Genomic DNA, 72089 nt, shown 5'->3' with positions numbered 1-72089 from the left:
AATTTGTATTAAATTATAAATATACCTGTTGCAAAATTGGTCTTCTATTTAATTAAAAATCTCCATTTCAGGCCAAAGAGTAACTGGTCCTAAATAATGCTATTAATTGAACACACTTGAGGAATTCCTTTAACATACTTCACCTTAGTCATTACATTCTAAAATTGGCCAGACCTAGAAGTTCTTAGTCACCCTCTCAACAAATGATTTCTGAAGGTCTGCTTTGGGATAGGCACAGTGAGGTGGCTAGCTTACTGAAAACTTAAAAGATAAATAAGAACCTATATTTGTCATAATGAGAATTATTATGTGAACTACATTAACCTGGATAGTAAAATTAAAGAAAGAAGACTTTATTCAAGAATATTACAAGAGGGAGAGAGGCTAGAACATAATCTGAGCTCAACTCTACTGAAAAAAAGACTGCAGAATTTTTAAGAGCTATGGTAGGGGAAGGTAGGCCTCCTGTGTTTGCTAACTGCACTTACTCAACACTGGCAAGAAGCTTTAAAAAAGATTTTTGAGATTACATTTCAAAGGGGCAGGGAAAGAATTTACAAGTTACTAAGGTAAATCGTCTAAGAAAAGGAAGGTCAGGGCCTAGGGTCAGGAAGAAACCTATATAAAGTTTAGTTCAAGCTAAAGGGAACATTAATGTCATCTTGGTTGGTGGAGAGAAAATAAAAATGGATTCTTTCTAAACTGAACATAAATGATTAATGCAAGTCACATAGATAATTTTAGTTAAAGAATTTGTGGTCAAACTGATGCAGTTTGGGAATGGTGGTGGGCGTGTGGGACCGAAGGCCAAGAAAGAATTCTTAAGATATCTTTTGTGCAAAAAAGGTGATTTTATTAAACCATGGGACCCATGGTTCCCCTCAGAGCTGCCCTGAGATTATGAGGAGAGACTAATTATATACTTGGTATTTGGGGGAGGTAAAGGCAAAGGGAAGTTTCCGAAAAGATTTTCATTTGCTAAAGAAGGCTCACAGGATCCTGCAGGCCTAGCTATTTTCAAGCTAAGGTCGTTTCTTCCTCCAGTAGAGCATTAAGATTAAGACAGTAGAGAGTTCCATGGGGCGCCTGAGTGGATCAGTTGGTTGAGTGTCCATCTTTGGCTCAGGTCATGATCTCACAATTTGTGGGTTCGAGCCCCATGTTGGGCTTTGTGCTGACAGCTCAGAGCCTGGAACCTGCTTTGGATTCTGTGTCTCCCTCTCTCTCCCTCTGCCCCTCCCCATCTCTTGCTCTGTCTCTCTCTCTCTCTACAAAATAAATAAACATTAAAAAATTAAAATGAATGAACATTTATAGCGCATATATCACACCACAAATGTATATTCACTGCACAAAACTCATTCAGCATATTATGGTGCTTCAGTTCAGTATAGTGCTGCAGACTGGTCACCTAATCCATTGAAAACACTTGCAATTTATCTACTTTTTTTTTTTTCAATATATGAAATTTACTGTCAAATTGGTTTCCATACAACACCCAGTGCTCATCCCAAAATGTGCCCTCCTCAATACCCATCACCCACCCTCCCCTCCCTCCCACCACCCATCAACCCTCAGTTTGTTCTCAGTTTTTAAGAGTCTCTTATGCTTTGGATCTCTCCCAATCTAACCTCTTTATTTTTTTTTCCTTCCCCTCCCCCATGGGTTTCTGTTAAGTTTCTCAGGATCCACATAAGAGTGAAAACGTATGGTATCTGTCCTTCTCTGTATGGCTTATTTCACTTAGTATCACTCTCCAGTTCCATCCACGTTGCTACAAAGGGCCATATTTCGTTCTTTCTCATTGCCATGTAGTATATCCATTCATCAGTTGATGGACATTTAGGCTCTTTCCATAATTTGGCTATTGTTGAGAGTGCTGCTATAAACATTGGGGTACCCGTGCCCCTATGCATCAGTACTCCTGTATCCCTTGGGTAAATTCCCAGCAGTGCTATTTCTGGGCCATAGGGTAGGTCTATTTTTAATTTTCTGAGGAACCTCCACACTGTTTTCCAGAGTGGCTGCACGAGTTCGCATTCCCACCAACAGTGCAAGAGGGTTCCCGTTTCTCCACATCCTCGCCAGCATCTGTAGTCTCCTGATTTGTTCATTTTGGCCACTCTGACTGGCGTGAGGTGATATCTGAGTGTGGTTTTGATTTGTATTTCCCTGATGAGGAGCGACGTTGAGCATCTTTTCATGTGCCTGTTGGCCATCCGGATGTCCTCTTTAGAGAAGTGTCTATTCATGCTTTCTGCCCATTTCTTCACTGGGTTATTGGTTTTTTGGGTGTGGAGTTTGGTGAGCTCTTTATAGATTCTGGATACTAGCCCTTTGTCCGATATGTCATTTGCAAATATCTTTTCCCATTCCGTTGGTTGCCTTTTAGTTTTGTTGGTTGTTTCCTTTGCTGTGCAGAAGCTTTTTATCTTCATAAGGTCCCAGTAATTCATTTTTGCTTTTAATTCCCTTGCCTTTGGGGATGTGCCGAGTAAGAGATTGCTACGGCTGAGGTCAGAGAGGTCTTTTCCTGCTTTCTCCTCTAGGGTTTTGATGGTTTCCTGTCTCACATTCAGGTCCTTTATCCATTTTGAGTTTATTTTTGTGAATGGCGTGAGAAAGTGTTCTAGTTTCAACCTTCTGCATGTTGCTGTCCAGTTCTCCCAGCACCATTTGTTAGAGACTGTCCTTTTTCCATTGGATGTTCTTTCCTGCTTTGTCAAAGATAAGTTGGCCATACGTTTGTGGGTCCATTTCTGGGGTTTCTATTCTATTCCATTGGTCTATGTGTCTGTTTTTATGCCAATACCATGCTGTCTTGATGTTGACAGCTTTGTAGTAGAGGCTAAAGTCTGGGATTGTGATGCCTCCTGCTTTGGTCTTCTTCTTCAAAATTACTTTGGCTATTCAGGGCCTTTTGTGGTTCCATATGAATTTTAGGATTGCTTGTTCTAGTTTTGAGAAGAATGCTGGTGCAATTTTGATTGGGATTACATTGAATGTGTAGATAGCTTTGGGTAGTATTGACATCTTGACAATATTTATTCTTCCAATCCATGAGCACGGAATGTCTTTCCATTTCTTTATATCTTCTTCAATTACCTTCCTAAGCTTTCTATAGTTTTCAGCATACAGATCTTTTACATCTTTGGTTAGATTTATTCCTAGGTATTTTATGCTTCTTGGTGCAATTGTGAATGGGATCAGTTTCTTTATTTGTCTTTCTGTTGCTTCATTGTTAGTGTCTAAGAATGCAACTGATTTGTGTACATTGATTTTGTATCCTGCAACTTTGCTGAATTCCTGTATCAGTTCTAGCAGACTTTTGGTGGAGTCTATCGGATTTTCCATGTATAGTATCATGTCATCTGCAAAAAGTGAAAGCTTGACTTCATCTTTGCCAATTTTGATGCCTTTGATTTCCTTTTGTTGTCTGATTGCTGATGCTAGAACTTCCAGCACTATGTTAAACAACAGCGGTGAGAGTGGGCATCCCTGTCGTGTTCCTGATCTCAGGGAAAAAGCTCTCAGTTTTTCCCCATTGAGGATGATGTTAGCTGTGGGCTTTTCATAAATGGCTTTTATGATGTTTAAGTATGTTCCTTCTATCCCGACTTTCTCGAGGGTTTTTATTAAGAAAGGGTGCTGAATTTTGTCAAAGGCCTTTTCTGCATCGATTGACAGGATCATATGGTTCTTATCCTTTCTTTTATTAATGTGATGTATTACGTTGATTGATTTGTGAATGTTGAACCAGCCCTGCATCCCAGGAATGAATCCCACTTGATCATGGTGAATAATTCTTTTTATATGCTGTTGAATTCGATTTGCTAGTATCTTATTGAGAATTTTTGCATCCATATTCATCAGGGACATTGGCCTGTAGTTCTCTTTTTTTACTGGGTCTCTGTCTGGTTTAGGAATCAAAGTAATACTGGCTTCATAGAATGAGTCTGGAAGTTTTCCTTCCCTTTCTATTTCTTGGAATAGCTTGAGAAGGATAGGTATTATTTCTTCTTTAAACATCTGGTAGAACTCCCCTGGGAAGCCATCTGGTCCTGGACTCTTATTTGTTGGGAGATTTTTGATAACCGATTCAATTTCTTCGCTGGTTGTGGGTCTGTTCAAGCTTTCTATTTCCTCCTGATTGGGTTTTGGATGAGTGTGGGTGTTTAGGAATTTGTCCATTTCTTCCAGGTTGTCCAATTTGTTGGTATATAATTTTTCATAGTATTCCCTGATAATTGTTTGTATCTCTGAGGGATTGGTTGTAATAATTCCATTTTCATTCATGATTTTATCTATTTGGGTCATCTCCCTTTTCTTTTTGAGAAGCCTGGCTAGAAGTTTGTCAATTTTGTTTATTTTTTCAAAAAAACAACTCTTGGTTTCATTGATCTGCTCTACAGTTTTTTTAGATTCTATATTGTTTATTTCTGCTCTGATCTTTATTATTTCTATTCTTCTGTTGGGTTTAGGCTGCCTTTGCTGTTCTGCTTCTATTTCCTTTAGGTGTACTGTTAGATTTTGTATTTGGGATTTTTCTTGTTTCTTGAGATAGGCCTGGTTTGCAATGTATTTTCCTCTCAGGACTGCCTTCGCTGCATCCCAAAGTGTTTGGATTGTTGTATTTTCATTTTCGTTTGTTTCCATATATTTTTTAATTTCTTCTCTTGTTGCCTGATTGACCCACTCATTCGTTAGTAGGGTGTTCTTTAACCTCCATGCTTTTGGAGGTTTTCCAGACTTTTTCCTGTGGTTGATTTCAAGCTTCATAGCATTGTGGTCTGAAAGTATGCATGGTATAATTTCAATTCTTGTATACTTATGAAGGGCTATTTTGTGACCCAGTATATGATCTATCTTGGAGAATGTTCCATGTGCACTCGAGAAGAAAGTATATTCTGTTGCTTTGGGATGCAGAGTTGTAAATATATCTGTCAAGTCCATCTGATCCAATGTATCATTCAGGGCTCTTGTTTCTGTATTGACTGTGTGTCTAGATGATCTATCCATTTCTGTAAGTGGAGTGTTAAAGTCCCCTGCAATTACCACATTCTTATCAATAAGGTTGCTTATGTTTGTGAGTAATTGTTTTATATATTTGGGGGCTCCTATATTCGGTGCATAGACATTTATAATTGTTAGCTCTTCCTGGTGGATAGACCCTGTGATTATTATATAATGCCCTTCTTCATCCCTTGTTACAGCCTTTGATTTAAAGTCTAGTTTGTCTGATATAAGTATGGCTACTCCAGCTTTCTTTTGACTTCCAGTGGCATGATAAATAGTTCTTCATCCCCTCACTCTCAATCTAAAGGTGTCCTCAGGTCTAAAATGAGTCTCTTGTAGACAGCAAATAGATGGGTCTTGTTTTTTTATCCATTCTGATACCCTATGTGTTTTGGTTGGCACATTTAATCCATTTACATTCAGTGTTATTTTAGAAAGATAGGGGTTTAGAGTCATTGGGATGTCTGTAGGTTTCATGCTTGTAGCGATGTCTCTGGTACTTTGTCTCACAGGATTCCCCTTAGGATCTCTTGTAGGGCTGGTTTAGTGGTGACAAATTCCTTCAGTTTTTGTTTGTTTGGGAAGACCTTTATCTCTCCTTCTATTCTAAATGACAGACTTGCTGGATAAAGGATTCTCGGCTGCATATTTTTTCTGTTCATCACATTGAAGATCTCGTGCCAATCCTTTCCTCTTCTGTGGGCCTCTTGTCTGCACTTGGCTCCGGAGACTCCATTCTGCTAATCCTCTGGCGGTTTTCTCTTGTCTGCTTTTTAAAACCTACACTTCTGGTTTTGATGAAACAAAGACAGAAGAATGTATATGTATATGTATATGTATATGTATATGTATATGTATATGTATATGTATATGTATTTGGTGGCCTATGTTGATGTTTAGCATTTTTGCAGGAAACATTTAAGATAAGAATTTCCACAGAATGTTTTTTGGGTATAGAACAAGTTAAAGAACACTAACCCATTCTAAATATTAGTATAAAAAATTGCTCTATACACATGCAGTTTCTTTTGGGAGAAAGGCTAAGATATACATCTCATTGTAGGACATGTATCTCTTAAATGATGTACAAACAAAAGTGACCAGATAGTCTACAAAGAGAAAAACATTAAGTCCTTAGGACTACATTTGTAAAATTGCATTGTGAGAAGTCCTCTATGATTGGTGAAATAATCTGAAGAGTGAAAATGATGTTGTTTTTTGTAACTGCCTAATATCATCAGAGTGACTCTTATTGTTTCTGAGAATAACATAATTGAAGCAATTTATCCTCAAGACAAGGGCTATATAACTGTGTCTACTATTGCTGTTGTGAATATAGTCAAAAATATTTGTAGTACAGTTTGCATAGAAGAGATCAGACATGTTAAGTATTGTTTCTCTTAGTAGTTGTGGAAACCTTGCCTGTCAAATGACAGTGACAAATACCTATTAGGGAACAGAGCTTCTTGTAGGTTAGTGATGTTAGAGTTCATCTTGTGCTCATATGAAGTCCTATTACACATTTAAACACTATTGAACACATATGTAAGGAAATGTCCTTCGTGTTTGGATCTTGGCAACGTTTCAATATAGAAAAGGGAAATTAACCAGTATGTATTTATTTAATTCCCCTGGAAAGGAGAAATTTGAAAACTAAAGCCATTTGCAAGGTATTTTTTTTCTCATAATCATAGAGTTACCATATAATTTATTATCCAAATTCAGATACTTTTGTTCAGAAAAATTACTAAAGACAATAGGACCTTCAGTCATGAATTGGAGTGTCTATTACTCTACCCATTTTATAGATAAGGAAACTAAAGTTTATTTATTGGTAAAGCTTGACTTTGTATGAGGTATCCTATAAGAAAATAAATAGAAGTCATTAGAAAATAAGTTTCCCAGTAATATTTTGATAGCTTTGTGGAATGCTTCTTTCCCAAAACCTTTCCTTGACCTCAAGTCCCTGTAGGCATCATTCTGGATATTGGAGTGCTGATGGGAACCTTATTTGTGATCAGTGAAACTTGTCTAGCTTAAGGCTTTGTACAGCTACAAGAGGATTAATTGAAAGTAACCAAACCCATTTTAAATAATGAGAATTACACATGGTTTATAAGCCATAAACTTCAACATAAAAATGTGTGCTGGGGAACTACAAGTATAGTGCAATAGGGTTCCACTGTTAACCTTCGATTGTTCCACTAAGTAACTTTCCTATTCCCGGGGAATAGAGAAATATGTAGCTAGTTGATTGTTTTTATTTTAAGAAAATTGTTTTTGTTCTTGTTTCGTCTAAATTCCTCTTCTGATATAGGTTTCGTTTATTATTTTCTGTGTTGCCTGCTGTTTTGGGCATGCTTTGTTTTATCTGGAAGTGGCTTTTTGCTTTGCAGAAAAGTAGGTTCACGGTTGCAAAAGGTTCACACTTCAAGTAAAAAAAAAGAAAAGAAATCTATTGTTATATTTTTCTGTTTCTATTCTTAATTTCCCAGAAGTTGTACAGATCCTCTGTGTCCAATACAGTCAACAGTATGTGCTACAGAATTTTGCTATCTCTGGGTATTGTATAGCAGTGTTTTATTTTTTTTTTTTTCCTCTTGCTCAGTCTCTCTGCTGTAATTATCAGGAAAATTGTGGGGAAAGTACATTTCAGAAGAAGTCTGAGCCAAAAATGTACCATCCATTGGGCAAAACCATAGCTGTCTTCTTAATGTTGTGCCAGTAAGCGTATTCCTTGGCTACAGCACATCAGGTTGAAACATTTCATGCCAGAAATAATATGGTTACAAATTCAAAATTAGTTTTAAAAGGTAGTTAGTCATTAATATATAACAGTCTCTTGTCTCTGCTCTATGATTTACTGACATGTGACAGAAATCTCTTTGATATAAAAACACATTGGCAGATCTATCTATTCTGCCTGGAATTCTGACTTCTAGGAGGTACTTTCCTGTAAGCTTCTATGCCTCTATCCTTAGTAAAAAAAAAAATAGATAATAATTGTTCTTTTATCTTTTTTATTTAATGTATAGTCATTGTGTAATTTTTAAAAAAAATATTTCTTGATTTAACTGATGTTAGTTTTTTTTTAATTTTTTTAAAATTTTTTAATTATTGGAGCAACTACACAAGTTCCCATCACATCAGATTAGATGACTTCTGTTAAAGTATAAATTAAAAGGATTATTTAGCTTAAGTCTGTGATTACTATATGAAATTTTTTCTCTGAAAATGGATATTGTGCTTAGTTCAAATTTTTAACTCCTGTTACTTGCAATAATACAAAACAATATGTATATTTAAGATGTAGAGGGGCGAAAAAAAAAGAAAAAGAAATAGTACTTCCACAATTATAGTACTGTAAGAAATTGGTTTACTTCTCCTACAGTGTGAATCAAAAATCTGAATGCCTAGCTTTCATACACAATATATTCAGAGGTAAATGGAAGTGATTTTGTCATTAATGTCTTTTCAATTATATCTTAACCTTTACTAAAGTGTTGTTTCCTTCAGCAATTATGGACAAATCAATAGTATGCCATTGTATACACATGAGCTATAAAATTACAACACTAGGGACATTATAATGAAACCTTCACTGTAGGATTGACCAGACATGAAAAGAATATCTGAATAAGGCTAGGAGTGTCAGCGTAAAAGAATTGCTGTGAATAATATAAAAATCTAGGTCAAGTGTTACCCTTTGGATAAATTCTCATTCTCTCCTCTTTAAATTTCATTTTACATTTTTATAAGCAAGTGTTACATAGCATTTATTGTGTACTAATACTGGCATTGATACGTTATATATCATAAATAATTTGAGTATGGGCCCTAAATTTTAAGTAGCCCACAATCTGAGACAAGAAGAAGAGAGACAAGTATACACAATTTCATTCACAGCATACCTAGTGCCAAGAAAAATAAAACACACACAGTGCTATAAGAATACAGAATAGCACTCAACTTGGAGAGGTGTGAGGGTAGAGAGAAGCACTAAGGTAGAACTAAATTGTCACTATGCAAAGAAAGCCCAAAACACAATGGGAACGTAAAAGCAGTGAGTTTATGGGGATCTGGCTCCATAATGCCTTCAGGAAGAGTGTATCCTTCCCAAAATTTCCAAGGAGAAACTATAATTTTTCAAGATTATGTTGTCACAGTCAATTTTTGATGTCAGAATTTGAGAAAGTTTAGTCAATCCTGCTATGTCTCTGTAACGTTTAGAGATTAAGTTTTCATTCCCCAATAGTTTTTAAGCATTCAATTGAAAAAAGTATCAATAAATCTACAAGTCTAAATTGTTTCATTACCTATTAGAATCAATTTGACCTCAGGTGAAGAATATCAGACTTTGACTAGGAACAGACCAATGCCTATTAGGGAAGTAGCTGTAATGAAAGAAAGTATATGGACTCTGGAGCCAGTCAGGTCTCCCCACTTGAACGTGGGCTCACATCTCAATCTCTGTGACTAGCGTCTTGACTTCCTATTTCGCTCTGCTCCTTGCTCTCCTACATCCTTAGACCCAGGCCCCTTTTACTCTGCTCTTTCTTTGTTCACATTGTACTTATCTCCTTCCAATATACTTTACGACTTATTTATTATGTTTATTGCTTATTACACTGTCCCTCTGCAAGAATGTATGCTCCGTGAGGACAGAGATCTTGTCTGTTTCATTCATTGGTGCATTCCAAATGTAAAGTAGAGTGACACATAATAAATGATCAATAAATATTGAATAATGAATAAATAAATGAACATGTGTTAGCACTATCACTTATTAACTGTGTTTGTTGGACATGTTCTCAATCCCTTTGAGCCTTACATATGTATAAATCAGCTCAAGAATTCCTACTCCATAGGGTTTAAGAAATCTGTAATGTATATATTTATATTATACAGTTGACTCTTGACCAACATGAAAGTTAGTGGTGCCAACCTCCCCCACCATGGTCAAAAGTCTGTATAACTTTTGACTCCCCAAGAACTTAACTACTAACATCCTACTGTTGACTGAAGCCTTACTGATAACATGAGCGCTCAATTATCATATGCAAATTATGTATTAATTTCTAGGGAAAAGAAAATCATAAGCAAGAGAAAATATGTTTATACTACTGTAATGTTGTACTGTATTGGCAAAAAGTCCATGTATAAGGAACTTATGCAGTTCCAATACATGTTATTCAAACGTCAACTGCATCTATCTATATCTGTATCTATATCTATATATGTATCTATATCTATATACGTATACACACATATACATATATAAGTAGAAGGATGGAGGGAAGAGTGAATACATACTGAACCTTGGACATAAATAGCAGTTAGGTATATGTAGTTATTTTTGCCTTCTTTCTCACTTACCAATGGATACATCTGTGGCCTAAAGTTATCCCTCCCAAGTGTAGGCCAAGTTGTGCTTTGTACCTGAGTGAGATCTGTGAACCCAGTCACACTGACAAGAGTCCTAACTGTGCTGCTTGCTGCTGAAACATAACTTCTAGGAAAACAAAACCCAGATGTTAGCTTATTGGGGCAAGTTATATGGCAGCAAGTAGTTGCAAGTGGCAACTGAATAAAGGGATTTGCTCAAATGGAAACTGTTGTCAACACGTCTTATTATTAGTTCATCATATTTTCAGAGTTTCTTTATACATTCAGAAAAATACATCTTTTTTGAAATTAATGCAGAACACACTGAAGAACATTGGATTCCACAGGTGACCTCTCATTAAAACAAAACAAAATCTAGCAATGTTTTAGAATTAAAAGTATAGAATATAAAATAAACAAAAACATTTTGTGAAATTTTATGTAAAAGAACACTCAGTAGAAGGCATATCCATTTGATTCTCCAATAATTTACAACATGAGACAAAGGGCAAAGCCAGGGAGTCTGTTCAGTGCCCCCTGTCTCTATAGAAACAGCACCACTGACACCCACTTCTTTTTTATTTCTATGGTGACAGGACAAGAAGGAAAAGGGTAAAGATAAGAGATCTCTCTCTTTTTTTTTTAATTTTTTAAACATTTCATTTTATTTTTTGAGAGACAGGGAGAGACAGAGTGCGAGCAGGGGAGGAGCACAGAGGGAGGGACACAGAATCTAAAGCAGCCTCCAGGCTCTGAGCTGTCAGCACAGAGCCCAATGCGGGGCTTGAACCCAGGAACACGAGATCATTACCTGAGCCGAAGTCAGAAGCTCAACTGAATGAACCACCCAGGCATCCCAAAGGTGAGATCTCTTAAGTGCTTATGGAGATGCACAGAGGCTGGTTATAACAGGAAGTATGGATGCTCACTAATCTCCAATAATTTCTTACACTCATGGAAGGATGTTTAGATCAGGGCTTAGGCCAGGGCACCATTAGGCTAAACTGAGTTCACAAAATAAATGTGTCCAAATCACTTGAGTTATTTTACATGCAAACCTTATTAAATTTTGACAATTACAAACAGAATAAAAGTTTTGTTGGTTCATTTTTTTTTTAAAGTTTGTTTATTGAAGTAATCTCTACACCCAATGTGGGCTCAAACTCATGACCCCGAGATCAAGAGTCACATGCTCCTCTGACTGAGCCAGCCTGGCACCCCCGGAATGAAAGTTTTAAAAAGTATTAATAAAAATATAAATAATTATTCTCCCATATATTTAAACACTGTTATCTCATTTTGTCATTGAATTGCTACACAAAAAAGGAATAGCAGTAATAGTGTTTAGTTTTTGGAAGAAATAATAAGATGGCATCAAGTGCATAAAGACCATTTTATAGCTTAAGTTGTTTCCAGCTTCTAGCTTATTCAGGTAGATTCATTCTTAAAGAAAATTTTCCAAAAATACCAAAGGTTTAGAGAATGAAAAGAAAAGGGAAGAAAAGGAGTCAGATAATTTCAATTCCTCAGTAGTGGAATTATTCGTAGCTAAATAGGCTCTGAGCTCTTTTTTCTCATTGACATATGTCAAGTATAATGTTAACAATGAAATGAAGGACAGAGATATTCTGTTCCATTCCCTAAATCATTTCCTACAACTCCCTTAAAGTTAAAATTACTTAAAGTTACAGGGAAAATGAATCAGGAAAGCACATGGTAGATTAAGTACTGGAGAGAAACTAATGGAGTGCTCTCCTACTGCATACACCAGCTCAGTTGGATGGGGACAGCCACTTAAAGGTCTGTGTGCTCTATTCTATTAGTGGGCAGAAATTTTGTGAAAATACTAAGATTGGTATATCTTTCATCTTTAAATACAAATGCTTTATTCCTTGTGTGCGTATTTGATGTTTCATGCTTGTTCCTTTTGTTGTGAAGGATTATTGATTTGTGACCATATGTATAACCTCTTTGTTTTGTTTGTTAACATTTCCTCCATGGAGTCTCTCTTTCTAGTTTTGAAGAAATAAAGCTAACCCCCTTGGAAAATTGCCGCCATGCCTTCTTTTATACCGATGCACCTTTCAGTGGAAAAATTTCCCAGGAAGAGACAGTCAGATTTCATACTCCCAGATTTGAAGTAATAAGGTAGCTGTGACAACGATGAAGGACTGAATTTATTGGTTTAACAGTAAATGCCCAGGTATTCTTGCAATGCTAAAGTGTCAAATTGGTGTCTGCAGAAAGTCTCATTGAGTAAAACCTTTTAAGGACTAGGATATGATCATCTTTATCAGTCATTGGTGAAACCAAGTTGTAGTTTTAAAAATAATTTCAGTTTGAAAGGAGAACAAATATTATATCAGATTTACCCTCCTCATATATGAGACTTATATAAGTAAACTGATATCAGTAAATTAACCAAATCACATTAGTATCTCCTAGCCTATAACAAATCTTTTATTATCCGTATTCTGTGCAATTTTAGAGTTGAGTGAGATAAGATTGTACCTGCACCACAACACTTATTCCCTTATTTGAGGATAATAAAATAGTCAATTTTATAGAAAAGTAGTTATCAGTAAAACTGGCCATTTGCTATTATTATTTAAAGATTTTGTCAGTAGTTTCTCCAGAAATAGTCTCATATATGTCTATCTCTAAATTTATTTGATGGCATTATCCTTTAAATATTTTGAATTCTAATTAAAATTGTATATTCATTGTATGAATGATAATGATAAATGCAGAAATCTAAGTTGATGAATTTAGATTATCAGTGTTGCTAAAATAAACAACCACATATTTGGTATTATAACAAAATTACTAGTTTTTTTTTATTTTTTATTTTTTTATTTTTTATTTTTTTTTACTAGTTTTTTTTTAATCATTAAACTTGTAAAAAGGGCAAAAAAATTACTAGCAACTTTTACATATAAATTCCAGGACTTCCTCAAATAAGTGGTCCAATAAAAACACTTGCTTTTTTCTTCCTATTTTTATATATGTAGCTAGATTTTATTTAGAAATGCACAATAGTCAGTATGACTATTAGTATGAAATTTGTAGTACTTAGGTATTGTGTATTTAATGTGTAACTTAGTTGCTTGATTCTATATAATAAGTTATTGAAATAGTTAATTAGCCATTATTTCATCTTTCCATTGGGTTTCTATGAGGCTAATCCACACTGTAAGACATCCCACATCATGGGAAGTAATATGTCCATGTAATTGAAAATCCATGGGTTATGGTTTTGCCTTTTATTAAAGTCTTCCTTCTCTCTGAGTCAAATGTTGGTTTCTTTTTTTTTTTTAATTTTTTTTAACCTTTATATATTTTTTGAGACAGAGAGAGACAGAGCATGAATGGGGGAGGGGCAGAGAGAGAGGGAGACAGAATCAGAAGCAGGCTCCAGGCTCTGAGCCATCAGCCCAGAGCCCGACGAGGGGCTCCAACTCACGGACCGCGAGATCGTGACCTGAGCTAAAGTCGGATGCTTAACCGACTGAGCCACCCAGGCGCCCCAAATGTTGGTTTCTTAAAGCAAAATTTGAAAACTGAAAACATTTTGCCAAAATAAGGTTAACACTGGGTGGTTGTGTGGAAAGCAATGGGCTTTCAAGTGGGCCAGTCCTGAGTTTGAATCTGCCTTTGCCGATTCTTTACCAAGTGGTTGATATTGGCCTGGTTAGTTATATTACCAATTCTTGATTTTCTCATCAGGAAATAAGAGAAACAGTATTTATTAAAAGGATTATTTTGGTTATGAGAAATAACATCTACAAAAACACAGCCAAGAGTATAGAATATGATTCATGTTTAATAAGTATTAGATGAAATATTATACAAATATAATTTAATAGGACAATGTTTTCCATGAGTTTCCACTTCATGACTTAATATATAATGACCACTTGTTATGCTCTAGCCACTGCACAAAATTTAGTATTTTGTTGCCTAATTCAGGGCACTTTGAGTAACTAAATCAATCAAGTTAAATAAAACAGCATAGCTTTACCCTCACCCCAACATATGTGAGTCAGTTTCATGACCTTGACTCATAAGCAGGGAATCCCATGTCTTTCCCCAGATACAAGATTTCCCAGAACTTTCATTCATGCCACAGTGAGACCGAACAGAGCAGTGTTTTCCTGGGAAAGTCAGTCTTCTTTTTGATGTGCACAGGCCATTTTTTCATGGCCATTAGAAGGTTGGGGGGCTGTGGAAGATAGAGCATACACCTCTCTCTCTATCCATCCCCTCAACATTTTTTTTACCATTGTTTCTACTTACACTTTTCCAATTCTAGGTATTTTGACATATGTTATCCTCACTCATAATTTTTTGCAATGTAAGATTACATGCTAGATTGCCCTTTAAAGCCCACACAGGAAATACTATTTCAACATAATACTAGCTCTATATAAATGATGTACTAGATGAAATAATGTTGGAAGGGCTGAACTATTAGCATTGAGAATAATCTTCTAAAATGAAAAAATAGGATATAAATGCTTCTGAAAGCCATTTAATGTAATCAAGTTTTATTTACTCACACTAACAAATGCAGAGTGAACACTATGGCATGAATTATCTCAGATAGTAACCTTTGAAAAGTAGATAAACCAGTGGTCATTTCCAGAATTTGCAACACTTATTTTTGAGTATGTGTTGGTTTGTATCACTTTTATCTAATTAATCTGTTAATTAGTCTGTTAAAGAGACTAATTAATATAATTAGTCTGTTTGATATGAAAATGTCTCTATTCTTCCTTGGTTCATACAGATCACTGGTCAAGAAAAGTTCCTGGGTGTAGAGTAATTTGCCCATCCCATGCAATATCTGAGACATACTTAAATTATTTGTTGTTTATCTGAATTCAAATGTAATTTGGTATCCTATATTTTGTCTGGCAACCCCAAAATTGATTTAATAATTATACACCATTATTAATAATCCCCATTATAAAGAAAAGAAATTGAGATTAAGTCACTTGTTCAGTACTATACACATATTTAGTTTGGAAAAAAATAAAAATATTCTCATAGTCTGGTTTCATAGTTCATGCTTCTCAGCATTTCACTGTCCTTTCTACCTCAGTGGTTACTTCTATGAGCTGAAAGCCTGCCCCATGTGATCACCTTGGTCCCTCTCAAGTTGAATCATCCATGATGTAGTTCTGTTTACCAAGGTACAAAAGGTCTTACCCATTAGAAGTTAATTCCACCTCATTGCTCCAAAATGAATATCTTTATTTTCATAGGATCATTAAAATAGTGCTAATGTAGATAACTTTCACATTTTTTAAAGAAACTTTCCAGAGATCAGTATGCCATAACCAGCCATTCACTTACTGTATCATAAAATTGATTTCTCTAATTGATCCAGTGAACTTTGCAGTTTCTCTCCAAAGTTTTACCTGATAATTACTATCTATTTACTTGTAAAAATTCTAACAAAATATACATGGATGTAAAATTAGAGGAAAATACCCCTTCAAGTACCACTATGGTTCATTCTCTCTGCTGTAAAATGGATCCAGGCCGTAACAGACAAAGCAGTTGTATGCATGCTGTGGAACTGAAAGCTCAGAGGCAAAAAGGATCTCCCTATCATATAAAAAGTCATTTTAATTAAATGTAGAGTTTTGGAGGAATGGTGATAAGGAGGTGTTTCACTTTGGGCTCAGTAAAAGATTTTGAATTTATTTTGTCTAGCATGACCTCAGACAGGTCCAAGTGACACTTCTCACATCATGAGTTCACTGATAGTAGTCCAAGATCCTATTTTTATTTCCAGAATGAAGGCATGGTAGAGAGTGGCACACAGTTCATCTGAAGTGGGCAAATGGGGGAACTGAGCAATGAATATATCCGATCCTGAGTGGTTGACCACTGACAGTAGAGAGGATTGTCTAACAGTGAAGTAATTGGAAGCACAATTTATACATATTCTGGACATAGGCAATGTAAGGTATTCAAGGTAAATCTTCAAATGGAGACTGGACATTCCGTGGGCTTGCCAAGTAGTGACTGCCAAGTAGCTCCACAATGCTAGTGTCAAATGGTACTTGCTATGCCCGTGGCAATAACTAAGGACTTGACAACTTTGTTTCCTGCTCCAGTTCTGAAGAACTGGCTCCACTTGTTGCCTCGGCGAGGGAGAACAACTTCACAACTGGGGCACAAATAAACAGACAACAGGAAACCATATTTATTAATGAAAATCTTTAGTCCTCTTTGATTTACTGTTTCACATCTTCACTATTCACTGTATTGTTTTTCTGTTTGTTTTTCTTCACAGTAGTGTTACGGTGATGTACATATGTGACATATTGTTCAGGATTCCAAATAGTAGATGTTGATTTTATAAGATATGCTGCTAGTCATGTGCAACAACTAGTTAACTCTGATCTCTTTTTCTCCTACACAAGAAATCACATCTGAGTGTATAAGAGAGGACTTTAAGGGATAACCTTACCACCTCACTAATTCACTCTGTGAAGAAAACATTCGCTAACTCTTTGTAAGAACAAAAACATTGCAATGTGATGATATAAATATCATAACACTTAGGATGTGAGCTACTATGCATAAGAGTAGGGAAATATGATAATAATATTCTTCTGCTTAAAATCCTTCAACATTTTCATCTAAAGTCATCATAATTCATCAGATACAGGATACCCTTTATAATCTGTTCATGACTTGTCTCCCTAGGGACTCCTCTTTCAATTTCTCTTGTGCTTTTCCAGCCCTGGGAGCAGTAAGTCACTTGCTCTGCCTGGAATACATCATGTAATATAGTTTTTGGTGACTTTGCTTGTGTTTCCCCATCTGCCTGGATCACCCTTTCCCTATGTTCTATGCATACTCATCTTTCAAAGCTCAACCCATATGTCACCTTCTCCATGACATCTTCTCTATATACTGAGAATTAATAATTATTTTGTCTTTTCTTGGTGCTCAAATAATATTTTTTATATCTCTTAATTAGAGCATTTTTTTCAATAATAGCATTATTTGTTGATAAATTTACCTTTGATAGTACATAATGAAATATGGTAGGATGGAGCTAATATGTATTTCCTACTATATCCCCAACATGGAGTCCGTGATTTAAAGGGGATTTAATAGGGGTGCCTAGGTGGCTCAGTTAGTTAAGTGTCCCCCTTCTCAATTTGCACTCAGGTCATGATCTTGCAGCTCATCAGTTCGAGCCCCGTGTTGGCCTTGCGCTGCCAGTGCAGAGCCTGCTTGGATTCCCTCTCTCCCTTTCTCTCTCTTTCTCTCTGCCCCTTCCCCCCTCATGCACACACATTCTCTGTCTCAAAATAAACATTAAAAAAATAAAAAAATAAAGTGTTTAATAAGTGTTCATTAAGTGAACAATTAAATGGAGAACAACTATGTAGTAATCTTATACTCTATCATTAATACATAATCCTTATAAAAAGGGAAATTCTACACATACTTAATTGTTTATTTTTTAATAGTCAGTGGGGCCAGAAAATAATTTTGAGAACCAAGAAAGTAAATGGTGTAATTTGGGGATTAAATATAATGGAAAGTACTATGCTTTAATGGAAAAAGCATGATCATGGATATAGGCAAAATTAGATTTTCATCTGAAATTACCTAATTTTAGTTGTGAAGTCAAAGAGTAATTATTTAACTTCTCTGACATTCATTGCTATCATCTGTAAAATGTGAACAATAATAAAAGAGGAGGAGAAATAAAGTGGTGAGTTCACTCTCTGGTACATAGTAGATGATCGTTAAATATGAATTCACTTCTCCTTTTCTGGAGCCTTGTGAGCTCGGCATTTGAACAGAATTAGTCATGATGATGGAACATGCCAGGTTAAAGCTGTCTAGAAATAGGGAAGTTAAAGGAAAATATAGACTATGTAGGCATTGACTTATTTAATTATGAAGATAATAATTTGAAATTTTCCAAAATTGATTTAAATGATTTTACAGGGCTACTTTAAAAATTCTTTTTTAATATTGGTGTTTCCTAAGTTCGGTTTTATAGTAGTCTAGTTTCAGGTGTAAAAAGGTACTAAAATTTTCTTGACACGTTTGCAGTATTTTTTATTATTACCCCTAGTATCTTTTGTTATTTCAGTAACTCCACAAAGAAGCCAGTCTCTTTATAGTTTCTTCTTTTAGAAACTATGTATGTCAGCCTCCTCTGCATCTATCACATTTATCTTAAACTTTCTGGTGTGTTATGTGAAACAATACCAGCACCTTCTGCTTGAAGGAGATAAAAATGACAGGATAAAAAGCTGACTATGAAAAAAGAAACACATAAACAAACAAACAAAAAACCTGACTCATTTGCAAAATAGTAAAATGTTTTCCACTGCCTCAAAGATAAACATTTTGAAACAAAGCTTACCTTTCACCCATTTTTATACTGAATAACTTCCTTTGAGATCTGTGAACAGGGCTCCTGATAAAATTAACACTTTTAGTAATTAATTGACTATTCTATTTGATTGAAAAATGTCTTGATAGGAGAATGATTCTTTCATTAAGGGACTGAGAACTTGAGTTAAATATTAAGGAATAATTTATGGAGCTCCTGGGTGGCTCAGTTGGTTAAGTGTTCGACATCGGCTTGGGTCATGATCTCATGGTTCGTGGGTTGGAGCCCAGTGTTGGGCTCTGTGCTGACAGCTCAGAGCCTGGAGTCTGCTTCATATTCTGTGTTTCCCTCTCTCTCTACCCCTCCCCCACTTAACACTCTCTCAAAAAAATGAATAAACATTAAAAAAATTTTAAAGAAATAATTTATGATTTTTAAAGAATTAAAAGATAAAAGTTAAAAGATCACCTAAGTATGATTACCAATATAAATAGCCTCTACCTATCTTTACTACAGTAATGTAAATAGTTGGGGAAATACTATTCACTGGATTAAAAAACTATCTCAAGAGTTCGAATAAACAGGTAGATTTTAATTTATGGGAGTTAAGAAGAAACCCAGTAGCCATTCCCCTGATGGTAATCAGAGAGGGGGTTCCACACTTCTCTCTCTTTACCTTCACCAGGCTATTACCTTGAATTTTCTAGACTTTTCTAGAATATGGCCTTTTATAGACAAGGAATGTCAATAATACTATAATATCCAATATCTTTGGAAATTTCTTTTTAGTGCTCCATGCAATTATATTTCAAGGGAGAAATCTCAGGAGCATCTGTAGAAAGAAACCATGACACTCATTGTTGGCCTTAACATTTATTGAAACCTCAGTTGCAGGACAATATGACAGAGACCCATTTCTCCCTTATCCTCACTGCTAAATATAACTAAAAACCCTGGAAATATTGAAAGAGACAACCAAAGGAGATCTCTGAAAGTTGCTAGCCAGAAAGCAAACTGGTTTGGAGTCCTAGGATTAGAGGAACAGAGTGCCAAGCTGTCTTACATCCTCCTATCAAGAGAAGACAAGGCATTTCACAACACCCAAACCAGGAACAGAAAACATTCCTAGTATGCCCATTCCTTTCCTAGACTGAATGGGAGCTGTGCCTAACACACCAGATTAAACCTGGTAGAACCAGCAAAGGAGATTGATCTGGAGTTTCACCAATAATGACACACTTTCCTCACTGGCCCTGGACCTGAGACTTGTTTACGTGGTCTAGAGACATCAGGGAAGCTGATGGGAAAGAAGTAGTATAGGGTGGAAGGACCTGTAGGGAGATCACATCACAAGGCAACAAGTAGTCTGGGAATCAGTCTCCATTTCCAAAAGACAGGAGTGGTCCTGCCATAACAAGTGTCCTGCCAGGGAAGTATCTTCATCTGTGAAAACCAGAGACTACACTCCTCCACCAACATACACCAAGTGGCCATCACTGGGGAAACCTTTTCTCCATCCTTACCACTAGCAGTGAATAGAGAGAACATCAGCAGTACCATATAAACTAGCAGACCAAAGTAACAGTATGAAATATCTGAAAGTTGACCTGTCATTAGAACCAAAACCTACAAAAATAGGCCAAGACATGTATGCTAAACATAAGCATTTCATCCTTAATGCTAGTGGTAAATTCAGTGCATCCAATCCAACAAGCATTCCATTTAGTCATTCCCAAGATTTAGAAAAACATAAGGATGATATAGATCAAAGAAGAACTGTGTAGGAGATCAACAGAAAACTGGCCAATGAAACGATTTGTGTTCTTTCCATGGAGAAAATGAAGAAAATACTGATGAGTGAACTACTAAGAATTCAGACTATCCATCCACCTCTAATTAGAATCAAATAACCTCTTCAAAGTTTCGATCAGTCATGCAATGACTTTTGTGTAGCAAGGAAACAACTGTTGAAAAAGAGGGGCTTTCCAGTAATGGCTCTTATCCATGGAACCAATGCTTAGTGACAAATTCTTTTTTTAAGATTTGATCATTACTTTATGAATCTGTCACTTAGCAATACCTACATTATCAGAAATAGGGACAGTTCACTCAGATTCAAATACCAGTCAGTAGCAGGAGATAAATATCAAAATATCATCAGTGGCTGTCAGTACAAAACTTCTACCTGACCCGATCCTCCCTCCTTGTCCCATCCACTACTGTGCCCCTCTACCCCACGTGGCTTCCACTTTACCACTGCCAGCTGTCCCCCACATATACATGTGACGTGTGGCCCTCCCTAAGGTAGCTGAGAGAAGCAGGAGTGAGACAAGCCAAAGTCTCTGTGCTGCAAATCTGTCCCCATTTGTTCTTATACTGCAAACTTCTTCAAGGGTCTGGTCTTTCAATACCAGTGATGAATAGCTTTTTAGAAAAAAAAAATCATTAAAAGAAGGGGGTTTAATGCTGATCACTCCAAACTGATCTTCTTCTTTTTTGTCTTTTAATTTTTTTAATGTTTATTTATTTTTGAGAGAGAGACAGAGTGTGAGTCAGGGAGGGGCAGAGAGAGAGGGAGACACTGAATCTGAAATAGGTTCCAGGCTCTGAGCTGTCACCACGGAGCCAGTCATGGGACTCAAACTCACGAACTCTGACATCATGACCTGAGCCAAAGTTAGACACTTAACTGTCTAAGCCACCCAGGCACCCAAAAGTGGTCATCTTCTTGAAGTAGAGCAGTCCACAGATTCACAAAGTCTATCAAACAGAGCTGAGAATGGCCTGGGAGGAAAGACAGAGAGGCAGGATTCCCCTGGGCCGGTGCCCTGGAGGGCTGGAGGAGCTTGTGTCCATAGTCACGGCACTATGTGCTCAGAGGTCCAGCTGGCCATGTGTCCTCCACAGAGAAAAAAAGCTGCCAAGTTGGGTTGTTTGGGCTTAAAAATTCCTAGTGTGGACAGGGAATCCCTGAAGGGAAATGTTAAAAAACAAATAAATCAATAAGGTGGAAATGGGGAAGGAGAAGGAGAGCTGTTGCCTGAGAGCTTCTATGTAAAAAGGAACTTAAAAATAAAAAGGGAGTAAGAGGAAAAAAAGAGTCTCTAATACAGTTCTGAAGATTCTAAGCATAAACTGAAAGAAAGTAGGGTGAGATGCTGGAGGAGACAGTTTGTATTGCTGGCCTGTCCGGCGGAGCTTAACTGGCCTCCCTCTGACACTTCTTCCTGCTTTGGACTCTGACATCGAGCTGGAGTCTGAGCGTCTATCAAAGGTATGAGTAGTGCTGCCCTTGGCATTGGTGTACAGATGGTTGTCCGAGGAGGGGTAGTTGATCTGAATTTGGACATTCGACCTCGCCTCTTCCAACGCAAGGACTTGCTGGCTCCAAAAGAGCGTTCTGCCACTCGAGGTCATCAGTATCTTGCTCGTGTGTGTGGTTTTTCCTTTGCGTATGCTGGATATACTCTGTGGCTTTGTCTGGGATTTCGGCCCAGAGTGCCTGCTGTCCTTGGAGTGACAGGACTAAGTCCCACAACCCGTGAAAGCCATCTTTGATGTGGTTCCTATGTTTTCATTCCAGTGTGTTATGAAGAGCCTGTTTGTCATAGGCAGATTGAAACCTCAGTTGCTCTTTTTTGCTCTCCACCTCAATGTCATGGTTGTGGCTCAGTTCCCATGGCCCAGGGAGCAGCCAACAAGGACAACAAGCCAAGCACCGCACCCCCCCCCCCCCCACACACACACACACTCATTTGCTCCTCACTCACTCTTTCACTAAACACACATAACATGGGTTAGAACCACCTCCTTAAGCTAGTGACAAATTCAATAACATTAGATAATTGCATTTATCATAGTTACTCTAATGTTTCTTGCATCACCCTTGAGAAACTAATTTTCTTTAAATCTGGTCTACTGGGAGGAGACAAAAGACTAATCAGAGAACATTAACTTTAATTGTCATGTTGAGCCCTTAGGATGGGTCAAATGTCAGTGCCAACCATAAACCAATTCTCTTCTTAGCTTCTCTTGGTGAATAAGCACCACAGCTAGGTACCAGATGTGTGTCCTGTCAAATTGAGATAAGACAAGATTGCAAGGAACATAGATAAAGAACACGGTTGAAGAAAACCTGTGTTTGGACAGTTTTCTTTTTTTCCCCTTAATATGAAAGATAGCTGAAAGTTCAGATTTATACTTCAAGGAGATCTCTGCTGAAAGAGAAGGAATCAGTCTGAATATATGCCTGTTTATTTTATTTTATTTTTATTTTTTTAAATATGAAATTTATTGTCAAATTGGTTTCCATACAACACCCAGTGCTCATCCCAACAGGTGTCCTCCTTAATACCCATCACCCACCCTCCCCTCCCTCCCACCACTCTGGAAAACAGTGTGGATGTTCTTCAAAAATTTCAAAATAGATCTACCCTATGACCCAGCAATAGCTCTGCTAGGAATTTACCCAAGGATATACAGGAGTACTGATGCATAGGAGCACGTGTACCCCAATGTTTATAATATATGCCTGTTTAAAGCTGATGTAAACAAAAACTAGATACTTGACTAAAGACTCTTCTCTGGCTGTTTGCCCAGAACCACCATCTCAGTTCTCACTAGAAAGGAAGTTCCCTCCAGAATGTGTTCCACACACTTTCTTGTGTCTTGTCCCTCCCTTAATTCCCAGCTACTTTCACAGTCTCTGAGTTACTCTGACCAGAGAACAGCTCTTTGGGATTCCTTGAAGAAATAGGTTATACTAAACTTACTTAGGAATATGTCTATACCAATCTCATTTTGTCATTTTCATACAAATGGTGCTAAATTAAATTCAGTTTTCTCCTCCTTATTTTGGTTTAATGACACATCTTAAAGTTTGTCCTGTATCACTGCATAGTGAGCTGTCTCTTCCCCCTACTCCCTGTGGCTACATGATAGTATTCTCTTTTATCAATTACCATAATTTATTCAGCTTTACTAAACTACATCTAGGGTTTTCTAATCTTTTGTTCTTATAAAAATGCAGACAATGATATTCTTAAGCTTACTTTTTTCATGAATATATGTGATTGCATCTAAAGTATATATTCTGAGTACGTTTTTCTAAGTCAGATATGTCCATCAAAATGATGACAAGTAATGTTGAGAGGGCTTTACAAATATGTAGAGCTGGTTACCCTGTGCCAACATGTATAAGAGTATTGCTTGCTTCATTGTTTTGAAATATTCAAAACTCTCATCTATAATCCCATATATCCTACTCTATCTCGTGTTAGATTCAACAAAACTATTGATTTTTTTTAATGAAATAAGTTGGGAAACAGCTCCATCTAAATCCGAATGAACAAAATTTTCAGTATAGGTGTTTTGCTGTGCATTGTAACAATAATATTTTCATTGGTATCAGTTGCCTGCTAAAATCTAAGTGTTTGGTATTTGTGACTATACTAGCTGAGTTATCCTATTCTCCACCCCATGCAAAATGGTCACTCTTTTCCTTGCTATAAGACACAATGGGTTAGATATGTTTTCTCATTCTTGGATACTTGCATGGTGAGCAGCAGCTCCATAAAATAATACAGAGCAGAGATTTTCATTCATCAATACCAAAGAATGCTTTTAAATAGCTAAGGTATATTCTGATTTATAAGCATTACATCCTATAAAGTATATGGTTATTTTCATCCCTTTTTTTGTTAAACATTGTATTTGAGGAAGTTAAATATGTATAAGATATCAATAATCCCTTGTAGCCCCCAAATTAGAATTTGCCACACCTTGTTCAAAAAATCAATCTACTGCCAGGGTAAGAAAACACTATTCAATAGTATCTTCCAATATTTTGGCAATTTAGGATTGTTGTCTAGGAAAATATTAGAGTCAATTGCTTGTAGAAGGACTACCTGTAAAACACAGATGTCAGACATATATATTTATATTAAAGAGTTTGTCTGAAACAAACTGTGTTTTGAAACACTTTGTTGTATATGTTGTAGAAGGAGAAGCCTGTGTGGATTAGTGCATTCCATGGCATCTGTCAATGTAAAGGATGACATCTGCCTTTTGGATTTCCAAATGGAAATGGGATGTAATTATTTTAAAGAGCTTTGTTATTTTTTTTTCTTGAGTGATTTCTTTTTCTTTTCATAGGAGCCTTCTTTCTTTTTTTTTTTTTAAGTTTATTTTGAGAGAGAGCATACGCAGAGGAGGGGCAGAGAGAGAGAGAGAGGGAGAGAGAATCTTAAGCAGCCTCTATGCCATGAGCACAGAGCCCAATGTGGGGTTCAAATTCACAAACCATGAGTCATGACCTGAGCTAAGATCAAGAATTGGACACTTAGGGATGCCTGGGTGGCTCAGTCGGGTAAGCGTCCATCTTCAGCTCAGGTCATGATCTTGCGGTTTGTGAATTCGAACCCCACATTGGGCTCTGTGCTGACAGCTCAGAGCCTGGAGCCTGCTTCTGATTCTGTGTCTTCCTCTCTCTGCTTCTTCCCTGCTTGTGTTCTGTCTCTCTCTGTCTCTCGAAAATAAATAAAAATGTTAAAAAAAAAAGAGTTGGGCACTTAACTGACTGAGCCATCCAGGTGCCCCAAGGTGTCTTGTTTCTGATGCAAGAAAAAAAAATTCTTAATTAGAAGAAATCTTGAATGAAAATAGACAATCCAGACTGCAATGGTCTTTTTTAATGTAAGAAAAAATTCCTGTCAGTGACATAAAAAAAAAACAATAACATATGTATGAAACAAAGTGATTGTCTGTTTTGTTTTTGAATGTCTAGCTTCTAATAAATAGATAAAATGATGCAAGATTTCAGACATTGTAAGCATAAAATTGAGCATTTGGGATCCATGGGTATAATCATATAATCCTCTGTCTCTTTCAATGTCATGAAACTCAGTTTTCCTCTAAATTTGCTAATTGAAACTAGTGCTTCCCCTTTTTTTGGATTATAATTTGTGCACTTTCCAAAATTTTGATCATTCATGTGTAAAATAGAATGTCAACCCAGAAATTAAAATTTCTACACAATGAGTTAACACTCACATCTTCAAACTTACTTGAAATTGAGGCCACACAATTCCCTCAGATGCAGGAAGCCTAAAGAGAAATGGACTATGGTTTGCAGCTTCTCTCATCTTGTTCTGTTAAGAAGATTCCATACCAGCTGTCTCTGAAATGTGTCACCAGGAAATATTTCTTCATTTGCCAAACCGTAGAGGGAAGACTGATCCAAATGCCCAGTGAAAGCAGCTAGCCAGCCTGTGACAAATGGCATCATTTTCTCACAAGAAGTAAGGGAATAATTCACTGTTTTCCCAAATTGCAGGGAACATATATGTGCTCTGATTGGTTAAAACCTGAAGGAAAAAACCTCAGATGTTTTTAATGATAAATTAACTTTCAACACATTGATAGAACAACTTAATAAAAATATCTACTCAGTGTTTTAAGGGGTGAAGTTCAGAGCTATTTTCTCTTATGTTATCATTCCTTTATTGAATTCTCTCTTCTTTTGTTGTCTATCATGATGAATAGGAAGTGAATCCATATTTTTCTCCCATCCCCTTCTTTAGTAATTAGCAGTATGTGTAAAAGGGGATTGGTTCATATGAATATGCTCATAATACCACTTAGAAAGATAAATTCCATGCTTTTACAATAGGTTTGAACTTTGAAAAGCTCAAGCATTCTGATTGCCAATTAAGTTACAGTAAACATCTATTAATTAGAAAACAAAAAAGATACAGTATTGTAGCAAATTTAATTTCTGTATGAACTGAAAGCTTACTCAAAACACAGTTAAACTATCACAAAGAAGAAATATTTCTAAATCCTGTAAAAATAAGTATAACCTGGATACAAATATCTGATGATAACTATACCAAAAAAGAAAATTATAGAGCAACTTTATGTACAGTTGTGTGAAAATTATTAATGTAATATTAATATACAGAAACTGACAGCTTCTTAAAAATGTAGTTGTCTTGAGTGTTATTTTTCCCAAGAAATGAAGAATGTTTCAATATAACATAATTTACCAAAATTTATAAGAAAAATCACATATAATTTCTATAGTAACTGAGAATTTAACAACATTTTGGATAAAAACAATAAGCATAACATGGTTCTATAGGTATTTCTTTCACTCTATAAAATATATCAATCTCAGCCGCAAATCCACCATCATGCTTGATGGGGAACCATTTGGAGACATGTCTATTACTGTAAAAAAAAAAAAATAAAAAGAATGACAAGTGCCCACTTTTATTGCTATTATTAAATATTTAGGTACTAGTCAATACAATTTAAAAAACTTAGAAGAAAAAATAAAGTAGTGGACAAATCTATTAAATTTGAAGGTGGCACAATTGTATACCTGGAAAACCCAAGAGAATTAACTAAAAACCTAACACAAATATAAAGCAATATTATAGGACATAGATGTGCCAAATCAACATATATAAATTAATAATTTTCATCTACAATATACTGGAATAAATTATCTCATTCAAAATACCAACATAATAGCTGTTTCTAGGAATGTGCACAATATGAAATGCACAGGATTTCTAGGAAACAAACTTTTAAACAATCATTGCCAACACAAAAGAAGTCTTGAAAGGAAGGAAAGATATATTCTTGACTAGAATGACACATTAAAATAAATACAGTTATTTTTGTAAGGGTGCCTGGGTGGCTCAGTCAGTTAAGCATCCAACTTCAGCTCAGGTCATGATCTCACAGCTCATGAGTTCGAGCCCTGCATCGGGTTTGTGCTATCAATTCAGAGCCTGGAGCCTGCTTCCAATTCTGTGTCTCCCTCTCTCTCTGCCCCTTTCCTGTTCACGCTCTCTCTCTCTCTCAAAAATAAATAAACATTAAAAAAATAAAATACAGTTATTTTTAAGTTTATTCATAAGGTAATACAGTACCAATGAAAATACCAGACACCGGTAGGCTATTTAGGCTATTTATTACTATTATTATTATTTTATTTAATTTTTTTACTAAATGAACTAATTCTAAAATTTATGTGGAAAAAGAACTAAAATAGTTAGGAAAATTCTAAAAAATTAAAAATAATAAGGGGAAAACAATGTGTGCAATCTCACTTTTTCAGGGACCTAAGTCCCCCCCCCTTTTTTTTTTACTTTCTTTTTTACTTTTTCCCCCTAGTTTTATTGAGATATAATTGGCAAATAAAAGTTACATATATTCACAGTGTATAACCTGATATTGTGATATATGTGTACATTGTAAAATAGTTACCACCATCAAGCTACTTAACGTATCCATCATCTCAAACGGTTATCATTTTTAGTGTGTGGTAAGAACAATTAAAATGTACTCTCTTAACAAGTTTCAGTTATATAGTACAGTGTTATTAACTATAGTTACCATGCTGTACTTTACCTCTTCAAAATGTGTTCACCCTGTATAACGGAAAGTTTATATTATTTGACCAACATTTTCTCATTTCCTCCACCCCCAGCTCCTAGCAATCACCATTCCACTTTCTGCTTCTGAGTTTGACTTTTTCAGATTTATGTATAAGTGAAATGATACAGTGTTTGACTTTGTGTGCTTGGCTCATTCCATTTGGCATAATGTCCTCCAGATTCATTGCTATTGTCACAAACAGGACATCTTTCTTTTTTATGGCTGAACATATTCCATTGCATAAATATGCCATATGTTCTTTATCCATTCACTGGTCAATAAACAAGTAGGTTGATTTCATATCTTGGTTATTGTGAATAATGTTGTGATGAACATGGAGTGCAGATAAATCTTTGAGGAGATGATTTCCCTTCTTTTGGATATGTACCCAGAAGTGGGATTGCTGGATCATACAGTTCTATTTTTAATTTTTTGAGGGATCTCTATACCTGTCCATAATGACTGTGCAAGTTTATATTCCCAACAGTGTACAAAGGTTCCCTCTCTCTTCATATCCTCACCAACACTTGTTATTTCTTATCTTTTTTATTCTAACATATGTGAGGTGGTATCTCATTGTTTTGATTTGCATTTCCAGATGATTAATGACTTTGAGTAATTTTTTCATATAACTGTTGGACATCTGTCTATATTCTTTTGAAAAATGTCTATTAAGGTCCTTTGCCTGTTTTTATTTTTAGTTATTTACTTTTAAATTTTTTTTTTTAATTTTTTTTTCAACGTTTTTTATTTATTTTTGGGACAGAGAGAGACAGAGCATGAACGGGGGAGGGGCAGAGAGAGAGGGAAACACAGAATCGGAAACAGGCTCCAGGCTCCGAGCCATCAGCCCAGAGCCTGACGCGGGGCTCGAACTCACGGACCGCGAGATCGTGACCTGGCTGAAGTCGGACGCTTAACCGACTGCGCCACCCAGGCGCCCCTACTTTTAAATTTTTTAATGTTTATTCTTGAGAGAGTGAGAGACAGAACATGAGTGGGGGAGGGGCAGAGAGAAAGGGAGACACAGAATCTGAAGCAGGCTAGAGGCCCTGAGCTGTCACCACAGAGCCCGTCGCAGGGCTCCAGTTCGTGAACTGTGTAATTATGACCTGAGCCAAAGTTGGATGCTTAACTAACTGAGCCACCCAGGCGCCCCTCTTTGCCTGTTTTTTAATTGGTTTGTTTGTTTGCTCTTGGGTTGAGTTCCTTTATATATCTTGGATATTAATCCCTTGTCAGGTGTATGGTTTGCAAATATTTTCTCCTGTTTTGTAGATTGTCTCTTCACTTGGTTGTTTTTGTTTGTTGTGCAAAAGCCTTTTAATTTGGTTCAGTCCCATTTGTCTGTTTTTGCTTCTGTTTCTGTGCTTTTAGAGTCATATTAAAAACATCATTGCCTAAATGAATGTCAAGAAACTTTTTCCTATATTTTCTTCCATCATCTTTTCAGTTTCTGGTCTTATATTTAAGTCTTTAATCCATTTTGACTAGATTTGTGTGTACAGTGTGAAAAAAGAGTGCAATTTCAGTCTTCTGCATATAGATATCCAGTTTTCCCACCACCATTTATTGAAGAAACTGTCCTTTACTCATTGCATATTCTTGGAAACTTAGTCAAAGATCAATTAACTGTAAATGCATGGATTTATTTCTGAGCTATTGTGTTCCATTGGTATATGTATTTCTTTTTATGTCAGGCACATGCTGTTTTGATTGTTATAGATTTATAGCATATTTTGAAACCAGGTAACATGATGCCTCCAGCTTGTTCTTTTGGCTCAGCATTGTTGGACTGTTTTGTGTCTTTCACTATTTCTTATGAATTTTAAGATTGTTTATCCTATTTTCATGAAAAAAATCCCATTATAATATTAACAGGGATTGCATCAAATCTGTAGGTCACTTGGGTAATATGGACATTTTGACAATATTAATTCTTTTAATCCATGAGCATGGATATATTTCTATTTATTGCTGTCTTCCTCAATTTCTTTTTTCAATGTTTCGTATAAGTTTCTAATAATTAAATAAGTGTAGTACTGACACATAAGCTTACAGGGGCCAATGAAACAAAATAAAGACCACAAATAAATTCAGTCACATAAGTTAATTTAGCATATGATTTGACATGGCATCTCAGATCAGTAGTAAAAGATGACCTATTTATTATATTGTGCTTTGACAAATGGACAGACAGCTGGACAGAAAAAAATCAAGATTAATATATGACTCACACTATAGGCTAAGGCAAATTACAAATAGATCAAAGATTTAATCTAATAAGGAAGATCTTTCTGTTTCTAAATCCCACATCCATTTAAAAATGATAAGTATCACCACATTTTATAAGTTTATATAACAAAGATGTGCAAACAAATTCAAAACATAATAACAAACTGTGAAAATATTTTCATTTACTATCAAATACAAAGTACCATTCTCTCTAATATATAAAGAATGCCTACAAATTTATAACAAAATAATCGGAAATAGTGGAAGCTTTGACTAGTAAGTTTACAGAAAAGGAAAGAAAAATGATCTTAAACATATGGCAAGTTGCTTAAACTTAACTCTAATAAGAGAAAAACATATTGGAACAATGCTCGAATGCCTTTTTTTTAAAAATGACATGATTAGAAGATTCTAAGTTGTGTCAATTCTGTACCTGTGGAAAGACTGATACTTTCACACATTATTAGTACAACTTCTGTGTTTTACTAATTACCAGTGCACATACATTTAACCCAGATATTCTACTTCTACACGTTTATTCTATACATACACATGTACGAAATGGTGATGTGTACAAAGCTATTTATTGTCCATTGTATGTACTAGCAAAAGCTTGGAAATACCATAATTGCCCAGTACGTCCATGATAGAAAAAGTAACATAGCTATACAAAAGAATGAGGAAGCTCTGTATCCTGATATAGAATAATCTGCCATACATATAGTTTAATGAAAAAAGGAAATACCTGAAGTATGTGCCACCGATTGTCTAAAAGGGTTGTAATAAAAAAAAAACTATTCATGAGCCTGGGTGGCTCAATCAGTTGAGTGTCTGACTTTGGCTGAAGTCACGATCTCATAGTTCTTTGGTTCGAGCCCCACATTGTGCTCTGTGCTGACAGTTCTGTAGCCTGCTTCAGATTTTGTGTCTCCCTCTCTCTCTGTCCCCCACCCCCTGCTCACACTCTGTCTCTCTCTTTCTCGAAAATAAATAAACATTTAAAAAATAGTTATTCACATTTGCTTTTATATAAAAGCATTCTGGGAGAATATCTAAAAACCTAATGGCAGTACCACCTGAGGTCAGACATGGAGGGGAAAGTCAGTAACTAAGCAGATAGAGTAAGAATAAAAGGGAAATGTTTTTGGTTATATGATTTTGTATATTTTTTTGATATTTACACTATGGGAACAGCTTATCTATTAAAAATCAATAATCTATATAGTTAATATATATATTATATATAGTTAATATATGTTATATATAGTTAATGTATTAACTATACATATTATAGTTAATATATATTATATATATAGTTAATATATATTATATATATAGTTAATATATATATTATATATAGTACATATATCTAGTATTGTCAATATATATTATATATATAGTTGATATATATATATATTATATATAGTTAATATATATAATATATATATAGTACATATATATATATATATATATATAGTACATGGTAATTTCAAATGGAAGTCATTAACTGATATACTTACCATTATTTTATTTCCTTAGAATTCTTCCTTTTCAGAGCACTTGGGATGGTCATATTTTATGGGTCACTGTTTGGGAAATGGGAAGTAGAATACCTGGATTTAGAAGAGGTATTGCCTTGATTAACTTAAGCAAGCCATCTCACCTTATAGAACCTCAGTTTTCTGGTCTATACATAGAAGGAGAATTTCCAAAGACTTATCCAGCTTTTAATTTCCATAAATATAGTCGAGTAAAATAAATTGAGTCTTAATCTTTCTAAGCATCAGCTTCCATGACATAGAACCCACTTAGTTATAGGAAATGCAAGTGATGGTGGATGGGCTCTAATTCTAGAACAGCTCACCAACATTCTTTATATAAGATTCATGGTACCAGTCAATACTGATGACATTTTTTCTTCATAAAAGTCGAGTGAAAATCATTTAACATTAAATCCAGTTATTTTTACTGTTTTAATCAAAGTGTATCACTGTGTTGGGAATATGTAAAAAAAAAATAGTGATGGTGAAAATAACCTTTCAGAAGCTTCTGAATTGGTAAAAGGCAATATTTTTATTTATGCATAATTTTTCATAATTGATATTGATCTCTTTTCTCCATGAGTTATCTTTGTGTTTGTTTTCTTTTTTTTCCTGTATTTCACTGGACTGTTGAATGAGATAGTATCGTGCACTGATGATCACTCATTGATTGCTCATCAACTCTTGTGTGTAGTCAACATGCAGTAACAATCCTTCTCCCCCATTATGAGTCTTAAAGACAATTATTCTGGAATAATTTAATTTACAACTAGAAAGTGCCACTGAGAGTATGTAATGTTAAGAGTTCCAATAAGATGGAGAGTTTAGTGTGCTGTTCACATTTGCCCTCTTTGCTACTTAAATCCGGAATTCTTCAGACCAGTGAATCAGAACAAAGAAACAAACTGAGAAGTAAACAGATGCCTGTCAGAACTGTCGTGTTGTTTTCATGAGTTTGATCTTGTTAGAAAGTTTGACAATAAAAGACTGAAATACATTGAAAACCAGATAAATCTGACAAATCAGTGAAGTCACAAATTAAAGAGGATTTTTTTGATTATATAGCTGTTATGCAGGTTAATAACTCAGGATTTTTAGGAACATTGTTCCTTTAAAAAAGTAGAAATCTCAATGATTACTTATAAAAAGTCTTTTAATAACATATATTTAGGTAGAGCTATTATTTTGAGCTAATGCAGGGTCATAATTAAGATCTGAGATTTGAACATCACTGATACCTGTGTTTTGTTTTGATTTTTGATGTCCTATCTGCTATTTACTAACTATGTATTTGATCTTAAGGAATTCCCCCCCCCACCCCACCCAGTTCTTAGTTTCCTTATCTGTGAAATGAAGATGATAATTTGTGGTAACTAATGTTATCCAAATAGTTAAACAATATAATACAGTTTAAATGATTTATAGTGTGCCTGGCACACATTAAGTAGTATATAAAATGTAGTTACTACTATTTTTGTACATTTTATTAAATTGTTGTTGAATCAGCCTCCATACTGACAAATTTTTACACAAAGTGTCTATAAGTACTTACAAATAACATGTAGCCAACATTACTTCTCTTTTCTTTACAAATGATAAAAATTGCCATGTGCTGTCACTGGTCCATCTTTGGTTTTGTTTTGTTTTGTTTTGTTTTGTTTTGTTTCCAATTGTAAAAGCACATTGATAAAAGGTGAGATTAATTTTTACTATACAAGTTAAAATTAGACAATATGTATCAACTTGGAAACTACTGTGAGGCCATCATCATGGTGGATTGTTTTTGCTGCCATGTCAATTATGGGTGGCAGGCACCAGATGGTTCCTTAGTCATCTGATAGAATTAATGAGCCTGCTCAGTGGCCTCACTCACTACTAGTGATGTTTTACATTTCATGGGAAGAATTTAATTGAATGATATCCTTTAGAGTACCAACAACATTTTTCAAGGAAAGGGTTCTTAAATAGTGATTCATGAGTCAGCCTGCCTCAGGCTAATCAATCATTATTTAGAGTTAAAAAAGAATCACTTTCAAAGTTTAATTTCATCTTCAAAATCATCCTTTGACATAAGAACTATTAATAATTATGAAAGTAGTAATAAAATTATTTCTAATAAAATAATAGTTAATTATTTCTGTGTATTTACTATACTCAAAGAATTATACTAAGTGATTTCCATTATCTTATTTATTTATCCCTCAAAAGAAATAAAACCACTATGGAATAAACATCTTCCCGCTTGTTAGGTAGAGAAACTGAGGCTAAAGAGTGATGTGATTTCTTCAAAGTCACCCAAATAAACTGAGCTGGTTTAAACAAATTCATTTCTTGTGAAGTCCCATTTACTGAGTTCCCTAAGTATGCCAAACTTTGCATTTGGCTCTGGGAATGGAGAGCTAGATAAGAGGAACATCTTGACCCTCAACATGTAGTTTTCATGTCCTCTTCAATGGAACAGGGCAAGGCAAGCTAAATGAGGAATTCAAGCCATAACATCATCGACACCTTTTTTGGAAGGTAAGTGGGTTGCTTATGACTGTAATTCATAGTATTTAGTGACTTGTGCATTGAATATTTGATCAAGCTATATTAACAGCAGTAATGATTAGTTGTATCCCACAACTAGAATCACACCTGACAAATGATAGATGGTCAGTACAGAGTTGTTGAATGATAGAACAAATGAATAATCTACTCTACATTGAACCTGCACTAAGTGGCTCCTGGACCCTCAGGGCACAAAGTCTTTCAACTTTTGGTAGGGTTTCAAGAGCAACCTAATGCCATTTCTTCTATCATATAATCACTTCAATATATTGTTGGCCTTTCCTCTTGCAGGCATGTCTGCCTGATGACTGATCTAAATGGCATCCTCTGTATATTTAAAGAATTTTCCCAGCAGGTCTTTTTGACTCCATTATCTCTGTTTGTATGAAATAAAAGCTACTCATTGTTTCCCTGGTTTTTGAGGCCCTGCTTTTTTTAAGGCTAATGGTAAGCCCTGGTAAAAATGACAGACATGGGTTCAAAATCTCACTGGTCTCATAATCTTTTTTTTTTTTTTTTTTTAAAGTAAGCTCTATGCCCAACGTGGGGCTTGAACTCAGGACCTTGAGATCAGAAGTCATATGCACTGACTGTTCCAGCCAGGCACCCCACTGGTCTCATATTCTAATGAGAAAGACAGATATATACTGGGAAGGGATAAATGCAAGCTTGTTTTATGGGAAAATAAAATAAAACAAATTAAATTGATCAGACAATCTAGAAACAGTGTCCCCTAAAAGATTCAATATTCTATACTTGAGCTGTCTTTAAAAAAAGAACGTGTTTTATTGTGCTTATAAAAGTTATAAACATTAAGGTGGTCATGGGAAAGGTACCTATGAAGATACCTCCTTTGGCCCTCTTCAAATGCCAAATACAAAAGGATCTCCATTCTTAATGTAAATTGGTAAAAATGGGGCATTGATATCCACAGCTTTTTATTCATGAATACTTATAAAGACGAGATGAAGTCAAATAATGCTGCTGGTGCTGAGAATAATGATGCTGCTGCTGCTTATATGCTGGTTATATCCTAAATTCACTAGCAAATATTTATTGCTGATGTACTTTGTGTTAGATATGGCACTGAAAGTTGACTTGCTCTTGGTCCTCATAGGCTTAATAGTCTAGCAGAGCACAAATCTATTGACAAATAATAATTGATCTGGAGAATGAGTGAGAGCATCTCTGAGGAGGAAGTAGCAGATACCTGAAGCAATATTAAGTCAAACTAAAAACATTTCTCATGGAAGAAATAGTGTGCACAAAGCTTTTTGGCTGGAAGGAAATAGGTAGGCTGTACAATGAGGAAAATGACTAAGAGTGCTCTTAATTCCTAAAAGCAGCAATAATGCCCAAAATAATTTATATAAATCTTCTATTCATTTCTATTTGGCATGATTCATTTATTTTTATATAATTTTTGTGAAGTTAATAAGGATTCTCAAATGGCATCACTCTGACTAAAGGTGTCTCACAAGATTACACTGAAATTCTATTATGAAAAAATTCTTTTATATCTCAACTTTAATTGGCCTCTGGATCTTGAGATTCTGTGACTGTAATATATTCCAATGTTATTATAACCTGAAAGAAAGTAGTGATAATATTATAGATAATGAACTCTGAACTTCAAAATATATTGGATATTATTTAAAGGTCCAATAAAAAGGCATAATTTATTATAGTATGTCTATATTCATTTAAGTAATGTATACCTTTACAGGATGATTTTCCACAAAAATTAGTTTTTCTCTAGTTGTATACTCACATTTTATATGACAAGCAACTCTATTAGACTATCAAGCTTTCAACTAGAACAGCATTGAAAAAAATCTGAACAGAATGCAAAATGGAGAAAAACCATCTTTGTGACAGCTAAAACATAGGGTTTTCACAAGAACATTTTTGGTATTGATTCTTGAAAGCAAAAAATCATTTCCACAATGGGCAGATTCTATTGGCTATAGCAGTTAACATCTTTCTTTTCTTCTCATTGCCAGAGTCTATCAGAATAGTTTAATATGAGGAGAAAAGATCTCAAAGAGACAAAAATTAAAGAAAACTGAAATTGCTTGAGCTCGTTAAATGTGTGGGTTTTTTTTTTCCAGTGCTGTTAGAGGCTTTTTTTTTTTCTCATTTAATCTCAAATTACTACATAAAGCATTTGACATTTGCATACTGTCTTTCCCTCAAAGATTTTAAGTTGTAAAAAGAAAAACCAAATGTATATGGATTTTCTAAGAACAGAGGCCTTTAACAAATCACTAACACTGTTAAAAAACTGTAGTGCAATAATATGCAGAGGACAGGCTGACTTGGAGGAGACATTTTTAGAAGACTGAATGGGAAGAAGAGATATCAACATGGAGGAGAGGTGACTTGATAGACACGAAAGACTTGGTAGAGATACCAAAAAAATTAAAAAAAAAAAAACTTGTTATATCAAAACCAGAGAAGATTTTGCATAAGATCTTTGGATTTTGAAAACTAACTGAAAACATTTGAAGTTGAGCAGGGAAGGGGTGTGAAACTCACGAGAGGAGCTGAGGGTGCTGTGAGCATCGATACACATTCAACTTGGTGAAAAAATGGGGCCACTATCTCTAAGGCAACAAAAGCAAGACATGGCTTTTGGGGACATGGTTTGGGGACATGGCACCATGTGAAGAGGGAAAGTAGAATCACCTGGAATGCCATTATCAACTTCAAAGTAAATATATAACTGTGTTAATTGAATTATGGCTATGGTTTGTGATCCACACACATAACAGTTGGTACCTTCCTGGGTAATGACAAACACTGGAATCATCAGTATGCAAGACTCATTTTATGTTTTATCCTTCCTGGAAGCTATAGAAAGAAAAGCAACTTTCAGTGTCCCAGAAGGAAATAGCATATAATTTGGAGTAAAATAGATCACGGTAAAAATCTCATCTTTATCCAACTTCTGCAGATCATAAAACCTCTCAGTTTCCTCATCTCTGCTATGGAAATATGTGTCCTCATACAAACCAGTTAATGAGGTCAAGAATAGAAAAGAGCTAAGGGGAATATCACTCCTATTAAATGTCAACCGTATCTTTCCTTCCCCTTTTTTTTCCCATTTCATTTCCACTGGGTCATTTAGATTCCCATCTCTTCACCCTTAGATTACAGCAAGTTATAATCTCTGTGCTTCCTGGTTATCTCTCTGAACAGTTTTGAACTGTGTTCATAACCAGCATATGCAAAATCAACCTCGTTTTGTTCTAAGTTCATTAAGCTACATTGACTTCCTCAGTGAGTTAAACTACTCTGTATAGCTTGCAAAGCCTTCAGTACACTTGTTTCCTACGTTCCCAAACATTTTTATTTCTAATTGTTAAGTCACATGAATCCCAGCCATCTCTTTCTCTGTTATCCACATTGTCTTTACCATCTCCTCTGTCATCTTCTTGATGATTTCACATTTTCAAAACTTTTTGAGGCTCAATTCAAGATCTGGTTCTCCATCGAAACTGTATTTGAGTGTCTAGTCTCAAATGATTTCCTCTAACTTTGATCTTATTACATTTAAACTCAAAACCATAAAATGATATTTACCCATTTAAAAAATGGGGGTTAGCTTGTCACCACAAATAGATTTTAAATTCCCAGAAACATGGACTTAATTTTTTTTTTTATCCATTATAGAGCCTAGCAGAGTTCTGAGTGCATGACCACCAATTCAATAAATACAGATTGGTTATATCTGAAGGTTTCAGATAGCTTTCTTAATATTAAAACTGGATTGCCCTTGAAAGGCTGTTCAGCAGTAGGTTCTGATTAAAATAGTCTGTTCATTTACAACAAGGGGAGGTTTCCAGCTGATAGATTTTATTACCTGTTATTTAGACAATGCAAACACTGTAACAGGGAGCATCTTGTAAACAAAATTTGCCTTGACTATTGGGCATAACCAACTTTAACTGCTACTTTCAATCTCCCCTAAAGGCTCAGAGGGGAACTGAAATGTGAAGTGTTTAGCAGGGAGATGGACCAAAAATCCAGTTAGAGCAGAAAATAACTTGAGTTAAAAAGAGAAACACAGAAACCATGCCAGCTATAGGAATTATCTGCCCTGTGTCCCTTCACATTTTCCATTTAGCCATGTTTTCATGCCACACATTTTTGTGCCTTTTTAATACTCAAAAGTGTAAATGTAACTTGCTTAAAAGCAAGGCTTAAACATTTTAGTTTTCCATTGATTTAATCCATTTCTAGTTCTTATCATTTGGATAATCTAAGCCTGCCCACCTCCTTCCTTTCTCCTGTCATCTGATTTAATCATAACTTCAGATCATAGGTTGAGATTAAACAAATTTTATAAAGGATGGCAAGAGTCAGTAAAATTCACAAAGTGAAAAGCTCTCCTCCAAAGGTGAGCTAGACTGTCACTGGTGACTCACGACATAAGTTGCTCTTTTCTTTCTTTTCCAAATTATAAGAAAAAGCAATAAGAGATGGGCTAACAGAGCCATGACTAGACAAGTTGGAGATGTTACTCTGCACATTGAAAAGGAGAACTGCCAGATATATCTTATGGATCACCTAGAATTTTAAAGTAACAGAATTATAGAGTTGGAGTCAGCTTCAGAAATAATCATGTTGAAAGTTTTAAATAATACTGTGTATATTACTTAAATTAATTAGGACTTAAGACTTAGTTTTTATAAGATATGGATAACTGTATCTGCCTTTTGATCTTTATAATAATTGAGATAATTGAGAAAGTGATTTGTGAATTACAATGCAAGTTTTATAAATGAATTTTAAATAAATGAAGTATTGTGATTCCTCAAAAGGTGAAACATAGAATTACCATATAAACCATTAATTCCAGTCCTAGGAATATACACAAAATATCTGGAAACAGGTATTCAGAGCAGTATTTATACATATATGTTCATAACCAAAAGGTAGAAACAAATGTCCCTTAACAGATGAATAAGCAAAATGAGGTATATCTATACAATGGAATATTATTCAGCCATACAAATGGAATAAAGTACTCATGCACATTACAATGTGGATAAAGATGACCCTTGAAAGCATTATGCTAAATGAAAAAAGCCAGACACAAAATATTACATATACGCTGATTCCGTTTATGTGAAGTATTCAGAATAGGCAAATTCAAAGAGGCACAAGACAGATTCATGGTTGCAAGGAGCTTTTGGGAGATAAGCATGTTTTATCCTTTACCCTTGCTTTAAAAGGTATGGGGACTCCATTGTGGATACTACAATGTTTTAGAATGAGACAGGGATGATGGTGCAACATTGTGAATTACTAAATGCCACTGTATTGTGTACTTTAAAAGGGTTAATCTTATGTTCTGTGGATTTTACCTCAAAAAAAAAAAAAGGAAAAAAAAGATACCAGAGTTCAAAATATTGCCGTCTTACACAGCTCCTGTTGCAACTGATGGCATAATCTAGTTTAAGTCCTCTAATTTTTAGTTGTACCCTCACCCCTTTTCTCTTGCTACTCCATATTAATTCCACTAATATAAGTAGTAACTCAGAGATCTATCCAACAATAATATCTGCTTTTATTTTTAAGCATGGCCATGTTAATTAGTTGATTTTAAATAAGAAGTAGTGCACATAAATTTAAAGTAAAGATTATAGCTCTCCTGTGGTTTACATTTGAATGCAGTTCCTGTTGAGTTTGCACATTTTTTTGTGGAAAAGCCTACACGCTTCAGTTTGTATTCAGCATATCCTCCGCCGTAAATTGTTGGCAGGGAAGAGCTATTTAGCATTAGTCATTTCGCACAGTTTATAACATAATGATTATAATCCAACCCAAAGGACAGAATACTATATTGCCAAGAATGAAAGTAGGCTCATCTTTATCTGTAATGGAGAAACATGTTCTATTTTAAAAAGAAGCAGGAAAAAAAAGCAACAGTCATGGAAGGTCAAAGTTGGCAAAATCTGTTATAGTCTAGCTCAGGAATTACTTTTTGACTGTTGAAACAACTAGTGAATCACCTATGACAAGTCTAATTAAAATAATCTGAGCTATGTAACTGGGTTACTAAGCAGATGGTAGAACTAAAGATGTGCTGAACTAGCCATAAATAACTGAGACAGGAAAAAGCATGAGGGGGAAGCAGTTTGTGTGAGCATACATAGTGGCCAATGTGTTAGCATATGCCTTTAGCATTATACCTTTACAAATACACATCGTGAGATATATGACATTATCCTTGGAAGCTGAACATTTTAGATGCTATAAAGATAATCCATAAAATGTACCTGAGCCTTATGACATAATAATCTATTGAAGAATGATATAGAAATGAAAGCATATATAAACGAAATAGATAATCAGAAGGTAACATAAGGGTTCATAGTCCCTATGAGCAGTAAATTGATAGTAGTAATTTGATTATATCATTTCTCATCATGAAGACAATATTCACTGTCATCATGAAATCTGTTTCTCTGTGTGCTCAGCCTTCCAACAGAACGGAACTAGACTCTGATTGGAGTTTAAAATGTTAACGGGGGAAACAAGCCTTTACAATTATCCTGCCTAAACCATGCAATAGTTGGGAACACTGCACGACAAAATTGCACTGCACTGTGTTTACACAACATACATTTCCAGAGGACGTTCCTTGGCCTACACTGTAACCAATGACACGCAACCAAATGCAGCACATCAAAAGCTCCCTGGGGAGAAATGGGTGAAGTAGACCTCAGATCTGCTGTGAAACGTATTCTCTGGAAACTAGGGTGTAAATAAATAATGCCGTCAACCTAATCTTCTTCTGTATTGCTCTATTTTTTCAACATGTGTCACAAGTAGTAGTGAAGTTTGAATATTAAATTGAACCACAGATGTCATCTGCTGAAGGATATCCTGGCAGTCTTACCTAAAGGTAGTGCTGGCTTTGGTGATACGATGCAAAAGCAGCAATGAAAAGTCATGGGATTCCAGAGGAATAGTATTCAATGTTTTCTTCTCTCTCATATCCTTCCTGCATAAACACAGTATGGAACGGGCAACAGAATCTAAGGCAATGAGAGAGCAAATTTTAACTTAACTGTAGGAAGGGGTACCAGCTCTGCTACCTGATGCTTACCTACACAACCACTGGACTCACCTCCATCAAGTTTTCTCACCTTCATTTCCCTTGAACCCCTATTATTCTTTGTCATTATCACATTATCAGTATTCACATCCCATAATTAAATTTTTGTGAATCTGTAAGAACTCATTTTCCAAAGGAATGAAAGAGAAAATAAAATGCAGTGATGCACAGTGGCATGGAATTAGCCCCAGACCTACTTGCCCAAAATGTTAGAGCTCTAAGGTGATGTGAGGTTCTTTAATATCTGCTGATTTATAAATGGACTCCTCTTTTTTTTCCTACTCTTTTCTATTGGATATGTACATTTTCTATTGATTGTAGGCTTTTAAAAGTACTTCCTTCAAGTAACATTTAGTTAGTTTGTTCCTACTTAAAGAATATGTAATAGCTGGCATACATGTTTATTTGATTGCCAGCAAGTTCATTAGTGAACACTTTTGGGGAAAGTGTGTTTGATTCCTGTTCTGATTAAAAATATGTAGAGAACATCTGAGGTTTGGTTTGGGGAACTGAGCGAATGTCTGGGTGTTATGAGTGGAAGAATGAGAGTTAGCTAACCATACTTAAGAGTTATTGCAGAAGATTAGGAATAAAAGTTACTTAAAAATTTCAAGTATCATCTGATACCTCATGAAAACACTGACATTTAGGAAATAAATAATGATTCTAGAATAAAACAATGATTCCATAATAGTTACAATAAAAATAATTCATTTAAATTTTTTTATTTCTGAATAAACTCAGATTTCCAATTGAGGACATTTTTCACTGCTTTTTGGCTGCGCTCTCTCTCTTTCTCAGGTTTTAGGGCCCTTTTGTGTTTTGATGCTGCTTTGGGGGAAATGGTCTTAATTTTAACTCATCTGACCGTGCTCTTAAATATTTCCCCGATTGTATAATTATTTATTATCTTTCTTAAGATAATATAGTTTAAAGAAAGTTTTCATCCACTCTACTAGTGAATACAGCTTTGTGCAAACTGTCTGGCTAATACAGATATTCTTAAGTGGAGTGGAGGGAGGAACAATGGAACAATTGGAAATGATAAGAAGTTTCTAAAAGTGAAAACAGAAAATGGACCAACAATGAAATGTAATTTTGGTTTCATGAAGGCTTAAAGAATGATAGCCTTTATGAGGAATTGATAAAATTAAATTTTAGAGGCAAGGAATGTAGAGGTCTATAGAGGAAGACTTATCCTTTCTGTTAAGACTAAAAATGATAGCTCTACTTAAATCTCTTTTGGCACTAGAAAAATCTTGTGAAATTGAGTTTCATATTCCATTGACATGTCAAGATATCTTATTCACCCGAGAAACAGTTTCACCTAAATATATGACTTGTTCTGCACCATCACGGGGCTTAATTTAAGCATAGCACTTCTACTTTCAAGGAGCATCATGCTTGTATCAGCTCCATCAGGGTTACAAGGCAAGTGGAGAATTGAGGCCATCAATTTTAAAGCCATAGAGCTGAAAAGTCTAGTTTTTAGAAAGTGACTTAAAACGTCTTGTATGGGCTGTATTTATTGGTTTGGTGCCACAGAATAATGAAATTTATGGAAGAATTACTTTGTCTGAATTTACGACTAAATCGGTAAGCTTAACTTGTCATTCATTTACAGAAAGATCTCATGTGAGAGTTCAGTATTAGAAAAGACAGAGGTCATTTAAAAATGCATCTAAAGGTTACTAATTCTAAGCTCTCCCTTTTATATAGTAAGGGTGAGTACAGTCCATGTTTTAAGTAGTGATACAAGAAAAATGAATATATAAATAATTTTTTAAGAGTAAAGATAAGAAAAAAAGCAAGGCTCTAATGAAAGGTAACATTTTGCTTTCAAAATGAAGCTAGTTTGCTTTTATTGAAATCTCACATTCAATTAAAGGAAACTGAAAGAACCAAATAACCAGTATTGAACCACAGCAACTCTCAGAAAGGATCGCACAAATACACTTTCAGGAATATTTTAATTAATAAGTGAATTCACTTGGGTGACTTTGTCTCTGTGTCAAATATTTAGGTGAGAAAATACAGCTGCTTATACCCTGACAATTACTGTGGCCAGGGAAATGTTACCGCATTCTTCAATTTATGGTACTGAAGAGCATCCAGAAGGTAATATGAATAATCAGTAGATGGTATTAAAGGAGTAACTGCTAATGGACTTTCTGTTGAGGGAAAAATTATACAGTGCTAATATCTTTACAATTGAAATATGAAGCAATCTATTTTCTTTTTTTGAGAGGCAAATAGACTTGTATTTTATTTAGGCCATTGTATTTAGGTTCTTTTATATAGCAACCTTAGTTTATACCCTAATATGCCATCTTTACGTCTAACTTACAGTCGACCTCTAGCGAGACTTGGACCTATAATTCATCTTAACCAGAAGCAATCTGTTTTCATATCACTGCTTCCAATGATTGTTAGTTTGGTCTGTAGGTCTTTCTTGTTGAGGAAGTGGCGTTCTCATTACTTAATAGTCTGCATGCAGTGGGAAAAGATGCCCATCTTGAGAAAGAAGTAAAATTATTCCTCCAAAATACTAATTCATTTTCTTTATTTGAAAACCACTTGTTAAGCATTTATTTTGCCAACAAATATTCTAGGCTCTCACAATAAGAGTGATTTTGCAAATTTCTTTCCCTATGGAGAAATATTGCTTATGCAATTTGATGCACTACTATATATCTGAGTATTTTATTTCTCTGCTAGAACTTTTGGGATGAGCAGCATGGGAAGGCAGCTCCAACTTGTTTACAGTATGGACCATGATTATTAACTTACTGTTTGTGAACCTAGGATTTCGAGGTTCACTCTAGGATTTCATCTCAAGACCAAAAAAATACAAACCAACAATGTTGATACAGAAAAATCAATAAACAAAGAAATACTCTTTTCTCCTAAAGTCTGGTGAAGGTCATTCTGACACTTTTTGAGACAGCAACACATTAATTAGTACAATCCACTTGTGGTTTTGAATATGAGATAACATGTTCAGCAACAAGAAACCTTGTTAGCAATTTTCCCAAACCATCACATTCAGGGTATCCTTAGTAGTCATTACCATCCTTTTGGACTAGCATTTTTTTCTGGAAGGTGATAAGGTATAACTATGACAGTTCTGATAGGGTTGTGCTCTCAGATTCTTTAAACACTGCTGGAGTAAATGTAAATCCTTTGTCAAAACCAATACTTGTCAGCTACCCATGTGTTGCAAATAACTGCAACAGAGCTATTATTTTAGAGTCTGAAGTGTGAATTGGATTTAGAAGCACTTCCCATTATTTTGAGGTAAAATCCATTATAGTCAAGATATACTTTCATTGCATTGGTCCAGTTCTATCAAAATGGAATCTTAAGCAATACTTTTTGGTCATTTTTTACCAAAAAAAAAAAAAAAAAAGTAGGAGAATTTGTTTGGTGATTATACCCATGCTGAAAATACGTAATTTTTTTAAAGGAAATTTGAATTTGAATATGAGCTAAATCTTCTTTCTAGATATTTCTTCTTCATGCCCTATGCTAATTGAGAACCTGTTTCACAACATTTGTACTCTGGGACTCAGTCTAATGAAGAAGTTGCCTTCTGGAACATTGCCAATTAGTGTTTCATAGGACAGAGATATTTCAAACCAACATCTGGCATTGAAAAATATTCTGCTTGGAACTGACACACACCAAGTCTGATAGCCAAGATTGATTTCAGTAGGGTGGGGATATATAACCTTCCCACAGTGAGGAGTACCATGGAAAAAGAAATTAGAATATTTGATACATAATATTTACATCTACCTTGGTGGTAAACTGTTGGAAATTAAATGACATAATGTCTGTCATGTGATATTTTATAGTCAGTCTTTTTCTAACAGTCATGAGCAAGAGAAGTTTATATTTATTTTGAAGTGATAATGCTGGTATAAAAGACTTATGACTTTGTCGTAAGTAGCACATGCCATCTTAGCAAATCCACTGAGTATTGCTAAAAGAGTACATTGTGAAATACTATATAACAGTTATCTTTGTAAAGGTGGAAAAAAGTACTCTATAAATGTATTAGTATCAGGAAGGTTTGAAAATCTTATTTTGACATTGAAAAACCTAAATTATACCTCATTATGATATACCCACAGTGAGCCAAATCCCAGGAGCATTGATGTGACAGCTAAACTTGTGGCACTAAGTGATACACTCCCCCATTTTTTTTCACTCAAAAACTCCTGTATCCTATAAGAATCTATCTGAAGTCATTCTGATGGTCAGTCATCTATATGTTCTATGAACATGACTCTGAAATTTACATATTTGAAAACCTTAGGGTTAATATAAAAAGGAATAAATAAAAAAAACCTAAACTGAAGTTAATTTTCTATAGAAATAACTTTAATAAGTGATATAATAATCCATAATTAGCCCAATATTTTCCTTCCAGTGAGGAAAGAAAAAAATCACACTTTCTGAGCAAGCATAGTTCTTTTGGTAAATGAATGGCAGTTTTGTGCACCATTCCTCCTTCCATATTAAAATACCCCAGTGCCATGACACATATCTTGGACAACAGGGTGTATACTATTAAGTTTCAGTTTTTCTAACTCTCTGAGCTAGACAACTCTGTTCAGTTTAAAAGCTATATGAGTACTGGAAGCCTGATGATTTAAACACCTATGACAGTTTAGTTAAAGATAATTTATTGATGAACGTGACAAGGCAGCTTGTATGAGATTTTGCTCCAGAAGCAAGTTTTGGGTATAGGTTTGCTCAAGTGCTTATTTCACATTATATTTCCATTCTCTGTGATGACTTGGCCTCATCCAAGCTTCTGGCTTTTTCTCCTATACTTTGCACCCCCATCAAAAGTTACTTTCAAGGGTCCCTGGGTGGCTCAGTCAGTTAAGCATCTGACTTAGGCTCAGATCATGACCTCATGGTCCATGGGTTCAAGCCCTACTTCAGGCTCTGTTCTGACAGTGCAGAGCCTGGAGCCTGCTTCATATTCTGTGTCTCCCTCTCTGTGTGCCCCTCCCCTTCTTGTGCTCTATCTCTTTCTCTCTCAAAATTAAATAAACATTTTTTAAAAAGTTACTTTCCAGCAATACTTGCTATTCTTTTTACTTTCCAAGTCATAACCCAGCTTCACATGTCCACATATTGCAAATGTTGGCCCTTTACTTTAGCAGTGTCCCACCCCACATTTCATCTAATACAGCTTCTGAAAACACAGCATAAATTTTCATATTTTCTATGGAGGCCATGATAATATACCAGATAGAGCTCTTGCCAAAGGCAGCATTGATGAGTGGCCCTGCTATTTCTGCCACAATGCTTATTATAAGGCCATGCTTCTCATGGGCCACTCCTGGCATGAGTACAATGGTTGGTTGATTCCTGCAAAATCTAGGACTCCTCTGACACTTGGCTTTATTTATTTATTTATTTTTTTAATTTTGTTTAATGTTTATTTATTTTTGAGAGAGAGAGACAGAGAGAGACAGAGCTGGGGAGGAACAGAGAGAGAAGGAGACACAAAATCCAAAACAGGCTCCAGCTCTGAGCTGTCAGCACAGGGCCTGACGCGGGGCTCAAACTCACAAACCATGAGATCATGACCTGAGCCGAAGCCGGACACTCAACCGACTGAGCCACCCAGGCGCCCCTGACACTTGGCTTTAGTTCATGGATTTTCTGTTGCTGTGACCAGATCTTCCTTAGAGGTAGGCTACAGTCTGAAACTTTTCCTACCCAGTGCTACTTCTTTCCTACTCTCCTTCCCAGAAGTCAGACCTTCATCATGCTTTCTCTGACTCCTTCCCCTTTCTTCCTTACATGTGTTTCCCCAATAAACATCTTGCACAAATAATCCTGTCTTAGCATCTTTTCTCTGAGGATCTAACTAACACAGATTTTACTGAAAGTGGCCCAAAACACACACACACGCACACACACACACACACACACACACGGCAAGATTGGTATTGAAGACAGAATTAGTCATTACCTCACAAGTGAAAAAGATGCTGTCCTAAGTGGTAGGTAAGGTATAGAGACTCTCTGGTACAAGACAGTAAGCTAATTGATAATGATTTCACCACCAGAACTATGTCCCTGTGGAAGGAAATGCCTTTTTAAGTGAAATGATTCAGGCATTTAAAAAAAAATGAATATAAGGGGATGCATCAAAAAAGGCAGTAGGCTTCTACATTATATTGATGCCCTCCAAAGGGATAATGAGAAACTGAGGGATGTAAACACATAGTTAATGGCTAAATATGAGCTTGAGATGGTCTCTTTGGTAACTTAAAAGGAGACTTATCTCCCGGAATAGAAGAACAAATACAGCAGCAAACTGAAGATTTGATCATTATAGTTGCAAAATTCCTAAGACATCTGAAAACCCCTTTAAGGTAGATCTGCTGTGCTAAGATCAAAGTCTTTTTCTGGGGCCCTGAAACATGGGTTAGGGACATCTGGAAGGATGTCCATGTAGATAATGACTCTACAGATTGGCAGAGCCCGTCCATTCCCAGTAAGATCTAGTTTTTCCTCTCTGCTCTAAGACACTGCACAGTCCTCTTTCCCACAAGGCAACACGTGCTACCCTCAACAGACAATCCCACTCCTTCTGACTGCTAGGCTGATAACTAGAGTTAGATCCCACCATACCCTAAGTAAGGACCTGCTAAGCCTACCAAGGAAAAGAGGTACAGTACACTAATGAACTACAAAAATTAAGAGGATGTATATACAAGAGTGAGGATGTACCACTGTGCTTGGATTTTGAGAGTACTTGATCAGAAGTTTGAAATACAAGACCACAAAAGCAAGAATTCATTGATAACGGGGAGTTTGAACCAAACTTGAGTTTTTAACACCTTGATAAGGACCCCCAGCAATGGGGAGATGCTAGGGTTGCCTTTAGAAATCCAGAAAAACTGGCTAAAATATTAAGTAAAATAGAATGCCTGAGTTTCCCTGGAAGAAAGTAGAGAAAGGAATAAAGAAGCTGAGGCAATGGTCATGTTGGAATGGATATGTTATGTGAGGTAAGAAGACCTATCATATAGTTGTGCTTTACAGGAGGACCCAGAGATCGATCACACGGTTCATCAAAGCCATCAGCATGTGCTGCTTAGAGGAGCACAGGACCACTAAGAGGTTTGGTGGCTCTCCTCTATAGAAGAGGGCTGACAGTAGGAAAAGTTATCTCAGAGCTGGGCATTATAGTATATATGGGGTGATGTTACTCCAAAATAATAGAATCTAGGTGTCAGTGCTTGAAATCCAGAAGATGGGGGGCATTTATACTACAAAGATTGTCAAGGTCAAATAGACAGCCAACGGAGCTTCACCCAAATGGAGTTGTGGAGATGATTAATAGAGCAATGAGCCCCTAGGACAAAATAGATGCATAGGCAACAAGTGTGCTTGTTGACGTCTGTAACTTTTTCCCCTAAAAAATAAGAATGGAGGCACAGGGGTTTGGAGAGTCACCTCAATAAAAGTTCAGTGTCCAGACCTGTGCTAATTTTTAGGTATGGAAGATACTGACCAAAGAGGCGGTCAGTTCCCTAGGAGGAAGGACCATGCAACATGACAGAACATTATAGGCTGTGAGATTCCCCCTCATATCACTGTACATTTAAGAAAGGGGAATTAATACACATTTGAAGACCATTGAACACAGAGTTTGAGTGTGAGGTGATATTGATAACTGAAGACCCAAAGCATTACCCAGGCCCCTCTGTGAGAGTAGAAGATTACGCATGACAGGAAATAAAGGGAGTGATGATTAAATGTAATGGTTAATGTCTAAGTAACTCATGGTGGGACCACTCTGTCCGTAGATCTAACCAATGATTATTTCCTCAGTCTCTAAATGTAAAGTTAGACTTCATTTGGCAGTTAGAGTAATACTCATATTGGGTTCTTGGTTTGTGGATCAAGAACTAGGAAACTTGGGGAAAGCCAACTTGCAACTTCTTAAAACCCCATCCTTCTTCCAGGTAACATAGTAAACAATAAATGAAATCTCTTTCTCAGAGGTATGTGAGAGATTCTTACTAACATTAAAAATCTAAAGGTTGTAGAGGTCATCCTTTTTTTCTTTTTTTTAGTCTCCATTTAATTCACTAGTCTGCATCTGCAGAAACTCAGATTTAGAGAATGAGTATAGACTGCTACAGACTATAGAGCTACAGACATAACAGACATAAGAGCTCTGGTTATGGCTGCCTTGCTGGATGAAGCATCATTTTTGGGACAGGTTAATAAGGTATCAAGTACATAGTGTATAGCTGTTGATTTGGAGAATGGGTGCCCTTCCATTCTGATAATAAAAGAAAGTCAGAAACAGTTCACATTCATATAGTATAAAAGTAAGGTGTATTCATTTAAATTTTTACTTCAGGAATACTTGAATGCTCTCTCTCCTCTGTCATAACCTCTGTTATAGTCTGAACCGAACTGCCTGAGAATCCCACGGAATATGACTCTGATTCTTTATATAAATGACATCCTATTGATTGCACAGAGTGAGGAAGAGGATAGTTCATTGGCAGCCTTGGTAAGACATATGTGTTACATATGATGAAAAGTAAACTCTGCAAAGATTTAGGAATTAGCCACTCGTTGAAGTTTCCAAGCTCTAGTATTCAGGAGTGTGTCATAAACCACCCCAAAGTAAAGGGAAGGTTGATGCATCATGCATCCTTTACCACGAAGAAGGAAGCACAATACCTGGTAGGCATCATTGGGATCTGGGCAACATACTCCATACCTTGGAGTGCTTCCCTGGACTGTACATCAGATGACATGGACAGCTGCCAACTTTTAAGAAGGCCCAAAGGAGAAAGAACCTATTGCTGCAGTTGGTGTCAAGGCCACAATTTTCACCATTAGCTATCACCTTGACAGAAGGTTACAGATCACTCCAGTAACCTTCTCTATTTTCCTCTCAGCAAGTGAGCCCATGGAAACCAAGCACGATGTGCTCCCTAAAGCTGAATTCAGAAATAGATATTTGCAGTACAAGTGGACTGTGGCAGGCATAAAAATATTCTATTAAGATACCTGCTATTCTCTTAAGATACCGTAAGTGATGGACAGCTGAAGCTACTGTGCTCTGAATCCATCACCACATTCATGCACAGGCCATGCTTTTCACTGGTTACTCCCAGCCAACAAATGAACACAAGACAATACTAAGACCAATTTCTGCAAAATTCAGGACTCCTCTGACAGATGATGTTGGTTTAAGGACTCCCCATCAACCTGTCCAAAACTTTCTTAAGGAATTGCTGCAATCTGAGATCCTTCCTATCTAACTTTTTCATTCCCTTTCACTATCGCAGTGGTCATAATCTGCTATGTTCTGACAGGTCTTCCTGCCTCTGCCAGCTTCCTCCTTTTTTCCGCTCATAAGCATTTCCTCCAATAAATCTCTTGTACTTCTGTTTTCATTTTGGCATCTGTATCTTTGAGGACCTGAACTAATATTTCTTCCAATAAGCATGAAACTGAGATGTTATCCAAAATTAACTCTCTAGTAGTCATAGTCTTTCTGGACTAGTACTTTAATAAATACACTTTTAAATTATATCAAATGAACTTTTTTCAAGTGAACTTATTTTATTAGACTTTATAACTTGTTTTCTTTGTTTGTTTGTTTTTAGTTTAAGTAGAGTTGACACCCAATGTTACATTAGTTTAAGGTATTCAACATAATGATTCAGCATCTCTATATGTTATCTATGCTTATCACAAGCGTAGTCACCATCTTTCACCACGCAATTCTATTACAATACCACTGACTATATTCCCTGTGCTTTACCTTTTATTCCCTTGACATATTCTTTCCATAAATAGAAGTCTGTAATTTTTCTTTACACATTCACTTGGTAAAACTTGATGGGTACGATTTCCTGAGGAGCCAGCTTCAAAGTTCCTCTCTGATGACAAACCAGTCTTTTTCCATCCCTACACCCATAACCTTGATTGCGATTATCTATTCCTCCAACTCACTGTATGTATACACATATACACTCTATACTTTTGTATAAGATTGAATATCCCTTAATATTCCCACATGAGGAGGAGGGGATGTGTTGAAAACACAAATCAGCATGCATATTTCACCAAAGTTCCCTAGGACCCACCAACTTCTATGTATAATGCCACCTTAACATTAACATCTCACATCTCAATGAGTTACTGACTTCAGAGTCCTTTCCCCCAGGAATTGCTGTTCTTCCAGCATTACATATGTATGCTATATTTGGCATGGTGCAAACATTGGACAATAATTGGAGAATTAGGGAGAGTCTTTTTTGTTGATGCTGTTTTGTCTTTGTTATTGTTTGTCTCTTTCATTAGTAGGTTATGAAAGGAACATGTATATGAGGCCATGCCACCAAGCCGAAGCTATGTTAGGCTCAAGATAACATGATCTATATCTATTAGTGCTATTTTCATTTCTTTTCACATAATAAAGTGTATAACATTTGTCTTCCTGCCTGAACACAGTTCTTTTTCAGATTAGTTTCTCATATTATTATCATGAATTATGTTTTAGGTCTTTTTACTAGATAGTTCACTCTCAACGTAGATATCCTCATTTTCTGCTTCTAGATTTAACTTGATCTTTCTTTCTAAAAAGAAAAAAACAAAACCAACTACATTTATGAACTGTGCCAAGCAGAATGGTCTCTCAAAGATGTTCATACTTTAATCCCTGAATCTAGTGACCATGTTGTTTTACATGGCAAAGGAATTTGCAGATATAATTGATGTTATGAACTATAAAATAGAGAGGTGATCCTGGATTATCTGGATGGGATTAATCTAATCATATGACCCTTTTAAAGCAGAAAATGTTCTGTGCAAGAATCAGACAGAGGCCTCTAGAGAAGCAAGGGCTTCAGTTGTGCAACTTCAATGAACTGGATTCTGCTAACATTCTGAAGTGAGCATGGAAACAAATTCTTCCAAGAGACTCCTGATGGGAGTCCAGTCATCTGTTATCTTGATTTCAGTCTTATTAAACCAGGAGCAGAGAAACCAGCCGGGCCAACCAGACTTTTGACCTATAAATTTGTATTATTTTAAATCACTAAGTTTGTGATAATTTGTTACAGAAGCAATGGAAAACTAATAAGTAGATTATCCATAATCACCTTTTTTTTGCCCACCCCAGCAAATTCAGTCATCTACTCTGTGCAACCCGTGTATTGTTTTAATGTGCTTACTATTTTATTAGACTGTATAACTTGTTTTAAAATCCCCATCTTTCGGGATGCCTGGGTGGCTCAGTTGGTTGAGTGTCTGACTTCGGCTCAGGTCATGATCTCACAGCTTGTGGGTTCGAGCCGGGTGTCAGGCTCTGTGCTGACAGCTCAGAGCCTGGAGCCTGGAGCCTGCTTCGGATTCTGTGTCTCCCTCTCTCTGCCCCTCCCCCACTCATGCTGTGTCTGTCTCTCTCTCTCTCTCTGTCAAAAATAAACATTAAAAAAAGTTTTTTAAAAATCCCCATCTTTCTAACTAGTCTATGAGATCCTTGAAGGTTGCATTTATGTTTAAATTTCTGATGCCTAGTACAGTAGTTGAACTTTTGAAATAAAAAAAAAAGAACAGTATTTAGTAATGGCACAGGTGGTATAATATTTCACCCATGCATAAGGAGTTTAAACACTACATAAGTGATCAAAGCTTAAGTAATTTTCTTTATTGCAAAATATTCCACCTTAGCTTTAAGTGAGTTAGTGAAATATTTTTAATCCAAATGATATTAGCTTTCACATATCAACTCCAAAGTGCACAGAAAACATTTTGTAGGAACCTATTTACATATTTCTTCAAAAAATGCATTACATACTGATTCCTAAAAGATTTTTATGCCTCTATATTTCTCCTTGTAATGCTGAAAAAACATTTTTCTATAGAGTAATCATATTTTATAGTCAAACACAGCTTTCCACAGTGTCAGTTGTGTGGTTATTTAATCTTAAAGAATATTTCACAGTGGGCCTTCATAGTTGATAACATGATTGTATTACATAAACTGGATATCATCATTACTCATTGCTGAAATCCCTAAACAAATCAGGACTTCAGTCTTGCACTCTTGAGTACTCTTACAAATACCCTACTTTCTATCAGCCCTCGACTTTCTGTATTTAATATCATACCTAGATTTTGTTAATGTGTGCAATACATGTAACCTAGGTAATTTGGCTCCCACATCAATTATTCATTTATAATGTGTAGCCCCGTGCTTGGCAAAATCACTCAATAAATAGCAGTACATATTATTGTGGTTCTTATGGTTAATTGTTAATTAATTATTAATATTTTTGGATTTTCATGTGATCATTTCATAGAGAATGTATATTCTGGATTTTTGACTCTGAGGAGACAGAATAGGCAATTATCTGAAATCATGTTTGACATGTGTCCCAATTATTTATTGATATGTAACAGATTACTTCAGAAGATAATGAGTTAAAACAATGATCTTACTAATATAGCTCCCTTATTTGTGGGACAGGAATTCTGGCTGGACTTGATGAGTGAGTCTTCTGTTCTATGTGGTGTCAACAGGAGTCACTTGGTGGTGCTCAGCTGGCAGGTAGGCTAGTCTGGAGGGTACATGATGGCCTCAGTCACATGTCTGGTGTTTTTGCAGGGATGTAGCTGGAGGGCTTGTCTCAGCTGGTGCTATTGACTTAACTGCCTACAGTAGACTTTAGTATGGTGGTCTTAAAAATTCAGACTTCTTAGATGGTGGATCTGGATACCAAGGGCAAGTATATTAACAAACAAATGAGAAATTGCAAGGCCTTTTGAAGTGCTCTTGAAATTCTCATGGTATTCTTCCATTATAATCTCTTGGTTGATACAGTCACAAGCTCACCCAGATTCAGAACAAGGGCATATTCTATAGGAAGAGCACCAGAGGATTTATAATCATAGTTTAAAACTCATATGATTACATTTGGGGGACACTCTTATATCTGGGAAATTATCTATTCCTAATAAAAACACTGGCTCACTTAAACCAGAATCTGTGTAACATCTGTGTTATGTAGTGAAAAATAAAAATAAAGTGGAACTTTCTTCAACTATTTCAGTTTTTTTTATTTATTTTTGAGAGAGACATATATATCATCATATAACTTTTATATTAGAAATTACTTTCAAAATAAACTACTAAAATACACAATACTGTTTTGTCATTGTCGATGGTGGTTTTTACTATCTGTTTTGAGAGTCACTTGTATGTTATATGAACCAATAACTAATATTATAGATGAAAAGAATTTTTTTTCTATAACACTGTAAGTTTACTTGATCTTCATCTTAAGGGGGACAGTAAGAATTAATGTACATGGCACAAGAAGTAGGCCTTTTAGTTTCTTGGAGAAAAGTAAGTTTGACAATATTACAACATATAAATTACAAAAAAGTTGAATGAATATCACCAGTGATTCCCAAAGCAGCAGAAGTGTGCAGAAGTTCTGATTGGCATCTCATATTCTATCATTTTCTAAACACTTTGAAGTGAAATTGCCCTTTGCTTTGGGTTATTCAGATCCTCCCCTCTCCCCCACTCCCAGAGAGTATCCTAAGCTTGTTAACAGAAAATAAAAGTGTTGGATACCAATAAGAAAAAGGCAAGGAGGGCATCTGGGTGGTTCATTTGGTTAAGTTTCCAACTCTTGGTTTCAGCTCAGGTCATGATCTCATGGCTTCATGGGTTGGAGCCCCCACACTGGGCTCTGTGCTGGTGATGTGAAGCCTGCTTGGGATTCTCTCTTTCCCCCTTTTCATCTCCCTCTTTCTCTGCCCCTCCCCTACTTGCGCTATCTCTCTCAAAATAAATAAATATATACTTAAAAAAAAAAAAAGAAAAAGAGGCAAGGAATTCACAGTCCACCAATAATATGGTTGTTTACTAATACAAAACTATTCTTGTTTAACTCCATTCTGAAACACAGCAGAAAACAACTAAACTAAAAAACAAACACATACACACACAGACACACACACACACACAGTAACACACGAGGGTATTAATCTCTACAGTTGTAAAATGAACTAGCATTGAATAATTTCAAGTTCGCATTTTTAATTAGGGTCAAGAAAAAATCTGGCGAAATACTCAAGTGGCTTAACTTTTTGTTCTTTGCAAATTGGTACAGCCACTCTGGAAAACAGTGTGGAGGTTCCTCAAAAAATTAAAAATAGAACTACTCTACGACCCAGCAGTTGCATCACTAGGAATTTATCCAAAGGATACAAAAAATGTTGATCTGAAGGGGAACATGCACCCCAGTGTTTACAGCAGCAATATCAACAACAGCCAAATTATGGAATATAAACCATATAAAATAAGTATAAATAAATACACCAGATAAATAAAATGCACAATATAAAATAAGTATGGTATCAGTGGCATATATAAGAAAGAGGTATCATGCATACATGTTGGCATACATGTCTGCACACACCAAATTTTCTATATCCATCTCCAAGGTTTGGAATGAGAATATTCTCCTATGCCTTCTTTTAATCTCCCTATTTTTTTTTTCCATTACAGTACAAACTGTTGATAGCTCTTAATATAGTATATATTCAATTGAATGTCTATTTACATAAGCAACAAAAATATGTTTTCATATAATAATGTTATACAATTATAATCATATAGCATAATGTATGTAGAGTTGAGGTTAAGACTATAAAAAAAAATTCTTATTGTGATAGGGTATTCAAATACTGGCAACCATGTACTATAGGCCAAAAGTGGTAAATGTCACTTCCTGTGGATTACACTCAATATGTGAATGGTTATAAATGGTTAGCATTATATCTTAGAACTAGAAGCAAGTGGCAAGATCATCTAATCCAGTACCTTATTTTCGTCAAAGTAGATATGGGCTAAGAATATCTCACTATTCTACAGTTGTAAATTACCTGGACCCTGTAGGCCTGTATTTTTGCCAGTAGGTAATAATGTTTAGATGAATATCTTATCATTAATATATATCATAAATTTGAAAGCATTTTTCTGAATTGGAAAAAGTAAGTCAAAACCAAACCAGTTGTATCAACAAGAACAAAGTATCTTTAATATTCGGAAATAGTTAACAAGCTATGCACTAAATACTCAAAGATTTGTTCCTAGAATGGAAAAATAAAAATTTAGGTTCTTTATAAATAAAAGACATTTGTATTATAGTATAAACTGTTATCAAATTACTGAGAGACATGAGAAATTAAAATTGGAAGTTACCTTTCAGGAAAAATATATAAAATCAGGTCATCTTGAGTATTTATAGATTTATTATATGCATTTGGTTTTTCCGTAGTTTTAAAATTGGCAGATATATTATCATTATATTTAGTAGCTTAGGAAATAAAATTTGTACCTATGATTTTGTTCATTTTATAGATCTCACCTATATTAAGCAGGAATTGTTACCTTGTTTTATAATCAATTTTATATAATATTTAAAATATTTAAAACCATTCAAGATATAAGGCAATGGAATGTTACAGAACACAAACTTTCTTCTCTATCTATTCTATGCAGACAAACCCAAATTTGAATCTTAATTCTCCCATAGATAGTGATATTGGACAACCTACTTAACTTCCTTGACCTTCAGTTTCCATCTCTTTAGAAAGTAGATAATAATAGGAAACACTTTAAAAAGTTGTTATAAGGATTCAGTGAGTGCATATGATTGCTACTGAATATACACTTATGCCATCTAATATGAAACAAAATAACTCAGCTTTGAGAGTCAGAAATGGCTGGACCATGTCTCTGGAGGGATCTATTGCAACAATTTAGCTAACATTATTATAATCTATCAGGAACCATGAGTGTCCTTGAATTCTAATTCTTTTTTGTAGCTAACCAAAGTTAGGGGGGGAAATGAAACCTCATGACTGCAATTAGTAAGTGACAATAAATAATTCAGCTCAGCAAAGATGTCAGGGTATATTGGGGGTAAAAAAAGTGAAACGGGTATTCTTAAGTCTCTTAAAATAGGATTGCAATGAGCAGGATACTAGTGAGAGAGGATTAGTAGATTTCCTTCCCCCAGTCACAGATTTGCTTTCTTCCATCACCTCCCATCACCCATCCTCCAAAATACAATTAATTTAATATAACTAAATTATATTTTTGTAGTTTTAACTCTTCATTTGCTTTTAGTATGACATAGTTTCTCACAAATGAGATTTTTGTAATTAATCATATATACAGTACCTCTGTTTCTCAGATCAAGAGGAAGAAAAAGGTGGTCCTATAATAATTTCAGTTCATATAAACCAAAATATTAAGTGTCAGACTGTCAGAAAAAAAGCTGGGTTTTTTTCTGAGATTACAAAGGGCAGAGAACCTGGGACTGGATGAGATTAAAATAATGCTGCCATACCAGTCATCTTGACAATTCTCAATTCCCACAATTCTGAGGAGAAACTGATAGAAATAGTTAATCAAACCATCATAGCACCACCATGGTTCAGAAAGGAAACCTCTAACTCAGTAGATGAATGAGAATAGGAGATGTCTGGGGGTGCCTAGGTGGGTCAGTCAGTTAAGCATCAGACTTTGGCTCAGGTCATGATCTTGTGGTTTGTGGGTTTGAGCCCCACATTGGGCTCTCTGCTGTCAGCTCAGAGCCTGCTTTGAATCTTCTGTCTCATTTTCTCTGTCCTTTCCCCACTCGTGCTCTCTCTAGCTCAAAAATAAATAAACATTAAAAAAAAAGGATGTATCTGTGAATAGGAAGGACTGTGTTAGAAATATTGTCTGAAGCTTGGAAATAGGTAGAAGATATTACTCGGTGTTCTTTCAGCATGGCTCTGAGTTAAACCTTTGATTTATTTTATATCGACTAGGCTACTTTTCAACTGTGTAGAAGTAGAGTTTAACATGTAGAATTTTGTCTGGGAAAGATACAAATAGTTTATTTTGGCAGAAAAGACAACCCCAAATGTAGGATATTAAGCAGTTTTGTATTTAACCCAACAATTATATACTAGCATTCCTTTATTAAATCACCCATAAATAACCAGTTTCTTAAAAGTTCTTTGAACTTTTTTAATTGCTTACTTGGTTTCTTACTAATGAGTTGAATAAAACCTTATACACATGTTCATGTTGTATTCACATGACAATTACAATGTTATTTTTTTGAAAATTACACTTTGTGTTCCTCTTGGCAAAGGACTAAAAAGATCAAAGCAGACAAATGTGAGAGAACTAACACTATTTATCATATGAGTATTCAAGGAGAAAGAGTTCCTACTTGTTAATCAGCTCCTGGATGCTCCATTATTGTGAAGATTCCAGGTTATTGTCAAACAGGAAAATTGGAAGAAGCAAGAGGGGATAAATTGATGCACATTAAAAAAGCGGAGCCAGGTAGCTGACAGGTGAGATAATAGAAAGCCTCATCAGCTACATTCCAGGGAGAGGGTATTTCTTTCTATATTGGAATTGAGGAGACTTCGGTGTAGTTATGATAAAACAGAAATTATAAAGATTGACATCAATAGCCAAAAGACACTAGTAGGGGATTGTGTTGTGCTTAGTGAAAATACCTTTAAAAAAAAATTTGTGTGTGTGTGTGCAAAACTAACCACAGAGAGACATTATGTGGGTTTTACTTTCTATTATTTCTTTGAAAATGTTAAAGCAACTTCTTAGGCAGAATATATTTGAGTATGCATCCAAAGTTTTATAAATTTCCTTGGGAAATATGCTTCTGGGAATGCCATTCAAATATTTACATTTGATAGAGTATTTTATAGGGAGAGAAAGTAACTAGATTACATTGTTAACATACATATAAGAAGGGAAGACCTTGCTAAAGATTTTTAGGGTAGTAATTAGACTGGTTAAAGTATCTTGCCAATTTAACCATCTGGTTTGAGGTAGTCGGCTGGTTATAAGCGTGATAGCTGTCTAGGTCATACTCTAACATTTTGGAAGTTTCTCTCCAACACATCTAACAATGAAGTTGGCCCCAAATTACCTTCCAGAAAATCACTCAGATATACTTTTTTCAAAGTTGATTGTTAATATGATATTGGCCTTTTCTCAGGTTTGGAACAAAAAAATTCTTTAATATGATTACTTAGCCAGGCTTCGTATGTGTTAAATGTAAGTAAAATGCCTGGTACACTTCCTGATAATGCACATTAAAGAAAGAAAAAATGAAAGAAAAAAAAGGCTTAGTTCTTCCCTAAGAACCAAACATGAGTACTAAGAATGATATTAAATGAATACAAACAACAATAAAATTCTGAAATTCCAAGCAAAACTTTAAAAAACATTGCACATGTATGCATACACACATATACATACACATCTTACAATCTTTGCTTTCATCATTAATTCTAAAGTTAAATGAACAGCTATTGGATGAGAAATAATTTTTAAAATTTCTCTAAGTGTTTCAGGGGCACCCTGTGCAGTAGGCAGTATTTATTTCCTGGAGCAATAGTATCTGAGACACTTTTCCTAAAATGATCCCTACTGTGTTGTACGTGAAATGCCCTCCATGCCTTCTTCACTGTTTCTCAACTCCCAAATTCTATTTTAACACCTATTTTGTTTTTTTAAGTTTTTATTTAAATTCTAGTTAGTTAACATGTAATGAACACCTATTTTAAATGCTGCTTCCATTAAGTGCTCCCTTATCCTCCAGCCTAAAGCATTTCTACCTCTTTTGATGTAGCTAGCACTTTTTAATATTTTTCTTAAGGTAAGCATCACTTGCTACCATGTATTAAGTGCATTTATATCTTTCCTTCCCTATTGAACCATCACCTCCTTTATTCAAGAGCATTTCATTCTCTAAACAATTGCATTTTAATTTTGCTCTGTTGCTTGAATCAATACTTTACATCCATATAGCATAATTAAGATTTTTGCAGAACATGACAAGCAATCAGGCGTCCTCTGTACTCAGCTAAGGATGATTTGTGATGTTGGTCTTCTGTCTTCTCCCCACAAGTGGCAATTGTAGCTGTATCTGTTCTTCTTTCTCATTACAGGAGAATATAGCCCCAGAAAGCTGAAGGTGACAGAAGAATGGTAGCAGCTGGGTGTTGCTGCAGTCCTGAAAATTCTTGATAGGATCTCCTTCCCCACAGGTCAAAGGACTGGAAGGTAATTCCCTTTTACAATCACAAGCTCCTAAAGCAACCACAGCTTTTCAAGCAAGCAGCAGTATTTTTTTCTTGCTGGCAGATATCCTCTGCATGGAGTTTCTAGCACTTGGGCCAGAAACACTATCTGTGCCTCATTACCATTTAAATAGGCTGATCAATGAGAATTAGCATGCAATTTGAATTACAACACCCACCTCTTGCTTCTTAGAGCCCGGGTGCTCCAGCCTCTTTAACTAGCTGCTACTTTTTCCAGTGAGGATTCCTCCTTCTCTTCAAATCTGAAAACAGGTGTATGCCTGTGCTTAGTGTAAGAACTTAAATGGAGGGATTGATCTCTGGTTCTGCCTGTTCTTCATCTGTAAAACTTACTGTCCTGTTAAAACACCAAATATGCAGTAGCGGCCCCCTCAGCCAACTCCTACAATGAATACTCTGATTCAATGTCACCCTTAGTTTTAAGTCTATAATCTTATTACACCAATTTAACCAATAAATCATGTTATGATTTTGGGTCAGTGTCTTGGTCAGGGATTCAAGGACTGTGACTGCTACTCAATAGCTGTAGTAAACTTGGACAAATAAATAGAAAGATGAAAAAAGAAGAAAAGAAATGAAAGCCATTTAATTCACCACATGAACACTTCATCTTTCCTGTCTTGCCTATGTCATAAAACTTTATGAAAATTAATTATGCAATGATATGTGTAAAAAACTTTATACATATTACAATACCATGCAAACATATAGTTATATTGTCATTACTCTGTATACACAGATATATTGCATATAATATAGATATTGAAATATATATTTATTTATATATTATATATAATTTATATTATTACATATAACATATAGTTATATATATTATACTATATATTATAAATATAATTAACTCTTATGATAGTATTATTTTACAATTTGACACACCTTATTATTATCATTTATATTGGCAATCATTTCAACATATTTTCCTGTATATAGTTAAGATAGTAAAGAAGTGTTTACTTGTATCCAGTTATGATTGCCAGTCATTGATACGTACTCTGGAATGATAAGCAATTTCCAGGTGAAAGCTCACAGATTATTAAAAGTTAAGATGATATAAAATTCTCTCCTGCATACTAACCAGTAATTCTTCTGGACTTCAGGTAACTTTCCGACTCTAGAGATTCATAATTTTGATTCAGTTAGAGAAAGAATGATAGTACTATGCAGTGGACATAATTCTCTTGGGTCTGGGACTCATAAAATATTTCTGGATCTACATACCAATGTTATATTTTTCATTCCTTCATACTATACCATCTATTTGCATTTAAAAGTGCAATTTATTGTTGAATTTTCTCTCTTCCCCACATATTTCAAGTCTCCTTGAGGTCATAGACTTTATCTCTCTCATTTGTTACTCTATGTTCAATACTATCATAGTCCCTGAATCCCAGTTAGCATTAAGTACATATGTGTTGAATGAATGAATAGTGGCGGCCCCAAGTGGTAACTTGAGTGGGCTTTAATTCCCTATTGAACCCTATGGCTATCCTGGCTACCCAAAATAAACATACAATAGACATAAAATCCAAGGTTGCTTTAAAAGTACACTCTCAGGAAAGTTCTATAGCCTACTTTCCTCCTATATTACTACCTGTAGACACCTTCTATATAGAAACAAACAAATAAATAAATAAATAAATACCTACCTACATAAAAGCAGCATGGCCAGGAGACAAAGTACAGAGGATTCTAATGATGCCCTAAAATGGCATAATGTTCTCTACAGGCATTTAATAATGATGGAGCATTAGAACCTATAGATCTCTTATTTAGAAATATATAGGCTAAGACCCTAATCCTTAAGTATACTTATCTCTGGGGTTTAATTTTTTTTATTTTTTTTATTGTTTTAAAAAATGTGTATTTATTTGTTTCGGGAGAGAGAGTATGTGTGAGAAAGGAAGGGACTGAGAGAAAGGGAGAGAGAGACATTCAGTGAAGAGCCCAATGCAGAGCTCAATCTCACCACCACAAGATTATGACCTGAGCCAAAATCAAGAGTTGGACACTTAACTGAGCCACCCAGATGCCCTTAACTTTGTTTTTTATTTTTAAAGAATTATAGACTAACAGGAAGTATGTATGAGTTTATAATGTAAAGCCATTTTGCCATCAAATACTTTATTTTTATATTTCTCTTCTCATTAAGTAAACCATATACTTTTTAGCCTCTGTAATAATCCTGTGTTTCCAAGGATTTGAGATAAGTTTATGGAATCACTCAAGGAAGCAAGAAAACAGCAACAACAAAAACTATAAGAAATGAGGAAAATACCTCTATATTTTTCTATTAAAACTTGTTTTGTTTTGATGATATAGCCAATGTGTGTAACTAAATAAGACTACGGGAGCCCCCGGGTAGTAGCTCAGTTGGTTAAGTGTAGGATTCTTGATTTTGGCTCAAGTCATGATCTCACTGTTTGTAGGAAGGAACCCTGTGTCAGGCTCTGCGCTGACAGTGTGGAGCCTGCTTGAGATTCTGTCTCCCTCTCTCTCTTCCCCTGCCCTGCTTGCACGTGGACTCTTTCTTTCTCTCCAAATAAATAAAATAAATGCTGAAAAGAGAACTATGAGTTGCTTTTCTAACTTTATTCATTATTTTCGATATATGCCAAATTATTATTTTTATATATTATTTATTTATGTATTATGTATATGTTATGTATATATTATTGTATACATTTTCTATATACTCTAAATTATTTAGTATTTCCCATATGTGCCCCAAGTACCTGCCATAGTTCTATACTCAGGAGGAAATCATTGTCTAGAGTTTCCTTCTTGTTCTTCAGAATTTTCTTTTATTTTCCCTTTTTTTTTTTTCCTTTAGAGAGAGAGTGTGTGTGTGTGAGTGGAGGGGAGGGGCAGAGGGAGAGAGAGAATCCCAAGCAGCCTTCACGCTCAGCATGAAGCCCAACTCGGGACTTGATCTCATGACCCTGGGATCATGATCTCAGCCAAAATCAAGAGTTGGCCACTCAACTGACTTAGCCATCCAGGCGCCCCCAGAATTGTCTTGTAAATCATATCTAAACTGTTAAAGATTAACTGAGGGATTTAAAAAATTAAAAGTTATTTGAGCAAAAATTAATTTGAATCCAAAAGCACCAAACCAGAAGTGGTTAGGATGTTCTACCTAACCACTGTAGTTGACTGTTGACTGTAGCTTACAGCCTAGTTGACTATGATTGACTGTCCTTAAGTTTCAATTTTGTAACCTTCAAACATTAACATACAGTCTTAGATTTTGGTTTCCTTCCATAGGCCATCACAGCATCAGGACTGCCCTAGTCCAATAGCTTAGTAGTTTAATTAACTTAACAAACCTTAGAAAACTCATTGAAGCATCATCTGTTCAGTGTGGCCTTCTCTAATCCTATCAGCTAGATGAACTCCCTTAGTCTTCTTTTTTTTTTTTTTTTTTTTTTTTTTTTTTTTATTTATTTATTTATTTATTTATTTATTTATTTATTTTTTAATATATGAAATTTACTGTCAAATTGGTTTCCATACAACACCCAGTGCTCATCCCAAAAGGTGCCCTCCTCAATACCCATCACCCACCCTGCCCTCCCTCCCACCCCCCATCAACCCTCAGTTTGTTCTCAGTTTTTAACAGTCTCTTATGCTTTGGCTCTCTCCCACTCTAACCTCTTTTTTTTTTTTTTTTTTCCCTTCCCCTCCCCCATGGGTTTCTGTTACGTTTCTCAGGATCCACATAAGAGTGAAACCATATGGTATCTGTCTTTCTCTGTATGGCTTATTTCACTTAGCATCACACTCTCCAGTTCCATCCACGTTGCTACAAAAGGCCATATTTCATTTTTTCTCATTGCCATGTAGTATTCCATTGTGTATATAAACCACAATTTCTTTATCCATTCATCAGTTGATGGACATTTAGGCTCTTTCCATAATTTGGCGATTGTTGAGAGTGCTGCTATAAACATTGGGGTACAAGTGCCCCTATGCATCAGTACTCCTGTAATAGCACTGCTAGGAATTTATCCAAGGGATACAGGAGTACTCCCTTAGTCTTCTGAATCACCCCTTTTATGAATACTACTCTTCTGGGGGCTTAGATTACTTTAGGTCTCATATAGGACTTATTTATAAGTATTATCATCTTCCTTTTTGGACCATCATCCCTCTGAGGGGAGGATGCAGTAGTTAGACACTTGCATATTTCCTATGTTCTAGTTGACAATTACTATTTTTTAAAGAGTTAATGAGAATATAAATGTATGTCCCAAAATATCTAATTTTGTTTCCCAACCTTCATATTAACCAATGGTTAACTTTAGCGGTGACGGGGGGGTTGGGGGGGGGTGGGGAGAGGAATGGAGGGGAAGGGAGAGAGATTGAGAGAGTGATAATCTTTTATATACCTCTGACTTTGCTGAATTTAAATGTTTCATCTTGTATTGTGCTGGCAGTAAAGTTTATGCCAGCAGGTTCAAGGTTTTTAATTCTTAGAAGTAATTATTATCCTAAGGAACTAACATATATATGGTCAGAGTAGTGAGATTATTCTTCTTAGAAATCACATTTAAATTAAAGCCATTTATTATGAATGTAGCCTATATTGTGTAAGTGCTGAATATAGTACTTAGTTAGCTGGAGTTCTAACCCAATTTGTTTCTTTTCTAGTAATCACTCTGGAAATAGCTGAATATCTGGGGACTCATTGTCTAAACCAAAAATAAAATTTGTTTTTTTAACCCAATCCTAAGACACAGTCACTATTTTTATAGTTCTTATTATCCCTATACATTTCTATAGAATGTAGGACATTTTGCAGTAAATTATTAACTAATGATATCAAATAAATTATTAATCTAAAAGGTTATGAAAAATTACCACCAATGGTGAATGTAACAACATTCAGAGAGAATAAATTCATATAGCCAAAGGTTATATTTTTCTCTTCTAAAATGTAAGCCATTTCTATACTATTTGTACCTAAAACTAAGGAAGGATGATATTAGTAACTTACTAAGTTAAGAGTGTGATTAGAGCTCCTTATTTATTTATTTATTTATTTATTTATTTATTTTTTTTTTTGAGGAAAATAGACTTTCTGTAATTTGGAGGGTTTACTACTAAGAGAGATCTGCTATTCTGTTATGAGGGTATGGTGTTTGATTTTCCAGAATTATTCTTTTAACTTATCATTGAGAATTTGTGAAAATTAATATAGACAGCAGTTATGCTTTAGAGATAGGTTGTGATTCATTTATAGAGCTAATATTAATTTTGAAATCGCTGGAAGAGATAGGAGAAGAATATGAAGAGATTAGTTAAAAACAAACCAAGACAATTAATAAAATAATTACCTTATTTACAAATTTTACTAAATCAGATGAAAAATTGTGGATTCTTTTTCTCCATAAGTATCTTAAAGTCTTCAGTTATTACCAAGTTAGTAATATAACTGATTTAGCAATATCTCATGATGTACTCAACATTCTATGGTTGATTTTACGATGCTTTATCTTAATTTTTTTTACCTATATATTTTTTAATATTTATTTATTTATTTTGAGAGAGAGAATGCACTCCCAGTGTGGGAGGGACAGAGAGAGAGGGGAAAGAGAAAATCCCATGAACCATGAAATAATGACCTGAGCCAAAGTTGAATGCTTAACCAACTGAGCCACCCAGGTGCCCCAGAGTATGTTTAGTTTTATAAGAAACTTCCAGGGTTCCCTCCAAAGTGCTGTAACATTTCACATTCCTACAAGCAATGAATGGGAGTTCCTATTGTTCCACATCTTCACCAGCACTTAGTGTTGTCATTGTTCTGTATTTTGGCCATTCTAATAGTGTGTAGTGGTATCTTTTGTTCTAATGTGCATTTCACCAATGATATATGATGTGGAGCACCTTCTCATATTCTTATTCGCCATATATATCTTCTTTAGGTGAGGTGTCTGTTAAGGTCTTTGCCTCTTTTTTAACTGGATTGTTCACTTTCTTGTTGAGTTCTAAGAGTTCTTTGTATTTTTTGGATAACAGTCCTTTATCATATGTGTCTTCTGCAAACATTGTCTCCCACTCTGTAGGTTGTCTTCTCATTCTTTTAACAGTGTTTTTGGCAAAGCATCAGTTTTTAGTTTTAATGAAGTCTAGCTCATATATTATTTCTCACATAGACTATGCCTTTGGTGTTGTATCTAAAAAGTCATCTGGGTTTTCTGGGTTTTCTGGGATAACCCAAGGTTATCTGGGTTTTCTCCCATGTTATCTCCTAAGAGTTTTATAGTTTTGTGTTTTACTTGTATGCCTGTGATCCATTCTGAATTAATTTTTTGAAGGGTGTAAGGTCTGTGTCTAGATTCATTTTTTTTGTATGTGAATACATTTCAGCTCCACTTATTGAAAAGATTACCTTTTCTTTGTTAGAAATAGAAATATTCGCCAAAGCAGTGCCATGTAGAATAATTTCACAACCCTAAAAATCCCCTGTGCTTCACCTATGCAATCATCTATCTCTATTCAATTTGCTATCCCTCTCCTTGATCCCTTGACAACTACTGATTGTTTTACCATCCTTTTAGTTTTGCCTTTCCCATAATGTCATGTAATTGGCATGATACGTTGTGTGGCCTTTTCTCACTGACTCTTTCACTTAGGAACATACGTTTAAGATTTCTCCATGTCTTTTCATGGCTTAATTACTCATTTAAAAAATTGTTGAATAATATTCTTTGCATAGATGTATTACATTTTTTCCATTTACCTATTGATAAATATCTTGATTGCTTCTACTTTTTAGTGTTTATATATAAAATTGATATAAACATTTGTGTTCAAGCTTTTATGTGGATGAATTAGCCATCCAACCTTTTGTTATCAAACAAAATATTGAAAATTGAATTTTAATCCTAATTATTAAAATAGTTATAGGGATACCTGGGTGGCTCAGTCGGTTAAGCTTCCGGCCCTTAGTTTCGGCTCAGGTCATAATCTCATGGTCCGTGAGTTCAAGCCCTGTATCAGCCTCTGCACTGACAGAATGGTATCTGCTTGGGATTCTTTCTCTCCCCCTATCTCTCTGCCCCTCCCCACTTGCTGTCTATCTCTCTCAAAATAAATAAAAAATGAAATTAAAAAAAATTTAAGATGGCTTTAGAAAGAGCATGTAAGGGTAGTATATCAAATCCTGTGCTAATTCTTACACAAATGTGTAATCTGTGTTGCATCTTTCAATATGATTATATTTATAGAAAATAATAGAAAGTTTGCAGATGAAAATGATTACTATTTTAAAATCCTTTTGATGTAGGGGCGCCTGGGTGGCGCAGTCGGTTAAGCGTCCGACTTCAGCCAGGTCACGATCTCGCGGTCTGTGAGTTCGAGCCCCGCGTCAGGCTCTGGGCTGATGGCTCGGAGCCTGGAGCCTGTTTCCGATTCTGTGTCTCCCTCTCTCTCTGTCCCTCCCCCGTTCATGCTCTGTCTCTCTCTGTCCCAAAAATAAATAAATAAACGTTGAAAAAAAAAAATTTAAAATCCTTTTGATGTAAATTTTAACAATTGTATTTGTTTTAGAAGTTTTAAAATGCCATCTTAATAATACCTATTCTTTTAAACATCTCTTATGGGAGTCAGAATTATATATGTTTGAATTTATGATGATGGATGCAAGAAAATGATTGGGTCAGGCTTGTCTTAAGGCTGCCAGAGTCAAACATATGAAGTTATTATAACCAAGGTCTACAAAAGTCGTAAAGCAGCAGACTTGAGAAAAATGAAGGGAGCCTGTGAAAGTTACTGTACTATTTGTTCACTGGGAAGAGGTTGGGGAATGATCACTGACCTCTAAGTAACAGAGAATGGAACTCATCTTTCACTTCTGAATGAGCTCCCTGCTATAATTGATGGCATCTCCTGAAATGACTGTGATCATTAGGGCTCCAGTGACTGAATTAAAAGAAAATGAAGGATGCAGATGGCTGTAGTAAAGCACGGAAAATGCATTTCTTCCTGGTGACAGATACGACTGATCATTTTACAGGAAGTGCCTCACTGAAAGTGTCTCGGCTACGTAGTTCTCAGGGAAAATGAAGAGTAATGTAAAAATTGGACAAGATGAAACTAGCTGTTTCATTCCAGGTATTGACTATACAAGTCACTTTCAATAAATCAGCTGCTTATTGTACCTAAGACAGCAGTTTGTTAATGTTATGAAGGTGCTACAAAATGTTCTTTTTGGTTAGGCAATCTTTGAACATCACATGAAAAAAAGTTTTCTTTAAATGTCTTTTTTGTTTCTATTTGTTTTCCAGTTATCAACATTTGAACTACTGGGCATATTTGTTTAGGAATAACTTTGATGATGATTAGGAACAGCCAAAAATCAGCAAACTTCTTCTGTAAAGGGCCGAATATTACGTATTTTAGACCTTCATGGGCCATATAGTCCCTATAATAGCTATGTAAATCTGCCATGGTAGGGGGGAAGCAACTATAGAGTTTGGTTAAAAAAAAAAGAAAAAGAAAATAAAAGAAAGGAAGAAAAAGGTATTACTCTGTTCAATAAAACTTTATTTACAGAAACAAAGCACAACTGGATTTGGCCCTCAGGCTATAATTTGAGGATGTCTAATCTAAATGTTTCTGTTTAGCATACCAGATAATATTGTGAATAAGAACAATTAGGAAACTTAATAGCTTGCTACACTAAAATAAAATGGTAAGATTAAATACTTTAGTCTTCTATTAGAAATGGGGATATGAGCATTTGTTTAATTATATAAATATGTAATACTGTTTTGAAAGAACCACAGGTAATTGATAACCTACATTTTTCAACCATTAGGAGAAAAAAAATCAGTTTATAATATAAACTATCATGCACATGGAGAAGCTTAGTGGACATTTTTACTAGATAATTTTTAGTGTTGTTGCACTTTTATTTTTGGTTTCTAGCTTTCTACATAATATTGTTAAACTACTCAATTATTTATTTAAAATCCTTTACAAATACTTCTTTAAGTCTCAGTGGTTTACTGTAAAACCAAGTGGGAGGTTTTCAAATAATTTTTAATAATGGAAGTGCTTTAATAAAGCAGATTTGGTAAAAAATTGAAATTACAAAATCTCATGAGGTCATCACTTCAGCCAATATTTTAAGTACCGTGGCTGTTTTTCAAACTTAAGAAAAAAAAGAACCTTTTAACTGAAGGAACAGATCAGGACAAAAGCTTTGGGTTCTTTCAAATTTTTCAATATATAGGAAATTTATGGCAATTATTTCTCCTCATACAACTCAGTTACTTGGTTTGAGCCAGAAAGTGAGATTGTTATCATAGAGCCTAACTTTTTATCCAACATTCCTTTAGCTAGTTAGACCCTTCAAAGTCCATTCAGTCAAGATATTCCAGGTAACTAGTAATTATTTAACAGAAGCCATCTACCTTAGACTTACTGTTTTGAAACTATAGAAATAAGGTGCTGTATTACCTTGATTTCCATCCCAGTATCTGTTCCATTTTTTCCTTTTATGATGACACAAGTTACTACATAGGTCCTTTAATAATTGTTTTAACTTAGAAGAGATTTTATGTATTCATACCCAAAAGATTTCTCTAAATGCCAGAATCAGTCATTTTATTCTTCCTCAATGTTGGCTTGTTACCTCCACACTCCCTCATTTCCTCTTTCAGTACTCTTCTTGAGGTGCTGCTCTGGATTTGTCAAAATCAAGGATGTTCCTGACCTGTTTCATTCTTGAGATTCAATCTTTTGAAAGTCCTGTAGTTCTGCCCCAAGGCTGAGGTGATAACAGCTGAATTTTGCTTTGGTTATCTTTCCTTATCTTTCAGAAATCTCTTTATTCCATTCAGCTGAAATTTACAAAAACAAACAAACAAACAAACAAACAAACAAAAACCTAAGTTCTGCCCTGGAAAATGAAAGAACAGTAAGGCATTTTCAAGCTTGAAAACTTTTCTAGGGCCACAAGGTTAAAACATTTTCTTAAGAAGGTTTCTGGAAACCTATAAAATGCTATTTAAAAAGTATTTATGAGGTACCACTTTGTCAAAAAAAAATCATAAATATTGCTTTGTAAGATATAAAAAATATAAATCTGATTTTAATCTGTTTTTAATATCCTAGGTTCCATTAAACATTGGTGTTTACTTTCCAAGAAAGGTATTTAACTACTCATGGGTTCAAAGCGAATAGACCATAATTTAATCTCTTGAAATCATTACTGAATCTTACCTTTAAAAATACCCTTTTTGTACAACAGGCAACCATTTGTGAATAAATAATCTTGTGAAAAAGTTTTAAGAGCACAAAAAATGATTGAAGTGTTATGGGTTAATTAGACTATCAAGGACTACGTTAGCACGTATTTTCTCTACTAATCTCAAATGCACAATGCAAATTTCAGCCATCTTTTTTTGTGTGTGTCTGTAAACCATGGAACATTTTTGTTAAAAGCCCAAGAACTAGTACTAAGAACAATGAACAAAACACAATTGTTCTCATTAAAAATTTTTTATGCATTCACTGTAAAAGACACAAGGTAATAACACCATAAATTTTAGATGCCATTGTTAATGTCACATAGTGAAACAAATTTATTTGTAAAAGATAATAGAACTGAGTCTTTTTAAAAATTTTTTTTAATGTTTATTTGTTTTGAGACAGAGAGAGACAGAGTGTGAGTGGGGGAGGGGCAGAGAGAGAGGGAGACACAGAATCCAAAACAGGCTCCAGGCTCTGAGCTGTCAGCACAGAGCCCCTTGCGGGGCTCTAACCCATGTCGGACGCTTAATCGACTGAGCCACCCAGGTGCCCCTAGAACTGAGTCTTATAGGAACCAAAATAAAAAATCATTCAGGGATATAGTTTACCCAAAAATATAGGGATTTATTTTATCTATTTCTAGTCATATGAAATTGTATATAATCATGACTATGGAATTAAGTAGGAGAATTTATGAGTTAAATTATAAATAGAAACAAAAAATAAAATTAGTCTAATAGTGTGTGTGTGTGTGTGTGTGTGTGTGTGTGTGTGTACATATATACAGAGAGATTCTTTGGAAAGTAAGGAAAAAAAAAATAAGGTTTAGCTATTAATAGGACCAAGGGTGACTTCTATAAGAACTCTAGAGAAGTGTTCAACAAACTGTGGCTCACAAACTAAA

General features: G+C 35.3%; 1 pseudogene; it reads right to left on the bottom strand.

The window, feature by feature from the left end:
* Positions 1 to 21980: 21980 nt before the first annotated feature.
* LOC131516787 (protein max-like) lies at positions 21981 to 47049 on the bottom strand (annotated as a pseudogene).
* Between the last annotated feature and the right edge of the window lie 25040 nt (positions 47050 to 72089).

Source organism: Neofelis nebulosa, chromosome 1, assembly GCF_028018385.1.
Source record: "Neofelis nebulosa isolate mNeoNeb1 chromosome 1, mNeoNeb1.pri, whole genome shotgun sequence".
NCBI classification, from domain to species: domain Eukaryota; kingdom Metazoa; phylum Chordata; class Mammalia; order Carnivora; family Felidae; genus Neofelis; species Neofelis nebulosa.
Note: the sequence above shows the minus strand (reverse complement) of the source record. Positions and strands in the feature narration are given on the sequence as shown.